Source organism: Dermochelys coriacea, chromosome 18 (assembly GCF_009764565.3).
Source record: "Dermochelys coriacea isolate rDerCor1 chromosome 18, rDerCor1.pri.v4, whole genome shotgun sequence".
In the NCBI taxonomy this organism is placed as follows: domain Eukaryota; kingdom Metazoa; phylum Chordata; order Testudines; family Dermochelyidae; genus Dermochelys; species Dermochelys coriacea.
Genome location: NC_050085.1, coordinates 3,797,010 through 3,868,484, shown reverse-complemented (window position 1 = coordinate 3,868,484; position 71,475 = coordinate 3,797,010). Strand labels below are relative to the sequence as shown.

The window sequence follows — 71,475 nt, the reverse complement described above, 5'->3', positions numbered from 1 at the left end:
AGAATTGGAATTAATTTGCAAACTGGATACAATTAACTTAGGCTTGAATAGAGACTGGGAGTGGATGTGTCATTACACAAAGTAGAACTATTTCCCCATGTTTATTTTTCCCCCTACTATTCCTCACACGTTCTTGTCAACTGCTGGAAATGGCCCGTCTTGATTTTCACTACAAAAGGTTCTTTTGTTTTTTTTTCTCTGCTGCTGGTAATAGCTCACCTTAACTGATCACTCTCATTATAGTGTGTGTGATAACACCATTGTTTCATGTTCTCTATGTATATATATATATCTATCTTCCTACTGTATTTTCCACTGCATGCATCTGATGAAGTGGGCTGTAGCCCATGAAAGCTTATGCTCAAATAAATTTGTTAGTCTCTAAGGTGCCACAAGTACTCCTGTTCTCATTTTGAAGTTTCCCATTGAAATATTGAAGAATATAGTAAAAAAAAATTTTCCCATGTGTAACGGGGCAGTTACCCCACTCTTGAGAGAAAAGGCTAGGCTGATTGGGGAAGCAGCCACAGCTGGGGCCATGCCTCAATCAGGCCACACCTGGCCCTGTTATAAGGGCTCAGGGAGGAGCTGGGTTAGTCTCTCTCTAGCTGTGGAGAGAGAAGGACCTGGTTCCCTGGGAGAAAAGGGTACCTGGGGCAGGGCTGGGCTGGAAAAAGGCCAGAGGAGCTGGGGAGCTCCAGCCTGGCAATGGCCTATGCAGGCACTGGGACTGGGAGGTGCAGCCCAGAGATAGGCAAAGGCAGCTGGTCCAACCTCCTTGCCAATGCTAAGTAGCCATGACAGATGGCAGTTTGTCCCCATGAGTGGGGGTTAGATGATGACTAGCAGTTGCCAGTGAGGCAAAGTGGGTGAGAGGGTTGAGGGTTCCTCTTGGAGGGGAGACCCAGAGTGGGGGTAATGTGGAGGGCAGAACCCCAGGGTAAGGGGCACAGGGGTCTGGGAGGGACATGGGGGCCTGAGGCAAGCGAGTCATCGGCCAGCAGAGGGCACTCCAGAGGCTGAAGAGCTAATTCCCAAGACAACCAGCAGGAGGTGCTGCACTGATGAGGCTTCGCTTTGCTACACCATGAAAAAAATATTTTTGATGAAACCTCAGTTTTTAGTAGGACCATTTTTCAGGCACAACATTCTGACCAGCTCTGCTGCCTGAGCTGCTCTCAAGTTGCACTTTCCTATCTGCATGACAGAAGAGACAAGTTTGGAGGAGGGACTTGGAAGAGGACAGGATGGGGCTTCATGGGTTTTGCCTGAAAACTTTCCCTGTGGATTAGGTGCAGCCTGGGAGACAGTGTGAAGGAGATTGTGAGAGAAGTGGATGGTGGCACAAAGGCAGGAGTCACCTTTGTGATGAGATAACAGCTGGGGTGAGCAGGGTGGGTGAAGCTGGGACAGTAAAACCAAGAAGTCTGTGACTGATGCAGTGGCGGAGGGGGTGACAATGGTGTTTTTATAATTTTGTTGTATTTATGGACAGGCTGGACACTGCACAGACACCTGGAGAAATGGTCCCTGCCCCGAACAGCTTACATCCTGCCCAGACAAGAAACACACAAAGTTTGAGGGAGAGGAGACAGAACAGAAGCCATCAGGGGAATGGGTGGAACATGGCTTGTTAGTTCCATTTTTATCCCCAACTGCCCCCCAATGAGCCATTCTGAGCTATCAGAGTAGCAGCCGTGTTAGTCCGTATTCGCAAAAAGAAAAGGAGTACTTGTGGCACCTTAGAGACTAACAAATTTATTTGAGCATAAGCTTTCGATGAAGTGAGCTGTAGCTCACGAAAGCTTATGCTCAAATAAATTTGTTAGTCTCTAAGGTGCCACAAGTACTCCTTTTCTTATTCTGAGCTATTTTTACTCTAAGCGACACCCAGCTGCCTTTTCCGCATTCCTGTCCTCAGTGCACCCCCTCCTCATTGCTAACTGCGGTTAACAGCACCCTGCAAATATATCTCACCCTCCCGGGATTTTCTATTCAGGGCACACTGGGTGTTTATTCTGTCCGTAAAGCTCTGAGAGAACTAGTTTGGGCATTATCAGTGAGGGTTAGAGGGGAATGAATTGACCCTAATTTCTCTGTTATGCCCATGAATTGCTGAGTACCATCTGTCCATCAGGTCAGGTGTTGATTGTGGTGTTTAATATTCTGTTTGCACCACACTGTCCTGCCTGAACCACTTATAATCACGTTTGTCCCAACCCCTTGTCTGCTTGGATGTGTTTTTAGTCTTGGCTGCATTGTTTGTTCCATAAACCAACTCCAGTTTAGCTCTGATATCATCTGCTCAAGGTTTTCAGGCCATTGTGTGTCTCTGAGACCAGCCACAGCAGGACCTCCCAGCCCTGCTTCACCTTATGTTCCTCTGCCATGCCTTCCTGCCACAGCTGCCTCAACTTATCTGTTGCTGTCTGTGTGTGGGGGGGGGGGAGCTCTTACACCTCTTGCTGCTCTTTCCTGCTTCATCATAGCAATTGCCTGATGTTAGAGAAGCGACATGAGTGGGCACTGGCCTGCTAGGCATGTCCACTCTATCTTGCAGCTGCAAGGAAATGCTTTGTGACTGATTTGCTAATGTCAGTGAAAGAATTGGGTGCAAACCAGAGGCAAACATCACGAGTCATTCTGCGAGAGCCCAGAGAGCTCCAACTGAGCTGGTGTTAGGGCCAGAACTTGAGAGGTATCCACAGGAGAGCTCTGTCACAGGAACTCCAGGGAATGTGACACGAGCGTTAAAGGGACAGGCACTGTGAATGGGATCGCACATCCTGGGGGCACTCCCAAGGCCTCCTGAGCTCTGCTCAGCAGCTGGAAGAGAGGACTTGGTCAGCCCAGCACGTTGCTCATCCCCATGTCCCATACAGAACCCAAAGCACAAACACAGGATGAGGTTTATTTATTGCAAATAAATGGGGCCAGATCCCCTGACAACTCAGCGCCAGAGTTTCAAGGGCTCAGCAACCACAGTTTGCAAAAAGTGCTCATTCCCCAGCAGGTCCTCTGGTGACATTTGTGGCCAAATTCTCAAGGTAGCTCAGCACGCAATGTGCATACAATGTGCTGAGCTCTCTGTAAATCTGTGGGCCTGGGAAATCCCAGCAATTACATTTCTAGGATTGCAAAACAAGCCCAAGAGCTCAGCCCACCAGCCCAGCCCAAGCCCATAGACATGGTGTATGTCAGAAAAACCTGCCGGGATTCAGTTTGCAAAGGAACCCATCACTTCAATTCAGAAGCCCTGCATTTACTAGAGCGACCGCTAGTCTAGAAGGCGCCTCATGATAGAGTTGGGTTTAACCAGCCTGCTGGGGCTGTTTGGGACAGTACAGCCTCATAGCCTGATGGACAAAGAGACAGGGATCCCCTCTGACGGATGGCATATGACTGCAATGCGTTTGCAGTTGACTGAGCAGCAGCAAGTACAATTAGCTGGTCTTAGTCTAATAACCTGTGAATAATAGACAATGCATCAGAAAAGGCTAGTCCACCTCTCACACTGGGGTTCTGAGTGACATACCAGTGGTCAGTTATTATTCCCCTGCCTGCACAGAGTCCTGCTGGCCCTGGGATCCTGATTCCTACAGTCACTGTGCTTATCATTCAGCAAGCGAGCCCAGTGGGCGTGGGCCCAGCCCCTCCAAGTGCATGCCCAGTGAGAACACCATGTGAGCCCAAACTTCCTGGGAGGGCAGCTAGTGGGGAGTGTCGGGTGGGAGACGGAGATACTAGCAAGCTGGAAGGGGAGCCAGGGAGCTGGGGGGTTAAACGTTGTTTAGTCCCAAATATTGTCCACAGCCTCATGTGGGAGATGATAAAAGGTTCTTCTAAAACAGGAAGCTGGTGTTATCGCCCTGTGTTGATAATGTGGAAGGAGGCAGCAGCCACGGCTCTGCCAGCCTGGGAAAGGAGGGAAAAACAAGGCCATATCACCAGCTGGAAACCCAGCCTAAGGGACTGAGAACGCAGCAGCTCAGGGATGGAGGGGGCAGCAGGCTGTTTGGCCTCCCAGAAGCATTGCTCACAGCATCCTGGGTGTTGGCAATAAGCCATTCACTCACCCACCATGGACAGTGGGGAGGTCTCGTCCATCTTCCATGGATGGGAGAGGGGCATTTGTTGGTGGGGGAGGGAGACCAGCAGAGCAATGTTAAGGATGGGGAGAGCTGTAATCTTCCCCATCAGCCCCACTCATGGAGGCAGCATGCTTTGGAACCTATCTCCCTCCTTCCCCCACACATACCTTTAATGCCCCATCGCCCAGCCATGCATCCAGGGGAACCTCCAGAAGCAGCCGCCTGCTCCAAAGGAAAGAGACAGTGGAGCAGCTTGGCCCATAGATTAGGGCGCCGAATAACGCTTTGAAGCAAACAACACCTGCTAGGCCGGGGATGCAAACCCCACATAGCCAGGCCAAATGTGCCAACGTGACTCCATCCCTGCACACTCACAAGCTGTGTGGCTGACCCAGCCAGGCACGGGAGCAGGCACCGGCATCCGCCCATGGGGAGCAGCTCTAGCTCTGGCAGACCCTCGTCGGCAGCGCTCAGAGGCCACTGTGCAATTTTTTGGGCCCAGTTATCAAAGCCAGTTACGGCCTCACACTCTGGTCACTCAGAATGGTGGAACCTCGGGCCAGGCCACTTGGCGTCTCCCGCCTGCACATGATCTCGCTTCAACCGCCTTCCTTCAGTGTCCCTGTCTGCTCCTCCTTTTCCCTCGCTGGTGCCATCCTCCTCCCCCAGCCACCACTCTCTAACCCCTACCCTGGGCTCGAAAAGGCCTCTGGGCCCCCAAAGTGCTGCCCCGCCTTTAATGATTGCACTGTGGAACACAGGCTCTTTGCTTCCCTACCACAGGGCCCCAGAGTGCACGGCTCCCTGCTGGGGAAGGGAGCTCTGCCTGGGGACTCCCTGGAGGGCTGGTGGCACTTCTGCTCAGAGAGGTTTGGCCAGGGAATAATTCATTACCCTTTAACACTCATTGGGGTGCTGATCTGGGGGGAAGGGGGGAGGCCAAGCTGCCCAGCTGCTGGTTCTCCTCCCCGCTGAGGCTGCCTGCCTGGCGCAGAGCCTAGTCGAGCAGAATCCAGAGGCTCCCCTCACTAGCTCTGCTGCCCGCTCCTCTGAGCTGAAGGCCACTCTGCCCATGCCCAGAGGCACCGGCTCCCTCGCCAGCCAGAGCCACCCCTCACCCCAGGAGGGCACGGAAGGCTCCCTGAGCTCAGGGACACAGCTGGCGAGTTGTGGGACTTTTTCTGCTGAGAGTCCAAGCTGGAGGAGCTGACTCAGCAGAAATGTCAGGGCACCTGGCTGGCTCCCTCCCTCCCGGCTGCTATCAGCTACCGGGAACAGTGTGAAGCCATGAAACTGTCCCTTCCCACTCTGTTCCCAGGGGAAGCACAGGTGCAGCTTTATCCTGGAGATAACACTCCCCACTGCCTGCTACACTGCTCCCCTCCATGCAGACACCCACCGCAGCACTCAGCACATTGGCAGGGCTCTCCACCACTAGGCACACCCGCTCTTCACACCCCTGTCCTTCACCGCCAGGCTGCGCAGCACTTGCACACTCCCTGTTCCAGGGCTGATCACTACACGCCCCCACCAGCACCCCTTGCTGCCCCCCCGCTCACACTGCAGCGAGTGCAGGCCAGGCACAGGCAGAGCAGGAACATGCACCCTCACCTTATACCAGGAGGACCAGCTCTTGGACCCACTGCAGTTGCTTTGGGCTGTTCCCTCCTTGCAATGCAGCTGCATGTGGCATAGCCTGTGGACTACCCCCTCCCAGATGATGGGGGGGTTGGGGCGGGAGTTGTATCATCACCATTGCCATCTCCCCTCATTCCCTGCCCCACATGCAGCACAGACAGACCCCAGGATACAGTTCCACATTTGGGGGGCATGGGGCAGCTCCTGAGAAGAGAAGGGGGGCCCTTATCTCCCAGAGGGCACGGCAGGGTGGAAGCTGACACCTCTCGGCTCCAAGATGTGCTACCGCAGGTGCACTACCAGAGGCTGCTTCCCTGCCTAGTCACACACCAGAATGAAGATGATCCATGGAGCTCAGAGACTTTGGGTCCAATCCTGCCAGGTGGTCAGTGCCCTCAGCTTCCACTGGCTGCAGTGAGAGTCCAGACTCTCAGTACCTCTCAGGATCGGAGTCTGAATGTGTTGCACCAACTGGGAATGGGATTCACTATGCAGGATCACTTGCTTACACTGGATCCCTGCCTCATTCACTGCTCAGGAAGGCATTGCTCCAGCAGTGGGGCAGGTTTGTGTAGTGAGAGAGGCTGCTGATTGGAGGGTCCCTGCCTCATTTGCTGCAGAAATTGGAAGGTGTATAGTGAACGAGACAGGAGATTGCAGGAAGAGAAAGGAACGTTTCATAATTAAGGCAGTTGAATGCTGCTCTGGAGAATTGGATTCTACCACTGCCTCTGCCACTGAGCTCCTGTGTCATGCTGGGGAAGTCACCCCATCGTTTTCACAAGTGGTCACTAATTGGGTGTTCCTCATTTCCTGGGTGTCCAACTTGAGAGCCTGCAGTCTGACCTACAGAAGTGCAGAGCACTCATAGGTCCAAATGAAGTAAATGGGCTTTGACCATATTAAATGCTATCTAGTGCTAAGTAAGGTGCTAAGGGCCTCAAATTGGGCACCCCAAATTAGTGTAAACTTTAATCCTTAAACTCTCTGTGCCCTGTAAAATGGGGATAATGTCCTTTCATTTCACCAGGGTATTCTGAAAATAAATTCATTCATGTCTGTGATGCACTCAGACACTCCAGTGCTGAGCGCCATAGAAAAGTCCCTGAGGAAATGATTAATCCTATCTTAAGAACAGGGTTTGGATGGGTGCAGTAAATAAGGCCTGGGGCCACAAACTGAACAACAAGGAAAATCAAAATATCGCAAAGCTGCTCATTAAGTGAGCCCCATCCGTCCTGTGCACAGAATGAGACAGAGTCCTGTGGAAACAATAGCATGTGATCATGGAATTAAAGTCTGTATCATAGTTAGGGCCATACCAAATTCACGATCCATTTTGGTCAATTTCACAATCATAGGATTTTAAAAATAATTAATTTCATGATTTCAGTTACTTAAATCTGAAATGCCACAGTGTTGTAATCATAGGGGTTCTGACCCAAAAAGGAGTTGTGGGGCAGTTGCCAGGTTATCGTAAGGGGGCTGCAGTACTGCTGCCCTTCTGTGCTGCTGCAGGTTGTGTTGATGCCTTCAGAGCTGGTCAGGAGCCCAGCTCTGAAGGCAGAGCCTCCGCCAGCAGCAGGGCAGAAGGATGGCCTGGTGTGGTATTGTCAACCTTACTTCTGCGCTGCTGCCTGCAGAGCTGGGCCCTCAGTCAGCAGCTGCCACTCTCTGGCCGCCCAGCTCTGAAGGCAGCAACACAGAAGTAAGGGAGGCATGGTGTGGTGTTGCCACCCCTACTCCTGCACTGCTGTTGGCAGGGCACTACCTTCAAAGCTGGGAGCCCGGCTACAGCCGCCACTTTCTGGACACCCAGCTCTGAAGGCAGTGGAGAAGTAAGGGTGACAATACTGCGATCCCCTTAAAATAACCTTGTGATTCCCCTGCAACTCCCTTTTGGTCAGGACCCCCAGTTTGAGAAACGGTGGTATCCCCCATGAAATGTGAATAGTATAGGGTAAAAGCACACAAAAGACAAAATTTCACGGGAGGAGATAAGATTTCATGGTCCATGACACGTTTTTCATGGCCATGAATTTGATAGGGCCCTAACATAATGCAGATGCACCAGGGAGCCAAATGAAGGTTGCACAGGCAACCTTAATTCTGACATTTCCTAACTTTTGAGGACTTGAATTTGCAACCTTAGTAATAGTCTCTGAAGATAATTTTTGTATGTGTTTTTTGTATTTCTATCACACTCTCCACCGAGAGGCCCCATGGTGCAAGGTACTGTACATATGCATACTAAGAGACAGATCCTGCTCCAGAGGCTCCCTTAGAAAAAATGCATAGATTTCAAAGCTAGAAGGCACCATTCTGACAAGCCAGTCTGACCTGCATAGCCCAGGCCAGAGACCCTCCTCCAATGACCCCTGCATCCAGCCCAGATCCGCTGGTCGAGCTGGAAAGACTCCAAGGGCAGGAGAATCCCCTGGTGAATTGTTCCGATGGACAATCACCTTCGCTGTTGAAAAGCTGTGCCTCATGTCCAGCCTGAATGCAAGCCCACCCAGGACCTCAGGTCACCCCGGTCCTAGCAATCCCCGTATTGTAGCGATTTCTGTCCCCCACCTCATCTCGGATGTGCCTGTAAGCGCCTCTCTCCTCCCCAAGCAGCCCAGCCAGGCCAGGGCAGAGGTCAAACTCCTGCCCACCTCAGCATGCCGGCTAGCCCCAGGTCGTCCAACTGAAATCTCCACCTCACCCGGTGCACTCTCCTCCCCAGCATTGGCAGATCCCTTCTCCTGTCTTCCCAGCATGTGCAGTGCTAACCTGAGGGACACTCCCAGCCCCTCACACTGACACCCCAGACAGTCTAGGTGCCAGCAGCTCAGGTCCTGGATGGTTGAAGAGGGCTCATTCCCGCAGCCCTTCCCATGTGGAGCTGGCCCAGTCATGACTGTGCTGCCTTCTCAGTCACACACAGAGACTCGTTAGCTTTCTGGACACAGCCATCGCAGAGGTTACGATAGCTCCCATGATTTCTTCTCTCTTCACTTCTCCCCCTCAGCACCAATACCAAGATACTTCCCAGGCCTGGCTCTTCCCTAACTCCCTCTGAGCCCTTGTGAGATCTGAGAGCCCCGCGCCCCATGTTCCCACAGCCCACTCCAACCCAGCTGTCTGTCTATCTCTACAGCGGTACCTCCGCCCCTCCAGTCCTGCCCACCCAGCCTCTCAGCACATCCTGGATGATTAATCCAGCCCTGTGCAGTCTCCCTCCCACTCCCATCCCAGACCCCCACCCTGTGGGGCCAGAGAGAGCAGCCTGGCTCTCCGGGCTCTTGGAAAGTGCCTGTTCCGGGAGATAAGAGAGCCACGTGCCCCATGGTGACAGGGAGGGGCCCCGCCTGACTGTGCTTTATCCCAAACCAAACAAGCTGGCCTGCTCCAGGAGCTATAAATAGTGGATGAGGCAGCACTGGGCTCTGGGAGGGTCTGGGAAGGGGAGTGGGCCTGGTATCAGGCTTCCTGGTGAGCCACAGCCCCACTGAATCTTCTGTGACTCCCATGGCAATGCTCACCACCTTCCTAAAGAGGAAGCAGCTGATGAGTGTCACTGTGGAGTGTGGGAGGGGAGCAGAGAGAGCCGGACTGGGCTTAAGAAGATGGGTGGGAAGTTGCTGGCCAGAGCTGGAATGCTGTTGCCTCTAGTTCTCCTATTAAAAAGGTCTCAGAGTAGCAGAGTAGCAGCCGTGTTAGTCTGTATTCGCAAAAAGAAAAGGAGTACTTGTGGCACCTTAGAGACTAACAAATTTATTTGAGCATAAGCTTTCATGAGCTACAGCATCCGATGAAGTGAGCTGTAGCTCACGAAAGCTTATGCTCAAATAAATTTGTTAGTCTCTAAGGTGCCACAAGTCCTCCTTTTCTTTTTATTAAAAAGGTTGTAGAACACTTTTTAAACTAAGGGCTGGGGGAAAGCTAACAGGTGAGGAGGAGCATGTGGTTCAGACGGAGACATCCCTTAGGGGAGGATCTATTAATAGAGAATCTCTATGTCCTAGTGAGGACGAGTGGATGGAAAATGATAAAATACAGGCAGGGTCTGATCAGGAAAAAGTCAAATAAAAAAGAGTTCCATTCACTTACATTGTGTAATGGCAGACAGCTAAAAGGAGACAAGTTTTTAAAGAGCTTATATACCAATGCTAGAAGTATAAATAATAAAATGGGTGAATTAGGGTGCCTAGTATTAAATGAGGATATTGATATAATAGGCATCACAGAAACTTGGTGGAATGAGAATAATCAATGAGATACAGTAATACAAGGATACAAAATATATCAGAAAGACAGAACAGGTTGTGCTGGTGGGGGATTGACACTATATGTGAAAGAAAGTGTAGAATCAAATGAAGTAAAAATCGTACATGAATCAAACTGTACCATAGAATCTCTATGGATAGAAATTCCATGCTCTAATAATAAGAATATAGTGGTAGGGATATATTACTGATGACCTGACCGGCATGGTGATAGTGACTGTGAAATGCTCAGGAAGATTAGAGAGGCTATTAAAATAAAAAACTCAATAATAATAATGGGAGATTTCAATTATCCCCATATTGATCGGTACATGTCACCTTAGGACGGGATTCAGAGATAAAGTTTTTTGACACCTTCAATGACTGCTTCTTGGAGCAGCTGGTCCTGGAACCCACCAGAGGAGAGGCAATTCTTGATTTAGTCCTAAGTGGAACACAGGATTTGGTCCAAGAGGTGAATATAGCTGGACCGCTTGGTAATAGTGATCATAATATAATTAAATTTAATATCCCTGTGGCAGGTAAAACACTACAGTGGCCCAACACTGTAGCATTTAATTTCAGAAAGGGGAACTGCACAAAAATGAGAAGGTTAGATAAACAGAAATTAAAGGGTACAGCGCCAAACGTGAAATCTCTGCAAGCTGCATGGAAAATTTTTAAAGATACCATAATAGAAGCTCATCTTAAATGTATACTCCAAATTAAAAAACATAGTAAGAGAACCAAAAAAGAGCCACCTTGGCTAAACAAAAAAGTAAAAGAAGCAGTGAGAGGCAAAAAGGCATCCTGTAAAAAGTGGAAGTTAAATCCTAGTGAGGAAAATAGAAAGGAGCATAAACACTGGCAAATTAAGTGTAAAAATACAATTAGGAAGGCCAAAAAAGAATCTGAGGAACAGTTAGCCAAAGACTCCAAAAGTAATAGCAAATTTTTTTTAAAGTACATCAGAAGCAGGAAGCCTGATAAACAACCAGTGGGGCCACTGGACGACTGAGGTGCTAAAGGAGCGCTCAAGGACGATAAGGCCATTGCAGAGAAACTAAATGAATTCTTTGCATTGGTCTTCACAGCTGAGGATGTGAGGGAGATTCCCAAACCTGAGCCATTCTTTTTAGATGACAGATCTGAGGAACTATCCCAGATTGAGGTGTCATTAGAGGAGGTTTTGGAACAAATTGATAAATTAAACAGCAATAAGTCATCAGGACCAGATGGTATTCACTCAAGAGTGCTGAAGGAACTCCAATTTGAATTTTCAGAACTACTAACTGTGGTATGTAACGTATTGCTTAGATCAGCTTCTGTACCAGATGACTGGAGGATAGCTAATGTGATGCCAATTTTTAAAAAGGGCTCCAGAGTAAGCCTGACTTCAGTACTGGGCAAACTGGTTGAAACTATAACAAAGAACAATATTGTCAGACATATAGATGAACATAATTTGTTGAGGAAGAGTCAACATGGTTTTTGTATAGGCAATAGTGCCTCACCAGTCTACTAGAATTCTTTGAGAGGGTCAACAAAAATGTGGACCAAGGGGATCCAGTGGATATAGCGTACTTAGATTTTCAGAAAGGCATTGACAAGGTCCCTCACCAAAGGACCTTACAAAGTAAGCTGTCATGGGATAAGAAAGAAGGTGCTCTCGTGGATTGGTAACTGGTTAAAAGATAGGAAACAAAGGGTAGGTATACATGGTCAGTTTTCAGAATGGAGAGAGGTAAATTGTGGTATCCTCCAGGGGTCTGTTCTGGGACCAGTCCTATTCAACATATTCATAAATGATCTGGAAAACGGGGTAAACAGTGAGGTGGCAAAATTTGCAGATGATACAAAATTACTAAAGATAGTTAAGACCCAGGCAGACTGCAAAGAGCTACAAAAGGATCCCTCAAAACTGGGTGACTGGGCAACAAAATGGCAGATGAAATTTAATGTTGATAAATTTAAAGTAATGCACATTGGAAAGCAAATCCTAACTACCTACATACAAAATGATGGGATCTAAATTAGCTGTTACCTCTCAAGAAAGAGATCTTGGAGTCATTGTGGATAGTTCCCTGAAAACATCCACTCAATGTGCAGCAGCAGTCAAAAAAGTGAACAGAATGCTGGGAATAATTAAGAAAGGGATAGATAATAGGACAGAAAATATCATGTTGCCTCTATATAAATCCATGGTATGCCCACATCTTGAATACTGTGTGCAGATGTGGTCACCCATCACAAAAAAGATATATTGGAATTGGAGAAGATTCAGAAAAGGGCAACAAAAATGATTAGGCGTATGGAACAGCTTCCGTATGAGGAGAGATTAATAAGACTGGGACTTTTTAGTTTGGAAAAGAGACGGCTGAGGAGAAATATGATTGAGGTCTATAAAATCATGATTGGTGAAGAGAAAGTAGATAAGGAAGTGTTGGTTACTACTTCTCATAACACAAGAATTAGGGGTCACCAAATGAAATTAATAGGCCGCACGTTTAAAAAAAATAAAAGGAAGTATTTCTTCACACAATGCACAGTCAACCTGTGGAACTCCTTGCCAGAGGATGTTGTGAAGGCCAAGACCATAACAGGGTTCAAAAAAGAACTAGATAAATTCATGGAGGATGGGTCCATCAATGGCTATTAGCCAGGATGGGCAGGGATGGTGTCCCTAGCCTCTGTTTGCCAGAAGCTGGGAATGAGCGACAGGAGATGGATCACTTGATGATTACCTGTTCTGTTCATTCCTTCTGGGGCACCTGGCATTGGCAACTGTCGGTAGACAGGTTATTGGGCTAGATGGACCCTTGGTCTGACCCAGTAGGGCCAATCTTATGTTCTTATGTTCCTAGTGTCGGGGCATCACTTTATTGTACAGTCTCCCCATCAGGCCTCCAGTGGTCAGACCCATTGCAATCCCAGAGACTGGGAATGGGGTGGAGGGGCAGGCCAGGGACACTGTTCAGCTCACCCCATGTGCACATGGCTTGGTGCTGAGAGCAGCCAGTGCTATGGTCTGTCTTGGAGCCCTGCAATGCTCCCTTCCCACCCAGGGCCACAGTGAAACAGATCCAGCATACAAAGCTGGGAAACCCAAGAATGGAGGGAGAGGCGCTAAAACGCAGTGTTGTTGCCATATCACATTGCACATCTAGATCTACAGCCCTCCGTGTCCTTGCAGATCTTTCACTCTGCTTTCCCAACAGACTAGCTGAGCCTCCCTAGGTGCACCAGCTGCATTTCTTCAGGCTGGACTTCAATTCGCTGCATTTCTAATCCCTTTCAGTCCCTCTGTTCTCTCTGATCTCACTGGTGTTTGCAAACCCTCCCATTCAGCATCCTCAACAGTTGGAGTTAATGAGTGGTTTACTCCCTCTTTCAGCTCATTAGGAAGTTTACGAATAAGAGCAGACCTAAACCAGCCCCTACAGTACCCCCTTACCACTCTCCCAGCTCCAGAGATTGGTGAGTATCATTAGTCTCCGGTAAGGTAATATTCAATCCATACAATAGTGCTGAGAGCCAGGGAATTGGAATTAGTTTTTGAGTAAGATTTTGTGAGACGCTGTACCCATTGTTCTCACTATTAACTCCCAGGAGGTTCCTTGTACCGTATTCCCCTGGGATGATCATTCTGTCACATTGCTCTGGCATGATTGGTGCTTTATAAGCTTGTGCTGCTGTTTCTCCCTTCTCTCTATCACCTGCTTTAACTGTAAATATTTGCACCATTATCTTGCTGGAATCAGGGATTACATGCATGGGACAGTGATTGCCAGGATCCCTCTTCTTCCCTTTTTGAAGGTCAGCACTGCGTTCAGACAGGCCTCCCCTCTGCCAGGACTGTCCCAAAGAATTGTCAGTTGTCCATCACCTCGGACACTCACAGGGCCTATGCCATTCAATTTGCAGCTCTCCACCTTTCCCCAGGATCCCCTTAATGTTAAAACCCACAGGTGCCTTTACAAGGTCTTCATTACTCGCTGCGTTCTCACCTCTGGTTGTTATCTTTCTGGTTAAATAGAATTGTCTGTGTCAGTCATTTCACTCCCTTCCCTTCTCCTTTGACCTCCTTCTCCTGGGGGTTTCTGATAGTTAAAGGCCTCCCTAACCCTTGGCAGCATTAGCTCAAACAGTGTGTTGGCTGCCCTTCCCTTGCCCCTTGTCCTGAGTATTGCTCTTGGGTTGCCTGGTCTTTCTATATACAGGACAGGCTGTTTTGCCCTCAGGGGAGCCACCCATAAGCCAACATTGGCTGTATTTTGCACCTTCGGCTCTTCTTTTCCAAAGGAGCAGAAGCCTGTTGTGACTTGGGCAGAGTGGCCTTCTGGAGAGGACTGTTACTGGGGCCTGATACATGTTACTCCTGCCGGCTTTGGACCTCGGTTTCCCAATCTAGACAAGGAGGAGAATGTTGCTCATCTCCCTGGTAAGGGAAGCACTTTGAGGTCTTTAGATGGAAAACACTAGGCTGTATTGACCAAGTGACTCCCCTGGGGTCATGGGTGAGGTCACGCCATGAGGGTGGCCAAGTGGGATCCACACCGGCCTCCTTGGAGGGGATCCCCTGTGGTCAGTGGGGTCACAAGGCTGCGTGTAATGGAGGCTGATATTAAAAATAACACCTGTGCACAAACGAGGCCTGCCCTGTCCACAGGGAATAATACAGGCTGCCCAGACTTGCATCTCCAGGAGTCTAGCACGTGTGCAAAGGATGGGAGGAGCTAGTAGCTGACTCCTCAGCTCCCTGGACTCCAGTTGTGGCTCCATGGCCCACTGCAAGGAGCAGGCACTGTAAATCAGTTTCTCCCCCTGCTGGGGAAAGCTGGCTGCAGCAAAATGGTGACTCAGGAAAATGCCCCTTTGCACAGCTGTTGCATCACAACCTCCATGGGGTCCTGAATGGGGCAGCTCACAGCTCGCAGAGCCATTATGTCAAGCTGCCTGCAGAATCCGGCAGGCAACGCTGCAGTTTGTTTTCTGCAGGTTTTCCCCATAATCACGTGGCCAGGAATGTTATTAAGTTTCTTTGATGGCAGCTGAGATACTGAAGCACAATTCTGCAGTCAGGAGTGACTGGTGGTGTTGATGGGAGAGGCACTGCTGCCATCCACCACCTCATTGCCAAGAGTTCCTCAGGAGAGCCTATGGCCAGCCCCTTGGCATGTCCCTAGCAGGTCCCCAGCTCAGTGGAGCTCAGCTGCAGCACAACTGGGATTGCTGGTTCTCAGCTCAGATTGCTTCTGGGAGTGGGCTGCGTTCTGAGACACGGCGACTAGCGGAGAAAGGGGGAGTCCTAACATTTTAACAAGAGTGTCAGGCTTCATAAGGGAGCTTTACACTGAGCCCCAGTCAGTGAGAGGCTGAGCTTCCCTGCCAGCTCCGTGCACCCGCTCCCTCATCAGCCCTGCTCTCGGCAGTTAGCAAAGGTGATAAATTATCAACCAAGAGCAAAGCTGCAAAGCCAGGCCAAACCACAGCTCTGCAGCGAAACCTCCCAGCGTTAACCCAATTAACTCCACTCCAACCCACCCCGCGGCGCTGCACAAGAAGACCTCCAGATGGATTTGCCTTGGACACATGCTCCAGTTCCAGAAGTACCTGGGCAATATTCACCCAGCCCCCAATCACAAGAGCCTTTTATCAGTGAGCAGGATAAAAACCAGCCCAAGAAAAACCTCATGAGGAACAAAAATTCATTCCAGCAGGATTTACAGAAGCAACTTCCCTCCCAGCTACTGAGCCCATGAAGCACAGACCTTCCCCGACCCAGGGGGCACAGACCATACAGAGCCCAGAGCTGGAGGGGCAGAAACTTGCCATGGCCTCAGGGAGAAGGGCCCAAACCCCACACAGTACCCCAAGAGAGGGGCACAGAGCACACAGGATACCCTGGCAGAGATTTAATAGACCTGACTTGCAGTTCAGCCATCTCATCCCCTGGGAATCCTTGGTACACTTCCCACCATTAATGGACGGTGCACCCGTCCATTGCGGCAGGAAAGCTGTCACTCTCCAGCAGCCCACTCCCGAGCCCCAGGGAGAGCACTCTGGGCCCGGTGAGCTGATCCCCCTCCACCGCTTTCCAGCAGTCACACGCATCCAGCCCAGGAGGGGAACTGATCCCATGTGAGTGAGGTCACCCGTCAGTAACAAGGAGGGTGAGATGGACACGGTCCACGGTTGGCCTCTGGGTGGAGGTTTGTTCGGATGGAAATGGGCTGAATAATTGTCAATCCTGAGCTCACAGTAAAATATCAGTGATGCTGGGCTGGAATCCAGGGGGAATCACTCCCTGCCAAGCTCCAGCCTTCCCAACCCTCACCGCAGCTCAGTGAAAGCTGAGCTCCTGCCTTCTCTGCCCCTCCTGGTATGGCTCCCCCACCTCCCCTGACCCTCAGGTTTGAGTCGTGGCCTCAGGCCATGTCCCTCCCTCTCTTCGTCCCTGCACATTGATGCTCCTGCACGTTCCTGCTGGGTCTGTTCTACAGCATCTCCCCGCCAGCCCCCTCCCCTCTCTCTACCACCAAAGCCCACAGCACCCCTGGCCTCCTCTTGAAATGCCCTGACCCTTGCCCCCTTTCTGCCCCTCCCTTCAAAGTGCAATTGCCCCTTAGCCACTGGCTCCAGCCCTGTCCAGATTTCCTCACCCTCTGCACCAGATGGAAGCTCCTTGCCCTTTACACCCCACAAATTGCATGGCTTCCTGCTCCCTTCCTCACCTGCCCCACTCCTGCCTTCTTAGTGCAGCCCCCTCTGCATGGGTAGTAACACTCCCTGGCCTGGCCTGCCCTACCACCCCCACCACCTTCAAATCCCTCCTCCAAAGTCACTTCAGTCACTCCCCTCCCCACACATGCACACACACACACACAAACACACACACAGGGAAGCATCAGCAAAGCAAGGACTTAGCAAGCCTTGGAGCCAGAGCCAAACAAATGAACACAAAAGCCATGGAACTAGCAGGACTCTGGCTAAACTGTGGCCTTGCACCCTTAGTGCCCTACTGCCCTCCATCATTGACCTGCCCCAGCACCATGTCGGATGTAAGATAAACTCTTCGGCCTGGGGCCCTGTTTTCTTGCACAAATCTGGAGCTGCACTGATGCCTTTCATGCCCAAAGAGCACCAAGGCCCTTGGTCACACCCCATAGTAGCTCTCCTGCTGGAACTGGTACGGAGCAATGGAGCAGTATGTCAGGGGATGCTGGAGCAGAGACTGATGGAATCAAACCAACCCTGGACACACGTGCTGCAATGGTATTGAGTCCAACTGCACAGTCAGAGGAGAAAGTGGGCAAAAATCTGAGGAGCTTCCATGCTACCTCCAGCTGTAAACTCTGCAGAAAGCAAAGCCAAGCCATAGGGGCAGGCTCAGTCTCCCCGAGGAGTTGCAGATTCTTGATGCAGAAATCCCAGTCCTTGGAGTTTCCTGTGGAGCTGGGAATCAGCAGAGACGCTGGGAGGAAACATCAGGATTTGGCATTTGGGGGATGCGCCTGCTCGGCAAGGGGCCATGGAGAGACCTTTCCATGGTCTGCTGTGTTTATTTAGCAGTAGTATCACTGCTGCACTTGGTCCTTGCCTGGATTTTGCTGAGGCGAGGGAAGGCTGTTGGTGTAACCATGTGATGAGGCCATACTAGGGACAGAGTTGGGCCGGGCGGTACAACACGGCCATCCCTGCCCCCCAGGGCAAGCGGGGTCACTGCCTCAGGACTCCGGTGAACATGATCTAGGCTCAGATGGAGACATGCCTGAGCCATTCCCAGCAGCTGGCTGTTGGTGGCCATGTGTGCAAAAGGAATCGATGGATCCAGTGCGAAATGGGCAGGAATCAGCGTTGACTCTACCTGGGCCCCTTGTGGGCAGACTCAGCAGAGGCCAAGGACTGACTGGCCCATGGAGCCTCTAAGTCCCAGAGCTGGTCCTGCCTTGGCAGCGCTGAGACCATGGGTGAGCACAGCTCACTCTGTGCTGCACCCACTCCCTGGGAGAACGAGGAGGTGGGCAAGGTACTGTAAGAGTTGCATGATTGGGACAGGAGAGCTGGGGGGTCTAGCAAGGCCATTTAACTGCTCCAGGGACTGGAGACCCCAGCACAGCCTAGTCATTACCTGCAGGTGTGTCTGTGACCTTGGGGCCCTGCAGGGAGGGACGGCTGCAGTCAGAAAGGGAGTGAAGCTGGAAGAATGAAAGGCATGTTTTAAAATGAAGAGCGGGGGAGGTGGCAAAGAGATGCCTGCGCTGAGATTATTTTGGTCCTAACCTGAGCCCACGGTGATTTCCTGAATGCAGCCGCCTTCCCTTCCCCAGCACCAAGCCCCGCACTGAGCCCAGCGCAAAGGAGGGGAAAAACAACCAGCCTTTTGAGAACCTTAAACCACTTTCTCCAACACCTATGAACTCTGTCAGGAACATCCCTCATCAGAGAGCTTCAAGTGCCAAGAAATTTCCCTTGCGGGCAAAGCTCTCTCCTTGCTGTCGAAAGCAAAACTGGTCAGGTTCACGTTGCTTCTTAAGGTGAATGTGCGGTGTGTTTTACCAGCTAATTGTGAAATTACAGGCTGCTCCAAAGTCAAGGAAAAGCATTTTATTGTGAGCCGAGGAATTAATCATACCTGGGGCTGTACAGATGTCAGCAAGAAACAATGCAGGATGGATTTCTCAGGAAGATTGCTTGACATGAATAGGAAGGGGTTTTCTGGTCTTTGTAGGTATGAATGAAAGATACTCAATTGCTTTCATGAACCTTGCTTTTAACCCTGTTTTATATATATATATATGTAGAGACTTAACATAAAGATTAAAATATAGGCCTCATTAAGTTCCAGAAATGTACAAGAAGGACCCCAGGAAATTCCCAAAGCCAAGGTATCTGTAGCAAGAGTAATTCAGGTTGTTGGTGCATCCTGTATATTTTGCTTACACATTAAACAAGGTAAAGGGAATACATTAAAACAATGATCAAAAACAAGAACAGATGATCCTCAGACACTTTGCTTGTCCCTTCTCATAGCTGTTGAGCATTTGATTTCTCAGCCTTAGTTCTATGGCCCTGCTAGAGGACGTGTTGAGTTATTATATTTGATTATTTGCCACACGGCCTTTTGTCAGACACTTTGTTTGTTTTTATTTGGAAGAATCTCCAAGGTGAAAGAGGCCACTCCCCTTTTCTTCTCCTCTCTTTATAATATCATCTCTTGTTGACCTAATTATCCCGTCCTGAAGAACATATTCTCCTGAAATTGCTTTTAATTTGGAGATAGTGAGGGGAAAAGTCAGGAAATGCAAAAGTTAAGACTCCTAGAGAAGCATGGCCTTGCTCAGGTTGCTCTTGCAATGCATGGTATTTTGCACATGCAGTACAGTAATTTGCACACACAGTGCACGGTATTGTCTCTTTCATGTTTTCCTCTCCATTGTCTTTTTTGTTCCTTTCAGAGACACTCTGCCCTGGTGTAAGGCTCTCCCAGTGCGAAGTAGGACTGGGGCATTAGTGTTCATGCTGTTACATGTATACCATAGGATACCAAGGAGTGCGATGTAGACAAATGAATGGTACTATTGCAACCTTCACTCTTGCACCACCTAACACATATTTTCGCGCTGTGTCCTTAATGTTGCATTCATGTCATTGTGCCTTGCGTGGCTTGTTAGTTAGCCGCAGGGGGAAACCTCTTGCTGCTATAACATGGCTGGCTGAGATCTGGTACATGGGATGCCACTGGCAGGAAATGGTGTTTTTCAAATACAGCTTGTATAGCTTCTTCTCCAATAGGATTATAATATGCAAATACCCTAGAGTAAACTGTCTGTTTATTGGCTGAATTATTCATAGATTCATACATTTTAAGGTAAAAAAAGCCATCATCTAGTTTGATCTACAATGAAGGCTCCATAACCCACAACCAATCCCCTAACAGAGCCCATAACAGAACCCAGCAGCCCTGACTCTAACCACTAAGCCCTACTCTGCTACCCAGGGTTATCTCTGATGTCACAGTCCTGCCATGCCAAAGTTTGCTGCTCAGACCTGGTCCTGTCCCAGCTCCAAAGGGAAGTTTTAAAACTATGTAGACTTTCTTGTCAATATAGAGTCATTCAAAGTTCACAGCTCTGCATTCGGGGAGGAGACAGGCATGGCACAGAAGATGACTGGTAGGTGAAAACCCAGAGCAGCAGGTGGAGAGGCTGCAGGACAGGAGAGCAGAAGGACAGGAGGGCTGAGAGCAGGAAGGCATCATTCAGGAGAAGAAATCCCTCATGCATTTCAACCATCCAGGGCCTTCCCAAAGACATTCTACTGCCAGGGCAGAGCACCCCAGCCCACCCACCGTCCCCCGAGTGTGCCCCCACAGTTGTCTGTGCAGCCAGACATTGATGTCCGCTTCCTGCAGGATTGATGTGACAGGGTCTGGCTCTCAGACCTCACCTGAGCTTTCACACATGCAGGCTGCTTCTTAATCTCTGACCCACCCAGATGCTTTGACAGCAGCAACAGCCCGGGGCAGCTGTGCAGAGCCGGTGCAGAGAAGATGTGCCCTGCCTACCTCACAACAAGTGAAACAGCACTTTCCAGGTCCCACCGTGTACCTGCCCCTGTCACTCTCATATGGCAGTGGACGGGGTGGCAGCATGCCCACACAATCCCCCCCAGCTCAGAGATCCCCTCTCATGCAGCAGGGTGAGGACAGGGTTACTTATCCCATCCACGAAGGAAGACAGCCTGACAGCGATCCAGGGTGCAGGATGCCAGCTGCCCCTCCCAAAAGCAAGTGCCAACAAGGATCTGTGTGTAGGCAGCCCCCTGCGCTGCCCAAAGGAGAGGGCAGGAAGCATGCCAGGCACCTGTACCTCTCCATGGGAACCTCTCCCCGTGGCAGCAGTCTCGGGCTGGCAACTGGCCAGGCAGAAAAGAGCACGGCATGTGCAGGCTTCCCAGGAGACAGCAGGCATTGCGGGGTGCTGGGGACCCGGGGGCTCAGTGGCTGGGCCATTTCTATGACTGGCCGTAGAGAGCATGGCAGGGTAAAAGCAAAGGAGACATTCTAACCCGCAGGAGCTTATTTTGAGACCCAGGGCTTCCAGGCAGGAGTGACAGCCCCCCTTCTTAGGGGACATGTTCCTTGGACCCCATGGGGGGAAGCACGGACCCCACTAGCCAAATTGCTGGAGCACACCTGAGTACCAGTCTTACCTTAACCCAGGACTCTGGGAGCTGTGACCGCCAGACCCACCCCTGGTCTCCACCCGCCAGCGCCTAGGCCCAAGGAGGCTGGTATCATTTCAAAGCAGGCAGTGCTAGTAACCAGAGTCGTCGCCGGGGAGGATGGGCTGCAGTGCTGGCAGCCTTTGTACCTGCCCTGGTTCTTAGCTCGAATGGCAGTGCGAACAATAGGCTGACTGCTCTCTTTGGTGCCGGCTGTCAGAGGCAGGTGTTGGGAAACCACCCCGGCAGTCGGGATAATCAGCTTCCTGTGCAGGAGTTGGGAAGGGAACCTCCTGGTTCTCTGTTGTCTAATCCCAGGGAGGGCAGCCCGATCCCCTGCAGGGAGCCAGCCAAAGCTGCCCAGCTCCGGCATGGCAGACAATGCCCCTCACACTCCTTGAGAGAAAGGGCTGAATGGAGCCAGCCCACCCCACAAGCCTCTCACACAATCAGGGCGTGTGAATGAGGCAGGTGGAGCAAAGGCTGAGAGAATGAGCTGCCAACACCCTCTTTACCTGGCCTGGCCTTGCTTGCCTGCTTCCCAAGGCAACCCCCAGTTCTGCACTTGGGACCCACCCACAGGGAAGGTGCAGCCAGGCCTGACTTCCCCAGGAGGGCAGGGCAGAAAGGGGAAGGAAGGGGAAGCTCCCAAGCCTCCAGGAATGTCCAGGATCCCTACTGTCTGTGCTGAGATCTCTCCGTAGCTCTGTTCTCACTGGGGTTCCCCCACAGAGGCCTAACCAGTAAGCAAGGGGGTTGGACATTGGCACATCTGCTGAATAATGTGCGGCACTGGGCAGCCATGTGCCCACTCCCACCCCATGGGGAAGGGAAGATTCAGATCTTCTCCACTCCATCCCAGACTCCCTGTGTGACGGGGACAAGTCACACAGGACTCCTCTACACAGCCCACAGCAGCCAGCCTCTACACCCGGGATAGCAGATTCAGGCTTGTGGGGCCCACACTACAGCATTCAGTTGTGGAAACACTGTGGCTCAGGCTGGAGCTCAGGTTCTGCAGCCTGGGGGCGAGCTTCAGAGAGCCCAAAAAGGTGCCAGTAGCATCAGCTGCTGGTGCCAATATCATCTGATGCTCAGATATGACTGGAAAGCAATCATCTCACTTCTGCTTGTGATTGTTTAGCTCCAGCTGCAGGGCACTGAATAGTCAGACACAGTCAGGACCACCAACCCTGCTAAGCAGAGCCAAATGCCCCAGGGGCTCTGAGAAGCCAGTGTGTTGGAATTGCAAACTATTACTATAAGAAGTGGGGATGTTTAATTCCCTGGTCCTGCTTACAGGCTAGGAGGCTCTGGAGCAAAGTGTGTGAACAGGGTCAGTCTGGAAAGACCCAGCTTATGACCAGGTGAAGTGAGTGGTGCTTTGGGGCCTTAGGGAGCAGCCTGGTTTCTCTCTCTCTGTTTTGGGTTCTTGTGTGTTATCGTTCTGAATTCTAAGATGTAGTCATGTTATGTGGCAACCTTCCAGGCAACGTTTTTATCTAATTTTCCTGTGTGTATGCTGTGAACATAACAAACATGATGCAAGGAAAGGGTTAAACAAGCTTAAAAGCCCCTCTCTAAGGGGTTTGTGCTGCTGTCACTAGATCAATTTAAAATCCGTCTAGCTAATCCAGAGCAACTTTCCTCCTATAGAGCAGGCTTGGAAATGAAAGCAAGAGGCAGGTTCTCAACCAACCTCTCTCCTCAGCTCCTGAGGATGATAAAACCCATTACAGGGCAGGGCAGGAGGGGCCTTTGATGCAATGAAAGAGAAGGCCTTTGAAAGGAGGCCTGGATTGTGCCCCCAGACTTGAGAGCAGTTCAGATCCAGTGCGGGAATTGAACTCATGCACATCTTTCTGGTGTTTCGTAACCAAGGGAGGGGGAGCAGAGACACCGGCTCAGGGAGTGGCCCTTGCACTGGAAACTGACAGGGAGGCCAGGGAGTAGTTCTGAGAAAGGCATGAAGGACTGAGTGGGGTCTGGCCTCCCATCTCCTCAATGCCAATACGCTCAGACAGAGAAGGCGGCTTTGGCCTTAGTCCATGGGTGTAAAAAGTTTCATGTCTTTATTTATGGGAGGCCAGCGTTAGCTGAAACTGACCATAAACCACACACTGCCTTTGCCAAAAGGGACCTGGCAAACACCCTGCCCCCCACCCGGACCCGCTGAGAATACAGAGAGAATTTTTTCAGTTACAAATGTATGATTTGCAAATTGCATAAAACCTGGGAGAGATGTGGTAGTTGCAGACACGCTCTCTAGAGCATTTGACAAAAGTGCAGTGGAGTAAAGTCCACAGCTAGATTTTGCATGTCAATTTGATTTAAAAAAGCTGCCTAGTCACAGACCAAATGTGGACTGCGATTGCTGGAGGTACTGCTTGGGAAGAGACCCTGCAGAACGTAATTCATGCTGTTATCACAGTGCCGCTGGGACAGCATGTGCCCAGTCCCTATTATCAAGTTAAGGGGGAGAGCTCAGTACTAGTCAGGATTTTCTTAAGAGGAACCAGGAGGGTGATCCATATGGTGCTACAGAATAATCCTTTAACAAGCACAGAAGACACTAATTTAGAGACTGAAAAATCTAAGGGAAGGGCAGGAGATGTTTTATACTGGCCTCAGCTGAACAGCAACACTGAGGCAGTTGTTAAGGCATGTGGCCAAAAATACAGGCCAAGTCAAGTAATCCTTCGCACCCTCCGATCATGCAACATATCAGTCCGGTAATTTCTCCCCATGAAGGTTCTTATATTTTGTAATCAAATCATCTCTCAATCTTCTTTTTGTTTGGCTAAACAGATTGAGCTGTTTAAATCACTCACTGTAAGGCATTTTCTCCAGCCCTTGAATAATGTTGGTGGCTCTTTTCGGCACCCTGTCCAATTTTTCCACATCCTTTTAAGAAATGCGGATCCCAGGAGTGGATGCAGCATTCCAGTATCAGTCTGACTAATGCCTTGGGTGCCATGCACTAGCTGAAATGAATCCTGAACGACTCAGTTCAGTCTGGGCAGGATCCGAGCCAGGTGCGCATCAAAAATATCAGACGCATGAGATAATTTTGTAAATTGCAGATTTTGTAAATTTAGATGCTAACAGCACCCACCACTCCCATGAGGTCCAGCAAATTTCAAGACAATCCACGTCTGCCTGTGGATTATAGAGAACTTGACTAGTCCCACTTTAAGCAGAAAGTAATGCTCAACCTTAACTGTAACAGAGCTGCTGCTCCACTATTCTGGGCATGTGTGTGCACCCCCATGTGTGTGTCGATGTATATGTGTATGTGTATCTCTGTTTAGATGGGTGTGTGACTGTGAGTGCATGTTTCTTACACTCTGTAAGGTGTTCCTCTCTCTGCGTCTGTGTGCGGAGTGACTCTGGCTCATAATTCACTGGTCCCTCAGTTTTGAACATACTCCTTTTAGACGACCGCACCACCACACTGCTTAGAGACATCCAAGGACAGCTTAGTTTGGTGCTTGCTGTCACAGAACCTCCGAGTGGGAGCCTCTTCAATTAACTCTTTCAGTTTCTCATACTCTTTGCTATGATTTGCGTCTCATGGCCATTGGACATCTTTGCACAGGAGTGTTCTGAGGTTGTTGGTTTTAGCAGATTAGGCACAAATTTTACTCCATAGTTCACCATTCCAAGGAATCATTGTATCCTTTTCTTGTCCGTTGGGACAGGCATGTTGGTGATGGCCTCAACCTTACTATGATTGAACTGTACCGCCTACTGGGTGACCTTTTCTCCCACGTACATTATTTCTGTTACAGGGAATGTACATTTTTGTTTGTTTAGCTTTAGCCCAGCAGCTCTTGCTGTTTCCACAGCAGTTCAGAGACTCTGCTCATGCTCTTCTGTTTTTCTCTGGATCAAAACGACTTCTGCGTAAACCTTAGTACTCTCTATTCCATCAAAAATGGCTGTATTTTCCGGTGAATCACCTCTGGTGCCAAACACAACCCAAACGGCAGTCTGCGGGAACCGTGTCTCCCAAAGGCATGTTGAATGTGCGCAAACATGTGCCCTGTTTTACTAAGGGCACCTGCCAGAACCCTGCTGTCTCATCCAATGTAGAAAAATCAGCCAAATGGCCCCCCAAGTCTCCCCTTTGCAGGAATGGTAAATGTTCCCTTTTTACATATTTATTTCATTCTTTTGAGTCTATGCACAAGTGAGGGGTCTGTCTTTTTTCTGACAATGATCAAAAAGTGTATCCATCTGTTGGTTCTTCTGCTGGCCCTATGATTCCCAGAGCAATGACCCTATACAGGTCCTCTTTTAACCTCAGCCTTAGGGACAGGAGGACTTTCCTGGGGGCATAAATTGTGAGGTGGTTGGACTCATTCAGCTCTATCTTCTACTCTGCTGAGAGCTTTCCTTATCTCCTGGAAGATGTCCTCAAACTCTTCCTCAGTAGCTTCGGTCCCCTGCCTCTCTAATGTGTGCACCCTCTTGAGGACACCAAGGGCTTGACACACTTCTAACCCAATCATGGGTACTCTTCTCTCTGGTATATTACAAATTGTATCTTTCCCAAGCTATTAATTAGCCATTCATGTTGTTTACAGATTCTATTAATGGGGATAAACTCATCACTGTAAGCCCTGAGTTTCACCTGTTTACCTTTTACTGCCTGTCGCTTCTCCTTTAGGGTTGTTGACAGTGTTTTTGGCAACACATTGGCTTGTGCACCAGTGACCAATTTAAGATTAATAAATGTCCCATTTGCTTTCAGGGTGACAGCCCACTCATCTTCTGCTGCAATGCTGTCTGTTGCTCTGACAGAGACTTATATCTTCTTACTATACATTCCATTCTATGCATCTGATGAAGTGGGTTTTAGCCCACAAAAGCTTATGCTGTAATAAATTTGTTAGTCTCTAAGGTGCCACAAGTCCTCCTGTTCTTTTTGCGGATACAGACTAACACGGCTGCTACTCTCAAATTTGTCCAGACTGTGCGCACTGTGCCTGGGCTTTCAGACTCTTGCAAAGTGACGTAATCCATTGCATTTTCCACATGTTGGGCAGTGTGTTGGCCTGTGCTGGTTGTCACAGTGTGTGCAGCTCCATTTGCTGTTTTTGCTGAATTCCAGCACTGAGCTCTGCATGCCTTTCTGCCTCAAGTCTTTTCTGATGATATTCTGGATTATCTAGCTCTGTCCACCCTCCTTAAGCTTTACTCTGGACTGGATGACTTCCTTTGCTTGGCAAATTCTGTTTGTTTTGTCAAGGGCTAATTCTGGTCTTCCAGTTGTCTCTGTCTGAGTTTTTTGTTCCAAATCCCAATCCTAATCTGGTTTCTTATTAGAGACACAGGTCATGTTTACCCCGTGGATGATCCAGTGGTGATGCTCCCAACAGTATTTCCATCACTGTAGGTAATTTAACCTTAGACTTAGCATCTCCTGTGGCTGGTGGCAATGAGGCTGCCTGTTTTCCTCACAATCTTGCTATGCAGAGCAAGACTCCCTCATAAATTGTCTCCATGATGGCAGCATCCTCTTTCATCCTCCTCCTTTGTCCCATGACTTCTGTTCCAGTTCAGTCTAAGACATACCTTGGCCTTCTATCACAGGAGAGCTTGGTGATATGGCCAAACCACCATAGATGTCTTTGTCTAATTATTGAGTCTACAGTCTGCTGACCCATGCAGGACAGTACTTCCAGGTTGGTTACACAATTGTTACCCACTCAAAATTCTCTGTCACTTGCACATTCTAGGGCACCCACCCCTACCTAGTTCCTAGGGCTCAAGGTGTAACACGGTTAATTTAGGCACCCCCATCCTTTCCCAGTTCCTAGAGCTCCAGACGAAGGGCACCTAACTTTACCCCTCCGTGGGCTCTAGGCTCTACTCCTTTGGGCTCCAGGTAAACACCTGTTCCCTGTGGAGTCAGAGCATAATCTTTTGTGGGTTTACGGGGTCTTTTACCAGTGAAAGAGCCTTACACAGTAATATCCTACTTAATCTCTATTTAGTAACAATCACCAAAACAGAAGGCACATGCTACAGTGCTCACCACTCCTGGTAAGACAGATGAACTTTTCTTGATGGCCAGTGAGGATCAGGTTCATCTGGCGGACACCAGTTTCTGCACGGTGTCGTTGGCAGAGTGTTGAGGTCTGGCAGCTCTGATCTTGGGGCTGTGTTCTGGAGTTGGGTCCCAAAGAAATTCCTTTTGGACCCCAGTTTAGATAGTGAAACTTGAGTCCTTTTTAAGTATACCTTAACCAATCATTATATTCAAATTTTACTAACCAATCCTAACATATTGTTACAAAATTCTCTAACCAATCATACCACTCCACCTTAATTAATTTACACCTAGCAAAATTAATTATGTAACAGTCAGAAACAATCAAAGAACCAACAGAGATCATACAGCCAAACAATAGAGAAGTGGGGACCATAAAGATACAACAATAAGAAATGAGGATTTCACAGCCACAACTATTGATAAGTGATTTCTTGCCAGATAGACGCTATCAAACTACATTTTCTTTAACCATCTTAAGATCTGTTTCTTTATCTGGTGATGGTTGGTGCTTTAGGACAGGATCTCCTTTTTATCAGCCGATATTACATTGTTTTAATGTAATTTAGATGGCATGTGAGGCTGTGACTTCCTTCTTCTTAGCTAATGGCTGCTGCTCTCCTAAGATGGTGGCAGACAAATGTCTTGGACCTTACAATATGGCTACAGGAAAAGGCCTCATCCTGACACAATCTTGCCAATGACTTCCCAAGAGTCTTCTTAAACAACAGGGGTGGAATGCATTCCACTTCTGTCAACATTGGGTGTTTTTCTAAAAGAGCTGTTCTAGGAGTTATTTTGGGGCAGGTCTCTGGCCTGTAATACAGGAGATTAGACTTTCCATTGGTCCCTTCTGGCCTTGGCATCTCTGAATCTATATGCAATTCCATCATCTGCCACATTTCTGAGACTGACCATGAAGAATGTTTTGTTGAACTCTGTGGCCTATGCAGTCTTTGCCTCAAGGAAACACTATTTCCACACCATGAAGACATAAACTGACATGGAGATCACATGATGGGTTCACACAAAATCAGCTTGATCATGTTGTCATTAGTTGGATGCTAGGGTGTATGCAAATGCTGACGTTGGAAGTGTTATTAGTTATTCTTGTTAGCTCTTAGGATAATCAAAATAAAACTAAAGAAGGTAGCACTATGCAAGGCAGAGGGTTTGTATGATTCTAGAAAGGTAGTAGATCCAGCAGTGAAGGTGCATTTCCCAACAGCTTTGAAATAGATCTGAAGAGTTAAAAACCCTGATGGATGATGTAGAAGGACAATGGCAGTTTTTCAAAGAAGCACATGTGAGGAAAAAGAGAACCCAGGGAACTATAGACTCACTTCAGTCCCCAGCAAAATCACAGAGCAGGTCTTCAAGGAATCCATTTTGAAGCACTTGGAGGAGAGGAAGGTGATCAAGAACAGTCAACATGGATTCATCAAGGGCAACTCATGCCTGACCAACCTGATTGCCTTCTATGATGAGATAACTGGCTCTGTGGATATGGGGAAAGAGGTGGACATGATATATCTTGACTTTAGCTAAGCTTTTGATACTGTCTCCCACAGAATTCTTGCCAGCAAGTGAAAAAAGTATGGATTGGATGAATGGACTATAAGATGCATAAAAAGCTGACTAGATCATCAGGCTCAATGGGTAGTGATCAATGGCTCGATTCTAGTTGGCAGCTGGTATCAAGCGGAGTGCTCCAGGGGTCTGTCCTGGGGCCAGTTTTTTTCAACATCTTCATTAATCATCTGGATGATGGGATGGGTTGCACCCTTAGCAAGTTCATGGATGACAGTAAGGTGGGGGGAGAGGTAGATATGCTGGAGGGTAGGGATAGGGTCCAGAGTGACCTAGCCAAATTGGAGGATTGGGCCAAAAGAAATCTGATGAGGTTCAACAAGGACAAGTGCAGAGTTCTTCACTTAGGAAGGAAGAATCCCATTCACCGCTACAGACTGGGGACCGACTGGCTAAGCAGCAGTTCTGCAGAAAAGGATCTGGGGATTACAGTGTATGAAAAGCTGGATATGAGTCAGCAGTGTGCCCTTGTTGCTAAGAAGGCCAATGGCATATTGGGCTGCATTAGTAGGAGTATTGCCAGCAGATTATTCCCCTCTATTCAGCACTGGTGAGGCCACACCTGGAGTATTGCATCCAGTTTTGGTCCCCCCACTACAGAAAGGATGTGGAGAAATTGGAGCGAGTCCAGGAGAGGGCAACGAAAATGATTAGGGGACTGGGGCACATGACTTACAAGGAGAGACTGCGGGAACTGGAGTTATTTAGTCTGCAGAAGAGAAGAGTGAGAAGGGATTTGATAGCAGCCTTCAACTACCTGAAGGGGGGTTCCAAAGAGGATGGAGCTCGGCTGTTCTCAGTGGTGGCAGATGACAGAACAAGGAGCAATGGTCTCAAGTTGCAGTGGGAGAGATCTAGGTTGGATATTAGGAAACATTATTTCACAAGGAGGGTGGTGAAGCACTGGAATGGGTTACCTAGAGAGGTGGTGGAATCTCCATCCTTAGGGGTTTTTAAGGCCTGGCTTGACAAAGCCCTGGCTGGGATGATTTAGTTGGTGCTGGTCCTGCTTTTGGCAAGGGATTGGACTAGATGACTTGCTGAGGTCTCTTCCAGCCCTAATCTTCTATGATTCTATGTAGCCATGATTACAGAGTGGGTGAGAAGACCAAAGAAAGAAGAATGGGTCCAATCAAATACATGGAGTCTTGTTGACGAGAGGAAAGAATTAAAGAAGAGAGACAGCAGTAAAACAGCTGTTCTGCAACAGGAATATGTTGACAAGGAAATTGAAAGGTCAGCCAAAGAGAGAATGGCTGGAAAACAAAGCAAGAGAAGCTGAGGAGGCATACAAGAGAGGGAAGTCTAAAAAGAGTTTTCTAGTATCTAAACTACTGACATCACGGTTCTTGAATGGTGGCATTTTGAAGGCTTGAGACAGTACAGTTTTAACCACAGAGAAAGGATAGATAGCCTTTTAGATGGAACATTACCAGGCTGTCGTCAGCCAGCTAGAACCACTAATATACATTGAGAGATATGAAGAAATAGTAGACTTACCCATATTACTAGAAGTAATCACCTTTGAGGAAGAAACTAAGGCCATAAACCAAATGAAGTGTTGCAAAGGACCAGGCTATAAGATTGGTGCCATAATGTTAAAAGCTGGAGAGGAAGTGATGGTGAATTACCAGTGCAGGTTGTGCAGAATGGTTTGGTGAAAAGAGATCTGTCCTGAACTTTGGAGAAGAGGTGTCATCTGTAAAATCTATAAAATGGGAGAACACCTTATCTGTGATAACTGGACAGGGGTGACACTCCTGTCTGTAGCTGGAAACGTATTTTGCAGTATCACTTTTTCATATTTATATTTTTAATAATTTTTCCAAATACAAAATATATACCAAAATACCAGGTTCATCATAATATATTATCATTTTGAATAGGATGAAAACTGCAGTCAATAAAGTTCACAAGAAAGAACAGGCTGGATTTTGATCAGCTGATTGTATTCAGAGCCGTTTTTCACCTTGAGAAGACTTATTGAGAAAGGCTTAGAGTACCAGCAGAAGATGTTTGTTAACTTCCATGATTTTATCAAAGTGTTTGATAGTGTCCACAGATAAACCCACTGGAAGCTCCTGAGACAATACGGAATTCCAGCAAGGTTTGTTAATTTGATAAAAGCTTTGTACGACAAGTCTGCATGCTGTCCCAAGGCAGACAGCAGAGATGATTTAAGATTGCTACTGGCATAAGGCAAGATAGCATATTATCCCCACTTCTCTTCCGCATTGTCCTAGACTTCGTAATGAGATGAGTGATGGCTGCTGCCAAAAACAGTGGTATTGTCTGGGCAAGAGATAAGGGGTGAGACTTAGATTTTGCAGATGATAGAGTCCTCCTGGATACCAACTTGGATGGAATGAGAAGACTCACTGCTAAGTGGGACACTGTATCAATATGCAGAAAACCAAGACCATGGAGAGAGGGGGGAATGTTGTCAATACTCGTGGAGGTGTGATTGATGGAGAAGATTACGAAAGAGTTGATGACTTCATTTATCTTGGAAGTGCAATATCTTCTAATGGCCAGCTCATTAAAGAAATGAAGGCAAGACTCAGTAAAGTTGGTGGATCATTTTCTATTTTGTCAAAAATCTGGAAAAGCGAGAAGATACATTTACACACTAAAATGAAATTGTGCAGAGTTAGTGTCCTTCCAACACTATTGTACATAGTTAATCCACCTCTACCAATGGCAGAAGTTAGGTTGATGGAAGAATTCTTCCATCCACCAAGCCGCATCTAAACTGGGAGTTAGCTTGACTTAACCATGGTGCTCAAACGAGTGAGTTTTTCACACTCCTGAGCAACATAGTTAGGTAGCTTTAAATTTTAACTGTAGCCCAAGCCTCAGCTACCCCCCAACATTGCAAGATTGGCTCTTCAGCCTCAGATCAGTAACAAACTCATACATGGTTTCACCTTCTTCTTGTACTTGCTGTTTAAAAATATCTCTGTCAAATGTTTCATTTGTACATGGAGTGCCGTACTCCTCAAATTTCTGTACTATAGTTTCATATTTACCCTTCTCTGACTGAGTGAACTAAGAACTGTTAAACACATCAGGTGCTTCGGAATCAGCTTTTGTCAGGAATCAAGCTGTCGTCTGACTGTCTTCCTTTTTTCTGACATCCATTGCTTGCTTGCTGATACAGAGTCAAGATTTAACTGTTTAAACCTTCCGCGTTTCCAGAGAGTTTCAGCTCTGGTAGGGCTTTTTACCGCTCCATTCTTCTACTGACGGTATTTCTGAGTTCATTTTACTCCTGGTCCCGTGTTCTGCTCAGTGATCACACAGTGGTTATGTGCTTGCCAGAGCTTTGTTTTAGTCAGTGTCTGGTTCCGACTAGCTGTACATAAGAACAAGAGTTTCACAGCACCTCTCCCAGACTCTCTGTCTGGGAAACTCAGGCCCTGGAGGCACATCCCCAGTGCCACAAACTGAGTGGGGGAGTTTCAGACACAATCTCAGAAGCTGTCCGTTCTGTGGGGACATCAAGGAGAACAAGTTCACAAGGTTGGTATCCATCAGTTGGAGTCCTTGTGCCTGGGAACTTTCTGGCTGCAGCATAGACCAGGTTGTTGGCAGGCGGGCGCTCCTATTTACAATCACAGTTCATTTGGTAGGAGCAGAATGACAGGTGCGCAAAGAGGGAGATCATGCTGAGCCCAGCCTCAGGATGTCAGATCTTGTGAGATCAGCCGTCCCTCCTTTGTCATTTGTAGGAGAGATCTTTATAGGAAATTACCAGCTCCATGGCCCAGTGACGTCAACAGGAATCTTGCTGCTAATGTCAGTGGAGGCTGGATCAGGTGGCAAATGAATAAAAGCCAGGGAAGATGCAGCTAATGCACCTCAAGATCAGCTAAAGCCCAGCTCCTCAGCGGAGGGGGAACCAGGGAAGCTCAGAGAGGAGAGGGGCTATGGCATGAGAGTGGGTGAAAGATTACAAGGGGAAAAAGGCTGTATGTGCAGAGCAAGGAGACAAGACTCCCTCTCTGTAGCTCTGGTGAGCTCTGGCCCATCAGGACAGGAATGACACTGATTCAGGTGCTCTGATGACATGGCAATCAGGCCAGAGAGAGACACCAGCCAACCAGGGAAATACGGAGCGAAGAGCAAAAAGAATAGCCCAGGCCTGGAGGGATCGGTATGAAGAGTCAAGGGCCAAACTCATCCCATCGTGATGTCAGTGCAAATCTAGAGGAACCCCAGGGAAGTCAGTGGAGTTTTACTTTGCATTTACACTGGTGTAACTGAGATCAGCATTTGACCCTAAGTATGGACCTTGGGTAAACAATGAAGAGGGGAAGCATGAGAAGCATTTGAATGGTGTAATAATAGCAAGGTAGGAGTGGACTTTGTTAGGGAATTCAAGGGGCCATTATTAATGGTAATGGGACAAAGCTGAGCAGAGACAGAATGAAGGTGAATATCAGGGATCATTTCCTGCCCCTCCCAAGGGAAGTGACACAATCCCATTGCCTGAACCATTTCCAAGCAGGCATACCTGCCACTGCATACCCCTGGGAGCAATTCTGCACCAACAGGGAGATGAGTAGATAATGCATCCTGATAGTGAGGGATCTGCTTCTGCTTCTGTTGGCACCATGGAAGCTGGATTGGGCCCTAGAGCTGGACAAACAATGCACATTTTTCTGTGACTATTGGCTTCTAGTTTTAAACGTGGTTTCAGAGTAGCAGCCATGTTAGTCTGTATTCGCAAAAAGAAAAGGAGGACTTGTGGCACCTTAGAAACTAAAAGTGTTTGCTTTGGCCCAGCTTTGCCCTATTTGAGCTCAATTTCCAGGAACTCAGGAGCAATCCAGTTTTACTGGCATAAACATTCATGGAAAGCAAATTTTGAAGTCCCCTGCTTGAGTACTAGCAGGAGCCGAATTCTAATTTGCATATGCAAGCATGCATGTCAGCAGTGTCTGAGACCCCATCCAATCAGGAATCAGAAAAGATGCCATGTGGCTATGGCCAATGACAGCTAAGGAACACAGCCTGACTCTGGAATAATTACTTTCAGTCTATAGAACAAGAAATGCAGAGAGAATGCCCATCTGCACAGAGAATCGTGGGCCAGCACAGAAGCTACTTTCTCTAAAATGGATGATTTGTTGCAAATTCTTCACCCAGCCCAGACAATAACTCTTCCTTGTCCTCAGTTTTTCTTTCTGCGATTACCTGCCTATAGAAATGACCGTGTCAAGAGGACTCATTGAACAAGACAGGAAGGAAGGTATATCCTCCAGGCCTCTCTGCTTCCTCACTGAGATCTAGAAATGATGTAAAGGAACCTTGTATCCACTGGAGTTCACCCCTGCCCATCAGATGTTTGTGACCACAGGGCAAAATTCCTTGATTGGTCTGTAATTAGAAATGTCCCACTTGCGAAGAGGTTTCCCTGCTGGACAAGCTCAGGGAGGGTTTGGTGCAAATGGGTGAAGTATGTGCCTCACCATTCCTGCCCAGGGTGGGCGTTTACATACGGTACATGAGGTTTGTTTCTGTTTCCTTATGGAACCAATGGACAGAGTCTGAATCGCACACATTACAGTCAGATACAACCTTCCAAATCCACAGTCAGTGATGCTGTGAAACCCCTGGGCAGCGGGTGGGGGATGGGGGAGTGGGCTTGGGCATGGAAGAAGAACCTCCTTTTCTGGGCTCTCTTGCCCTTCTCGGCGAGCAGCTGATCCTGGCTAATATCAGAGACAGGATACTGAACAGGATGGGCTCTGGGTCTCAAGGGATCTGGCAGTTCCTGTGGTCACAAAACACCTTGGGATGTTCTGAAATCTGGGAGGGGGTTGAAGGCGAATGGAGAACAAGCCTCCCAAGTCTGGAGAACTCACAGGGGCTGCCCTCACGCTGCTTCAGTACGTCTAGCCTTGGGAGACCCTGCAGGGCCAGAACCATGGAGAAGTGTGGCAACATCTTGAGCATTGTCAAATTTCAGACAAGGATGAGGGACCTGTTTGGGCCTCCGACGGCCACTTGAGCCACTTCTTGCCCCCAGCTAGTGGCTTGGTCTGGTTCTTGCCCTTGAGGGGCTACTTGGGCCGCTCCTTGCCCTCAAGTGGCCTTTGGGGCTAGTTCTTGTCCCTCTCTCCTGGAGAGCACTCTCTGTTCTGCAATGAGGGGGATGACAATGGGAACTCTTTGCTGGCATGGGAGGCTCGACCCATTGGGAAGGAGCACCCAGCACACATGCCAGTGTGTCTGAGTTTGGGTAATTGCCTTTCCCTGGGAAAGAAGAGACTCCCTGTCTGCCTGCCTGGCTTCCAGGCACTGGAAATGTAGGGCCAGGCCAGTCTCAGGCTGCTGAGTGACTTATGGCAGAATTCTGGGGTGATAAATTATGGCTAATTGTGGGCAGGTGACAAAGGCAGACTAAGGGGAAGGGAGTGGGACTTTCACTCCGCTGGCAGCTGCTGCCTCCCCTCCTTTCACTGCTTGTTTCACTTGCCATTTGAATCCTGCAAACACAGCACTTTCCAAAACCTGCTGAATCTTGATCGAAAGGCTCCTCTCCCCCCTCAACCCCCACCTTGCCAAGCTCTCACTCCCTCTCCCCACCCTCTCGCCCTTGCAGCTCTTTGTCTAGCTTTATTAACAAGATCTCCCTGGCAGACAGGAATTGGCTGCCTCTCAGGACATCTGTGCCTAGACCCATTCATCAGTGCTGCGCTGTGAGCAGCAGGTGACTCCATGGTGCTAATTCTCCATTCCACCAAAGCCCTCTTATGCCAAGCCCTGCCCCCGATATCCCCTGCCTTGGGGGTTACTCCAGCATGGAGCTCAGCAGCAGCCCACCACTGGCCACACTCCTAGCCCTTGTCACGGGGCAATTGTTGGGTGGGGAGTGGGAGGGAAGAGGGCGTGGAGTTGTGGCCATTCTCTCATTTCCAGAGCCCAGAGAGGGCCATAGGAAGCTGCCCATAAGTTACAGCAGCCCTGAGGCTGCTCTGACGCTGTGGTTGGGGCCACAGCCCTGGAACTTGGAGACTGCAAAGGCCACTTTCCCCCAGCCCCATTCCTGCATGCACTGTAGAGCTAGACTGACTGGTAATCTGAGTCCTGGTGTGATAGGTCCCAAGGCAGGTGTGGTACTGCCTGGGGAGGGGGACTAGGCCTGGAGGGGCAGGGATGGTACTGCCTTAGGGTTACCACCTCGCTGGTGTTTGACCAGCCTGACTGGGTTTTTTTAATGGATTTGCCAGTTGCCAAAAAAATAATTTAATCTGCTGGTAGCGTTTTAGGTGGGTCTAAAGATTTGCAGTATTATCGCAATATACTAGGATATCTAGTGTTAAAAGTTTCTGGATCCCGCTAAAGATGCTGCAGTGTTCCCACTTCTGAAGTTTAAGCAATAACAGATCTAAACTGTTGAAAATACAGTAGCTGTCTGCCCACCAACCTACAAGCGTACTGCAAAAGTGTGTGAGAGAGGGTTTGAGTCACACAAGTGTGATGAGACATGCGATGCTATCTTATCTCTAGGTGTTCCCTCTCGAGATGCTATAAATGGCTGTTGAAGGGGGGTTGTGGAGTTGCCTTATGTTTGGGGGTGGGGGTGGAGGTTGGGGGTGGGGCAGGCTCACCTTGTGGAGGGGTTGGATGCCATTTTTTTGCATTTCAAAGGTGGTAACCCCATCCAGGGGGTGCTGGGGTGGTATAGCCTGGGGGTGTGTGGGGGGGAGTGTGATGGGATGTTTACCCCACACTCACCCTGCAGGGTTTAATCCAGCCCAGCTGGGCCTATTAACCGATCAGGGTGCTAATTAAGGAGGCTCAGCTGGGCAGGACTAGGTGGGGCCAATAAAGCCCAGGAGCTGAAAGGTGAAGGCCCTGCTGTGAAAAGGCAGATGCTCCAGGTGAAAGGGAGGAGTGAGTGGAGACTGTGGTCACTCCCTGTGAAGAAGAAGGCAGCTCTGGGAACTGGCAAGCCCGGTAGCAGAAAGCAGCCCAGGGACAGAGCTGTGAGGACCCAGAGAGAGAAGGTGCAGACTGCTGAGCTGAGCTGAGCACCTGGAGAAGTGGGTGGACGCAAGTTCCCCAGCAACTGCTGGCGAGTGGCACTGAGGCAGTGAGTGAAAAGACTGCCCAGGGCTAGTGAGGGGGGGAGCCTGGATAGTGACATGGGCCGAGCCATGGGGACGCTGCATGCAGACAGCCACTGATGGGGGGGTGGCCTTGAGCTAATCCCCCAGAGTGACCAGGAGGAGGTGCTAGTCCAGTAGTGAGAGATGCACCCTGTGACTGGGATCTGTCCTGGTGGAGAAGCAGGTAGTATGACAATAACAGTTCAGGACTGGGCTCCATTTTGGGCCACTCTGACACAGCCTGCCTTGGGGGCTGGGGGAACTGAATTAAGGCCTTCCCAGCCTGCTTGGCCTCACCCACTTCCCTTGACCTGGCTCTGGCTCCTGCGGGAGTGGGGTTTGCAGGCAGCTCCCTCCAGTGCCCCCACACTTGAGCCAGGGGAGACATGGGCCCAATCCCAGCATGTGGACAGGGTGGGGTGGAGGCAGGACTGCTGATGAGCAGAATCAGTGGCAGTTGCAGGCTGCAGACCAGGAGTATCCCATTGTGTCACTATGTGGGGGGCTCTGCACAGCATGGGTGTGCGGGCCAGACCCATGAGGTTTGCTTGGAGAACAGCGAGCATGTGGGGGTGAGGGAAGGGCCACAAGGGGAGTCCAAGAATGAGCAGCACCAGTTAGCCAAGGGCTGGTATAAACTTGTGTAGTTAGCCTGGTTCGAAGGGCCGTGTGGACATTTCAGTTTGAACCCAGTTTATTGCGGCTTAACTCAAGGCACCCTGGGACAGACTTCAGCAAAACTGAAATCAGTGCATCTCCATAGGGGGTTTGCACTGGTCTAATGAAACCAGTTTAACTGGAGTGTCACGATCTGAGTGTAGACAAGGCCTGACCATCCCATGACAATGAGAGCGAACCAGCTGCTGTCTCCAAGGGCAGGGCTGGGCACCACACCACTTCGCCGTGACTCCTAGGCTGGATATGGGGAGAGCCAGTCATGAGCTGCCAAAATCTTAACTGGTTCCCTATAAAGTTCTGATGTAAGGGATGTGCCCCAGTATGTATTTTTTGTACCAACAAGGTTACCAGACATTTGTATTTTCCTGGGAGGAATTTTTAAAATTTAAAAATTCCTCCCGGATGGCGATTTAACAACCAAAAAGCCTGACCTGTCTGGGAAAATATGGGTGTATATTAACCCTGCCTAAAGTGTTTTTTTTTTTTTTTTTTTTTTTTTCTTTTTTTAAAAAGATGGGTCTGAACTAGAATTGAGCTCCATTTCACATGTGTGGATCCAGGTGACCTGATGTCCCGATTTTATAGGGACAGTCCTGATTTTGGGGTCTTTCTTATATAGGCTCCTATTACCCCTCACCCCCTGTCCTGATTTTTCACACTTGCTGTCTGGTCACCCTAGGGTGTGCACATGTGTGGGTCCCAGCTGCTCCCTACCCCCCTCCTTGAAGCAGGTGTGCAAGGTTACTGCCCTGGGAACTGCAGGGCACCAGTGAACTGGGGCCAGCTGCAGACAGGGGCGTGGGGCAGGGCTAGCTGGAGGCAGGGGGTGCAGGGCTGGCTGCAAACAGGGCAGGGGTTGCGGAGCTGGCTGGAGACAGGAGGGTGCGTGGCTGGTTGGAGACAGCAGCTGGCTGTGGGCAGGGCAGGCAGTGTAGGGGTGGCTGGAGACAGCGGCTGGTGCAGGCAGGGTTGGGGGTGTGTACAGCAGGGGCTGGTGCGGGCAGGGCAGGTGGTGCGGGGGTGGCTGGAGACGGGCTGGCTGCGGGCAGGGGGTGTAGTGCGGCAGGGGCTGGCTGGAGACAGGGCAGAAGGTGGCTGGAGAGAGGGGCTAGCCGCAGGCAGACGGTGCGGGGGTGGCTGAAGACAGGACAGAGGGTGCATCCGGCAGGGGTCAGCTGGATACCGGGCAGGGGGTGCAGCACGGGCTGGCTGTGGGCAGGGCAGGGAGTGCGGGGGCGGCTGGTGCGGGCAGGGCAGGGGGTGCATATGGCAGGGGCTGGTGCGGGCAGGGCAGGGGGTGCATATGGCAGGGGCTGGTGCGGGCAGGGCAGGGGGTGCGTGCGGCAGGGCTCGCTGCAGGCAGAGGGTGCGGGGGTGGCTGGCAACAGGGGCTGGCTGTGGGTGGGGGTGTAGGGTGTAGGCTGGAGGGTGGGCAGAGGGGGTGTGACAGGCTAGCTGCAGGCAGGGAGTGTGGGGGTGGCTGGAGACGGGCTGGCTGCGGGCAGAGCCGGGAGTGTGGGGGTGGCTGGAGACGGGCTGGCTGCGGGCACAGGGTGCATGCGGCAGGGGCTGGCTGCAGGCAGAGGGTGCAGGGCTGGCTGCAGGCAGGGCAGGAGGGGGGCTGGCTGCAGGCAGGGCAGGGGGTGCTGCGGGGGCTGGCTGGAGACAGGGGCTGGCTGCGGGCAGGGCGGGGCAGGGGTGGCTGGAGGCAGGGCAGGGGGTGCGGCAGGGGCTGGCTGCGGGCAGGGGTGGCTGGAGACGGGGGGGCTGGCTGGAGGCAGGGCAGGGGGTGCAGGGGTGGCTGGAGACGGGGGCTGGCTGCGGGCAGGGCAGGGCAGGGGTGGCTGGAGGCAGGGCAGGGGGTGCGGCAGGGGCTGGCTGCGGGCAGGGGTGGCTGGAGACGGGGGGGCTGGCTGGAGGCAGGGCAGGGGATGCAGGGGTGGCTGGAGACGGGGGCTGGCTGCGGGTGGGGTGCTGGGTGCTCACGGGGAGAGCGGCTCGGAGCAGCCCGAGCAGCAGGACGCAGCCCCGGCCCAGCAGAGCAGCCGGGGACCCGCCAGGCAGCAGTGGGAGCCCCAGGGCCAGGGGTTGGGGGAGCAGGAGCAGCACCAGGTCTCGTGCCCAGGGCCTGGTGGCAGCCCACGTGGCTCCCGCAGCGCGGCGCCCCCGGCGGCCGGAGGAGGAATTACAACACTTCCCGGCCGGAGCCCATCAAAGCCTCAGCGCCCCCTGCAAGGAAGCGGGTTAACAACCGGTTCTAAAACTGCTTCAAAATATAACAACCAGTTTGTGTGAACTGGTTCCAGCTCAGCACTGGCCCTGGGTTCCCATTGAGGCACCGGATGGGATGTTGTCATAAATATAAAGGGAAGGGTAAACACCTTTAAATCCCCCCTGGCAGAGGAAAAACCCTTTCACCTGTAAAGGGTTAAGAAGCTAAGATAACCTCGCTGGCACCTGACCAAAATGACCAGTGAGGAGACAAGACACTTTCAAAGCTGGCAGGGGAGAACAAAGGGTCTCTGTGTGTTGCCTTTGCAGGGACCAGAGCAGGAAAGCGGGTCAGAACTCCTGTAAAGCGCTAATAAGCAATCTAGCTAGATATGCGTTAGCTTGTTTTGTTGAAATGGCTGATAAAATAAGCCGTGCTGGGTGGAATGTATATTCCTGTTTTTGTCTTTTTGTAACTTAAGGTTTTTGCCTAGAGGGATTCTCTGTTTTGAATCTGATTACCCTGTAAGGTATTTAATTTAATTAATTCTTTTTTTAAGAACCTGATTACTTTTTTCATTGTTCTTAAGATCCAAGGGTTTGGATCTGTGTTCACCTATGCAAATTGGTGAGGATTTTTATCAAGTCTTCCCCAGGAAAGGGGGTGTAGTGCTGGGGGGGGGGGGATTTTGCAGGAGGAGACATTTCCAAGTGGGCACTTTCCCTGTTATTATTGTTAGACACTTTGGTGGTATCGTTTAACCTAAGCTGGTAAGAATAAGCTTAGGGGGTCTTTCATGCAGGTCCCCACATCTGTACCCTAGAGTTCAGAGTGGGGAAGGAACCTTGACAGATATATTGGGGCTTCTCCATGTCCAACAGGCCTGATTCAATTGCCCCTCTGTGTGCAGCTGCCTGAAGTAATTGACCTAGGTGGGGTCTGGGATTTGGTTAATGGAGCTTGTTTGGGATGTTTTCCTTGTCTGCAGATGGGCCCTCCTGAGCCTGGGGCAGGGGGTGAGAGACGTGCCCCACAGGCAGCACATCGCCCTCCCCAGGGTCAGTGTAAGGGGAGGTCTCTGATTTGAGCAGGTGCTGGCTGGCTTGTGGCTCTGGCCCAGAGATGAACTGGGCCTGCTCTATGCAGCTGCTCTATTGGAAGGGGAGTTACTAGCAGAGTCCTAGTGATGGCGTCAAAGCCACGGAGAGTCAGTGAGCTGAGCTGCTCAGCCAGTGCATCGACTTCGCTGGGCTTGGTCCCTGGGTTGCTCTGTCTTTTCTGTCTTTGGGTTGAGCGCCAGCACTTTCCGGGTGGTACAGAAAGAGCTGAGCTCTGTGTATAAAGCCAGCGGGTCTGGTGGTACGTGCAGGGGGGGTTAGTTTAATGCACAGGACAGGCTGGCCATGCAGCTGTAGGTAGGACTAGCTGCGAACCCTTACTACTGCATTTGATGGGTAGATCTGCTATGGTCCCCTCCCACCCGCCCCACACCCCAGTGTGCCAGCAGTCTGACAGCAGCCCCAGCAGAGACCTCACTCCAGCTCTCACTAGCTGGGGCTGCCTCCAGAGCAGGAGTGCACTCGGGGCTGTTTTCCCTTTTATGCTGCTGGAGCAGAAGCCTTGAGTGTTATCTACACAGAGACTTGCACTGAAATCGCCAAACCAGTTTGAACACCTCCCCCCTTTGTTTTCCCCCCAGTAAAGATCAGTAAAATAGGAGAATTTTGTTCCAATGCAAGAGCATCCACATACAGACTTGCTCCAAGACGGCTAATAGTGTGAGTTCAATATGGATGCGTTATTTCAGTGCGAGTTCCTGCGTAGACCAGCCTTCACACAGCTGCATCTACTGCCTAGGGGCCTTGGAGGTGGGATTGGGGAAGGATCAGTTGTTTCATATTTCTCACCTTCTCATGCCAAGCCCTAAGGTCTCTCCTCCTACAGCCCTGCAGGGCAACTGAGGCTGCTGGTTTGTCCTTGTTCTCTCCCATGGGTCTTCTAGGCTGATGCCAGGGTCAGGCCTTCTCAGTTCAGGGAATGTTTTCACTGAGGTTCATCACCAGCAACTCCTATTGACTGGCTGTAGGACTCAGATCCAGGTCTTGCTGTTCAGGCCAGCCTGGATCTGACTTTTTCCTTGCTTATTCAACCACTCCTGTGTGGCTGGTCTTTCCTTCTGCCAAATGACCTTGGTTGGATCAAAGTAGCAGAGTGGTGGCCCATTCTTGGCTGAGTGCTTTTGAATGCATTTGAAAGCATTTGAATGCTTCTTCTAAGGTGGTGCAGCATCCCCTTCGTGTGTAAAAGGCACCAGGACAAAAGAGAAGAGAAGAAACTCCTTTGTCCCAGGCTTTGCTGTGGATCTCTCTGTTCATATCCGCACTTAGATCAGCTCTCACAGCTCTGCTTTCTGCTCTGTGTCCCATGGGTCTCTGTCCCCTCTGTGCTTCAAGATGCAGTTCTCAACCCCCTTGCTTTGTCACCTCTACCTGGCACCTGGCTCTTGTGCCCTGCAGCCTCTGACCTGTAGAGCTTGGTCCATGTCTGCTCCCAGCCATTCTCCTGCATCCTGCTAGCCAGGCAGAGGTTCCCAGGTGTGACAGGTTGATGCTGCTGTTAGCACAGCACAGGGCAGGCTGGCTGGGGAGGTTCATGGATTCTAAGGCTGGAAGAGACAACTGATCATCTCATCTGAACTCCTATATAACTCAGGCCAGAGAATTCCCTGGATCAATTCCTGTTGGAACTACAGCACATCTTGTAGAAGAACATCCAATCTTGATTCTCCGGCACTGGCTGTTTTTAAATCCACCACAAGCATCGGGAGGTCCCATCCCCCAGGTGTTGGCCTCTGTTTTCTCTTGTCTTGTGGATCTTGCACTGGAAGCTCTTCCAGGTGGGATCTGTCTAAAATGCCATGTGCATTCACAGGGCAATGTGCGTCGTTTAGTAATCACCAACGTCTCTGGGTCTCCCTTGGGAAAGAGCTGCCTCCCTGCCCAGTGCTCATACTGGGGATCATGGCCAAAGGAGCAGCACAGCACCAGCATCACCTGCAAACTGGAGCCAATATCCGCTGGTCTTGCTTCCCTCAGTCTGCAGCCTCCCAAGTCACCAGTGTACAACATGAGAGAGACCTAGGGCCTCTGGGAACAGGGAGATCTCAGAAGGGAATTGGTAGGGGAGGGAATCTCCTAGAGCCATCTCCATCCTCACTCCAAGGAAGGCATCTTTCCTGTGAGGTGACTTGAGTGGTTCCCCTCAATCAGCTCCCAGCAGCCAGAATCTGCCGGCTGGCAAGAGATCCTGTGTTGATTCTGATCTCAGCTAGGTCAAGTCCTGCCCAATGACCCTCTGCAGTGACCTCCTTTGGCAGAGCAAGCTAAAATCCCACTTCCTCCCTGGATCTGCATGAAACTTCCTGCAATGCCACTGCTCCTGCAGCAGCTGTTCTGGGAAGGATGCACAAGGCAGGGGAGCTGGCTAAGCAAGAGCTGGCAGGCATGCTCCATGGGGCACGGCCCTCCCCAGGACCAGCTTCCCCCAGGGTCTTGTACTGCACTGCAGACTGAATTGCCCAGGCTTCAGCGCTGGAGGTGGGGACTCAGTCCTGCATTCAGCCAGCCAGCCTGCAAGGCACAGCTTTGAGCAAGGCATGGCACCCACTAATGTTATTGGGGCAGCTGTGCCGGGGGGGGTGTCACAGGGGAGGCACTGATTAACTTTAGAACCCGAGAATGAGGGACAGTAAAGGCACATGGCTTACACATTCCCACACACAGCCCCCCCGAGACCAACACCACCCACAGACAAGCCCTGCGCATAGATACCGCTCCCTCCCCACAGGTATCCCCTCCCACCCTGAGGCAGTTGTCTCCATGCATGCACACATCCCAACTCCTCTCCCTCTGTAGAACCCCTCACACTGATGCCCCAGAATCCTTTGATTCATTCCCCACTGTTTCCAGGGCTGGTCTCTGTCCCAGAACAGACCCTTGCTAGGCCATTTTCATCCTCTTGGGGATATTTTGGGCTCCCAGGCTCCTGCAGAGTCCCCAGTGCAGGTGTGAAACTAAAGCTTCCCACATGGCAAAGCACCTGCCAGCTCTGCTGGCGCAGGGCAGTTCCCTGTGGCCTAGGTGCTGCCACCCTCCCACCCCCAGCTGGCACAGTAGGGTCACTTGGCAGAGGCAAAGCTCCTCATCTTCATACCACAGCCCTGCAGTGACACCAGCGAGCAAAGCTGAGCCCTTGCACTGGCATGTGCCACTGCATGGCTTCCTGTGCCACACACCTCACTGGACATGCTCACCCTTGGCTCAGAAATACCCAATGGACGCTATCCCCTCCTGAGTGAGGTGCCATGCCCAATCCCCCTGCAAGGTGCCATGGAGTACCCCTGCCATGTGAGCACCATACCCCCAATCCTGCTCTCTGCCAGAATCATGCTGCAGGCCCATCCCCATAATGCCAACCCTACAGGGCACCGTGCCTGTTGCTGTACACTAGGAACATGGTGACAATATATTATATCTCACCCTCTGTACCCTGCAGACCCATAGCCCATCCTGCTGCTCTACAGCACCTTCAGGTGGTCCAAAGACAGCCCCACCACATCACTAGGAGCCCAAGACCCAGCCTACCCCAGTCAGCTACAAACCCAATTGTCTCTCTCTCACTCCACTTCCTCCCCATGGCCCTGAGGTCCCACAGACACAAGCCAGATCATCCAGCTTCATACCTCAGCAGCCAATGCCAGAGTCCGTCTCCCAGGAGGCAGAGCAGCCAACATGCCCATCCACCGGCCCATGTGGTCAGTGATGAGACATTCCTGACTCTGTCATATTTTGATACCCTTGCTGTACCCCCCCTTCTCCCCGTTAGCTGGACAATGGTCAGAGGAGGGGGGCAGAGTACAGGATGTCTGGGAAACCTGAACTTCAAAAGGCTTATTTTGGAGTTCCTACCATGACATGGGCTCTGAAGGGGCTGGTAAGTGCCATGTTTATAACCTTAACTCTGCCTAGATACATCCCCTGCCTTGACATAGAGTAAGTGAGAGAGGGAGATAAATTACTGGCCAGTGGCCCGAGCCCATTGCAGGACACCAAGATGGAATGTTTCTCTACTTCTAGAGAGGCAGATGTGGGATGCAAATGCCAGCAAGGCAGAGGCTGCAGCCATGTTCCTCTTCTGCTGAGGCATCAGTAACAGGACCACCAGCACCGATCACATCTCCATAGAGGAAAGCTGCAGCAGAGTCAACTGGCTCAGAAGCCTCAGTACTATGAGAAAGGCCTGACTGAAGCCATCCCAACCCTCATCTCATTTCAAGAGGGATGGAATTGGGACTCTCTGCCAAGCTGGAGCAGATGTTGGGGCCCTGCAGGTATGTTATCCCCACTGAAGGATAAATCAGTGCTGTGGAGTCTAGGTATTTGCTTAGAGTGTCTCATTTATTGTTTACACTAGAGTTGCCAGCCCTGCCACGGAGGTGTCATGAACAGCACACCGGCAAACCCCTGTCAGGAATCTGAGCCCAGACACTGATGCCCAGTTCCCGGGAGCTACTCTGCCCCAAGAAATGACTCTAGCTGAAGTGATCCAGGTAGATCACTGTGACCTAAGAACCTCTTAATGCCAGCAGGCAAAGGGGCACAGTGGAGGTGCATAGAGGTTACAGTTAGCTCCTGAGTTTGGCATGGACGTTCTGGTTCACCAAAGAAGGTCATGTGAGGTCTCTAATAAAAGCTTGTCATGCTAATCTACACACTCATTGTGAGATGGATGGATGGATGATATTTAAGGAGGTGTGTATATGTACTGAATATGTTTACAGTCTGTTACCACCCAAGGAGGAAAACAGGTTTTCTTCCAGACAGGAGTAAAGAAAGATATAGATTCATAAATATTAAGGTCAGAAGGGACCATTATGATCATCTAGTCTTACCTCCTGCACAATGCAGGCCACAGAATCTAACCCATTCATTCCTGCAATAAACCTCTCACCTATGTCTGAACTATTGAAGTCCTCAAATCATGGTTTAAAGATGTCAAGGTGCAGAGAATCCTCCAGCAAGTGACCTATGCCCCATGCTACAGAGGAAGGCAAAAAACCCCCAGGGCCTCTTCCAATCTGCCCTGGAGGAAAATTCCTTCCTGACCCCAAATATGGCAATTAGCTGAACCCTGAGCATGTGGGCAAGATTCACCAGCCAGATACCCAGGAAAGGTTTCAGAGTTGCAGCTTATGCTCAAATGTGTTGGTCTCTAAGGTGCCACAAGTACTCCTTTTCTTTATACCCAGGAAAGAATTCTCTGTAGTAACTCAGATCCTACACCATCTAACATCCCATCACAGGCCATTGGGCCTATTTACCATAAATAGTTAAAGATCAATTAATTGCCAATATCATGTTATCCCATCATACAATCTCCTCCATAAACTTATCAAGTTTAATCTTGAAGCCCGATAAGTCTTTTGCCCCCACTGCTTCCCTTGAAGGCTATTCTAGAACTTCACTCCTCTGATGGTTAGAAACCTTCATCTAATTTCAAGTCTAAACTTCCCGATGGCCAGTGTTTATCCATTTGTTCTTGTGTCCACGTTGATACTGAACTTAAATAATTCCTCTCCCTCTCTGTCAAAATGTAAATTCAGCATTGTAAACCAATACAATGGAAGCCATTAGGAGTCAACAGGAGAATGTGAAATCAACAGGAAAAACAAGCAAGAGAGGTTGTGCTGTCACTGAGGCTAGATGATGAACTTTGGGGGATGTAAGCAGAAGGCTTGGTAGCATTTGAACCCATGTCAGCAGGTAACAAACACCTTCACGTGCTATGGGAAGTCCTACCTAAGAGACCCAGCAGCCGACTTGGAGGCTCCCAGTTGGCTCCATGAATCCATATAAGCCCACAGGGACCTGAAATTGTCCAGACAACAATGTGGTTTCCTAATGTGCTGCTATGACTGACTGCTCTAGGCATTGACTTTAGTTCTGATGTGGATTCTGAACCTGGCTCTGGACCTCTGACACAAGTATTGTCCTCTGGTACTGACCTCAGCCTGGAAATCTGACCTTGAGCTGCTCACGCCCCACCCCAGGACCCTGAGAGAAGGCAAGGAGACATCCCTTTATCTAGCACCTAAGAAGTAACCAGACAGTGATCCAGTGGCAATGGTGAGAGGTGCCAAGCGGTGGAGGCTGGAGTGGCAAAGCCTGCTAACAGAGGAGCATTCGATGGAGCTGGAGGCCAGTGTCAGAGTGGGGAGGCAGAGCTGGAGCTACAGAAGCTGGCTGACCAGGAGGGATAGCTCAGAGATCTGAGCACTAGCCTGCTAAACCCAGGGTTGTGAGTTCAATCCTTGAGGGGGCCATTTAGGGATCTGGGGCAAAAATTGGGGCTTGGTCCTGCTTTGAGCAGGGGGTTGGACTAGATGACCTTCTAAGGTCCCTTCCAACCCTGATATTTTATGATTCTATGACACACACTGGCAGAAGAAGGTTAAGTCACACCCATGGTCCTGAAGAGGAAGGATGTAAGGTTATGCTGGACGAGGTGCTGGCAGCAAACAGATGTGGGTAGATGGGCCCCATCACACTGCTGGTAGCCTGAGTCAATGTGGACAACAAAGATTGTTTGGGGATTCCAGTTATGGGAGGCTATTTTTCTTGGTGTGGTGTTTTCTGTACTGATGTAACAGAGTTAAACGTCCAAGGGCTCAGGTACAAACCCCACACTGTCAGATTCAGTGGCTGAGGGGACAAGCTCACTGTCTCCCCAGGCTGGGGAAACTGAGTCAGTGCTGAATGTGTCTGTGGCATAGCTAAAAGGGGCAGAGGCCCAGAATCTGCTGGGAGTGGTGAGCCCCGGGTAGAGCTAGGAAATGCTGAGGGCCAGAACCCAGCTAGGCACAGCCCTACGGTGCAGTGTCAGAGCTCCCCTGGAATGAGGGAGGCCCTGGCTGGTAAAAGTGCTGACAAATCCCTGCTACCTGGTGAAAGGTGGGAAACCCCCAGCTGGGTATAAAGCAAGCGCTCTGGGAACTGTAGATGCTAGAGAGGGAGAAAGTGGTATAAGATGGCAATTTGAGATGTAATTAAACCCAAGGGCAATGGGGGGAGGAAACACACCTCATCTCTTCCCAAATGGGGGTCGATACACTCTCCCACTGCTTGCCACAGCTCCCCCAGAAGAACCAATCACGCGCTGACAGCCCTGCAGCATGTTGTCACAGGCTGGCCAGCACGCACCCTCTAGGAAAAGAACTTCACTAGTGCTGTGGGGTGACTCTTGCTGTAACAGGTGGCCAAAGCATGCCGCTTTCCCCAGAGTGCAGGGAACATGGAGCTCTCTTTCAGGCTGAGGGGAGGGATCAAGGTGGAAACGTGACCCTTAATCTCCTCCTCCTGCTACACATGATGCCAAACCTCAGTCCACGAATTGGGGAGGAGTGTGCTCTGTCTTGCATTCAGATTGTCACTGGGCACTGAGTGCTGGCGCTTGCATGCTGAGGTCCAAGCGTGGCCTGTGTCCTAAGGCAGGGGAAGGGCAGACCAGCCTGTCTGTGCCACCCATCTTCTGGGATGCTCCTGATTTCCCTTTGCTGTCCTGCACTCCTGCAGAGCAGTGTGGTGTATTATTGGGGGGGGGGGCTGACTTGGGGGGGAGCTGCAGTAGCTCCAGTGAGCTGTGCCCAGTTGGAGAGGATCCCTGCCCCCAATCCCTGAGCCAGCTGCTACCCCCTGATGCTGTGTTCCCAGCTCCTAACCACCTGACAATCTGGTGCTCCAGCCCTCCAGTTCCTCCTACACCTCTCGGTGTTCTAACCCCCACATTCTGGCTGCAGAGGGCCACTAAGGGGAGATGCTGCGCTCATCCATATTGCTGCTGAGTCCCCTTTCAGAAAGGGAACCCTGTCCTACCCCGCCTGCTGGTCCAGCCCAGCCAACTCCCACCCCCAGCAGTGCGGGATTGACTAAATGGAAAGCCCAAATATAGGCAGGGGAAACACTTGAAACTCTGGAGGGGCTTCCCTAGGGTCTTCAGCTCCACCTCATCTCTCCTCTCCTCCCCCAGACCTGGGGCAGTGAGCTGGGACATGATCCCTAGGCATGAGGGAATAAGTTCCTCCATCTTTTCTCAGCTTCAGGGTTCCCCTTCCTCCCATGGCTACTGCCATTGCTCTCAAGGAGTTTCCAGGGCTCCCGCTCCTCCTGCTGTCCCCACTGCTCCTGCCCGCTATGGGGAGTGATGCCCCAGGCCTGAGTGGGGATGGGAACTTCCAGGTGTTTGGTGAGGGAGGGGAAGGGAGCAGCAACTATTGAGAAAGGGACTTTGGGACACAGGGACCTAGACAAATTAGAGGACTGGGCCAAAAGAAATCTGATGAGGTTCAACAAGGACAAGTGCAGAGTCCTGCACTTAGGATGGAAGAATCCCATGCACAGCTACAGACTAGGGACCAAATGGCTAGGCAGCAGTTCTGCAGAAAAGGACCTAGGGGTTACAGTGGACGAGAAGCTGGATATGAGTCAACAGTGTGCCCTTGTTGCCAAGAAGGCTAACGGCATTTTGGGATGTATAAGTAGGGGTATTGCCAGCAGATCAAGGGACATGATCGTTCCCCTCTATTCGACATTGGTGAGGCCTCATCTGAAGTACTGTGTCCAGGTTTGGGCCCCACACTACAAGAAGGATGCGGACAAATTGGAGAGAGTCCAGCGGAGGGCAACAAAAATGATTAGGGGGCTGGAGCACATGACATATGGGGAGAGGCTGGGGGAACTTGGATTGTTTAGTCTGCAGAAGAGAAGAATGAGGGGGGATTTGATAGCTGCTTTCAACTATCTGAAGGGGGGTTCCAAAGAGGATGGATCTTGACTGTTCTCAGTGGTACCAGATTATAGAACAAGGAGTAATGGTCTCAAGTTGCAGTGAAGGAGGTTTAGGTTGGATAGTAGAAAATACTTTTTCACTAGGAGGGTAGTGAAGCACTGGAATGGGTTACCTAGGGAGGTGGTGGAATCTCCTTCCTTAGAGGTTTTTAAGGTCAGGCTTGACAAAGCCCTGGCTGGGATGATTTAGGTGGGGATTAGGTCCTGCTTTGAGCAGGGGGTTGGACTAGATGACCTCCTGAGGTCCCTTCCAACCCTGATATTCTATGATTCTGTGATTCAGGCCATCCCTCACTTCCCAGCCAAGAGCTCTGTGGGAGCAGCAGGGACAGAGGTGGAAGGTAGGGTTACCACCTTTGAAATGCAAAAAAACCCAGCACCTCCCTCCCCATAAAGCAAGTCCACCACAACACCCACCGCTTCAACAGCCACTTATAGTAATGAGAGAGAAAACCATATAGATAAGATTGATAACAAACAGGCATTTGTTTTGTCAGCACATTTTGCCAGTCTTTGTAGTATGTTTTGTTTAGCCAGTTGTCACTGAATGTGCAATTTCTGATGCAAGCCTTTTTTCGGGGGTGTAGTAGGATCACTCGCATGATTGCCCTCATCTTCCATTATTTAATGTGCCTCGCACGTCTCCTCGCTCTTGCTTGACTCAAACCCTCTTATGCATGGTGCACTTGCGTGTTGGTGACCAGGCAGCTGCTGTATTTTCAACAGTTTTGCTCTGTTATTGCTTAAACTGTGAAAGTGGGAACCCTGTAGCATCTTTAGCTGGACACAGAAACCTTTACCATTAGCTATCCCAGCACACTGTGGTGACAATGCAAATCTTTAGACCCACATAAAAAAAATCCCAGCAGATTAAACTATTGTTCTGGCAACTGGCAAAGCCATAAAAAAACCCAGCCAGGCTGGTCAAATACCTGCCAGGTGGTAATGCTTGTGGCAGATGGGCATTGGCTGACTCAGGATACAGGAATGGGGGGTGGCAAGGGCATAACGGCCACTCTGGGAGGAGGGGAGTTGTGCTCCTGTTGCCCAGAGGGACCAGGTGTGGGGTCCAGTGAGGGGATGTCACCCATGCTGTGCTGCTGATGCCCTGGGGCTAACTAGAGCACTTCATTCCCTGGAGCTGTCGGGCCAACTCCTTTCACCTGCCACAAAGCCCTAAAGTGTATTTATGGCTCTATGCAAATTATTTACAAATATGCAAAATAACTCTAACTAATTTGCTAGATGCCACGCAGGGAGCTGCAGCCAGCTAGGTCGCTGTGGAGAGGCCATACAGCACAGATGAGTTAGTTCAGCAGGACTCCCTCCAGAGAGCGCAGGTGGCCACAGGAAGAATATCCTCCGTCTGTAGGCTCTCTGCTGCATTGGCTCAGTTCCACTGGCCAGGCTCCCGGGCTCTTCCCACTCGCTCTGGGGTCATGGTGGCTACTGCAGAGAACAGCACTTGCCGAGAGCATTCCTTGCACGTAGGGTGCACGAGGGTAGCAGACGTGCCCAGTCCCTCTGCACCTTGCACCCCTTCTCCCCTTGCCGGGGCCAGCCATCGGCAAGCACCAGGTCTTGTCTCTCCCTCTGGGTGGATCTCTCTCTCTTTGAACTGTTACCATAGTAGCAAACATGACAACAACTCCTTGGAGTCAGTAGGGCTGCCCTGGTTCTGGTGCATTACGCAGCGTGAAACGCACACAGCTGTTAGGCCATTGTCCCACAGCTGTTCCCAGCTCCCTCCGAAATGGAGCAGAGGGTGTCAGAAGCTGGGTGTTGCTGCTCTCTCTGTTCCCCGGTGCTGGGACCCAGCAGTGCTCTCGTCTGTTCTGCCCGGGTTCTTATCCCATCCTCATCTCCAGAGCCAAGGCATGTTGTGATGAGCGTCTCTCCTGGGTGGTTCGTTCTCTCTCCTCTTCCCAAGGGAAGAATTGTCTGTGCAGTGGAGTGGTTTGTTTTGGTAGGGTTTTGTTTACATGTCCACACTGCTGTGTGCATATGAGCGAAGGCAGAGCCGTGCCTGGCAGCTGGAGCGAGAGGTGGGGACATTTGAGATGGCTCCACAGGGCTCTGTCTCCTGCACAGAGTTTTGCCCTGGGGATAGAAAGTTTCCTTGTGCCTGAACAGCAGTCATTGGTGATGATGTGAGCAATGCTCTAACTGGGTGGGCAGGGTGCCTCCCCTCTGCCGGGCCCAATTCCCCCTGCCCTTTACCCTGTGTCCACCCCTTGCCCCAGTGCGACAGTTGGGCAAAGGACCTGTGCTGTGAACAGAGACAGACATGAGGTGCCAGAGGGGGGATCCAACTCACTCACCTGCCTGCAGATGCGGCACTGAGGCTGTGGAGCCTGGCTGCTGTCGTGCCAGCGCTGGGTGCCCGGTTGGCTGGCAGGGACAGTATGCAGCAGCTCAAGTGGCTCTGCGAGGGCCTGGAGTTGACTGGCACTCCCCGCCAAGGGGGAGTCAGTGCATCTCCCAGACTGTCTCTGCCAGCAGAGCTGCTGTTGAGGCCCGTCCAAAATACAAAAACATCTGCTTCAGCTGGGAGTGAATCCCCACTCCCCTTCCCATCCCCGCAACGGCCTCAATGGACACAGAGAGGTGCTGTCTGCAACCCAGGGTTCATGCAGTGCATCTGATTGTGCACAAGCGCTGCATAAGGGCATTTCTGATCCCTAGCTTTGTGTCCCTGCTGCTAGGAGCTGATCCAATCCCTTAGGCCTGTTCTGAGCTGGGGAAACCCTGAGTGTCCTTATGGGTTCCTTTCAAATCCTGCTTTTTTCCAGTCCTCCCTGGAGTGCTCCCTGGCTGCCCCCAGGGGTGGCCCTATTGAAAGGGGTCATGCTTTGCTAGGTGTCACCAGAGTCTCCCTCCCATTGTTCCTTCCCTCCCTGCTGCCCATTTATCCCTCCAAGTCCCAGCTCTGCAGTGGGGCAAGAGGAGAGAGATTGCCATGGGGGACAGGAGGAGAGACTGAGCAGCAGACGTGAGGAGTAGGGGGGGATGGGAAGACATGGTAGGGAGGCGAGCCTCAGGGAAGAGAGGGAAGTTGCCAGAGGACAGGAGGAGGAAATGGTGATACTAGTGAAACGTGAAGGGGGAACCTGGCTTAAGGCAGAAGGAGGAAGGGAGGGGGGCAGGGCAGGTGGTTTGTTGCATTTTACAACTCACTGCTTCGGTAACCCAGTAACCAGAGACATGTTTGACTGGAATGAAGAGAGGAGCAGCAAATGGTTAGGGAGGCTGCTGGGTGGGGAGAGCTCACTGCATGGGGGAGGTGGCTGCTGGGTGGAAGCGCCCCACTCCTGCATCCCATCAACCTCAGCAGCAGCCACACTCTGCGTCGCTCTTTTCACATTCATTGCAGAGCAGGATCTGTGGAAGGTTATGGCGGGTGTCGTGCCTCTTGGGCTCTGTTCCCAGGTGACATGGGCCTAAGCCATGGAGTTCACTGCTGGGCGCTAACCTAATCCAGCCTTGCTCTGAGTTCTGGGGGGCCGAGATGTGGGGGGCGACATAGGCTCGCTATATTGCATAGCCCCAAGCAGACCTAGTTCTAGAGCCGAACCTGCCTGAAGTTCAGGTGGGGTGGGGGCATATCACTGACCTGCTCTGCTCTCAGGCCTGGCCCTTGGGCATCTGCCTTCAGCAGCCCCTCTGCTACCAAACTGTCTCCACAGGAAACTGAACCAAGCTATCTGGGAGTTTGGTTGGTTTCCCCCAATAGCAGGCACTAAACTAGCTTGTTGGGTTTGGGCCTAGTGTTTGTCTGTCTAGGCACTTGCCTGCTGTACCCTCAGCTCCCCTGATGGAGCGACAGAAGCACCATTACCCTGTTTACAGGTTGGGAACTAAGGCATTGGGTCCCTGATTTTACAAGGTATTTAGGTGCCTAACGTCCATTGATTTCAGGGGGAAATAGGCACATAAATACCCGTCGAGATCTGGCCCAGAGAGACTGAGGGCCAGAGGCCAAAGATATTTAGATGCCTAAGGAAGCCGATAGGGTGGGATTTTCAAAAGGACCATTTAATCCTCTGGTCCTGTGTGAGTTTCCCCAGGGAAGAGCAGGGAACCGAATCTAGCTTTCCTGAGCCATAGTACTTTGACCCCAAGTCCCCCTTCCCTCTGCCAAATGGGGGGCTATTTGTGTCTCAAGAGGGCTGTGTGTCTCATGGGCCCTCTTGCTGGTGCTGGGAGGACCTGGGAGTGATTTTATTTGGGAGTGGAGGTTGTATTTCTCTTGTGTCAGTTTCAGGCCTTTCCATGCTCCATGAGGAAGCCAGTGTCTAGCTTCACAGATCTTTAGGGCCAGAAGGAATCACTGTCTAGTCTGACCTCCTGCATAGCACAGGCAATATGGCTTCCCTGTATTAATTCCTCATGCTGGGCATGCTCAGTGCAGAGTGGATTTGCTTTGAAAGAAAGGCCTTGACATGTTATGGGTTTTGCAGGGTTCTGCGTGTGGGGAACTCGAACAAGAGCATTTCTTGGTACTTCTTCAGGATCTCCTTTGTGCCCCATGAGTGGAGGCAGCCTGAGAAAACCAGGGAGCTTTTCTTCTATATAAACATAGTTCTCGTCACCTCCTTATGTCTCTTTTTCTGGCTATGACCACTGTGGGGATATACGATGTCTGGAGGCACCACACAGCAACCCAATGCCAGGCTATGTACCATGCTCCGATGATCTAGAGAAAAAGAGATCCCATAAAACCCATACCTTCCTATTCCCCCTGTGAATCAGCGAGCACCACTCTGGAGATCAAAATGGTCAGTGATGATGGTAGTGTCGTTGCTATGATTGCAGTGTTCACTTGGTATTGAAGGCTACAGCTAAGGTTGCAAAACTGGTTCCATTAGAACTGCCTAGCTTCTCATATTCAGAGCGGTTTGCAAACCTGATTTGGGGACAAAATGGTATTTCAGCCTGAAAGAAGCTGGGTTTTGATTTTGCAAATTTGAGTAAAATCCCTTCAGCCCTTTGTAAGGGTGTAAAACACAGGTGCCATTTCTGAAACATTTCTTCCCATGCTCACTTTGTCCTGGCTCCCACCTGAACAGCTTCAGTGAGAAACCTGCTCATCTGCATGGAAATCATTCCTTAATGAGAACTGCTGACTTAGATTTGAGGGGAGGGAGGGAGGAATTTAACAATAAGTGTAGAAGTGATTGGAAAATGGTAGTACATGCTTTCTACCCTGCTTAGCAGGTAGTGCAGCTAGCGAGGAGGGGGTTTTAACATTCTTCAAACACACAGGAAAATCCTCTGAAAATCCACCCTGTTTTAATATCTGGAGCAAGAGGAAACTGCAGTTACAGCCCAGAGACACAGAGTAATAGATTCCAAGGCCAGAAGGGACCACTGTGACCTCCTGTATACCACAGGCCAAAGATCTCCCCAAAATTATTCCTAGAGCAGATCTTTTTAGAAAAACAGCCAATCTTGACTTAAAAATTGTCAGTGAGGGAGAATCCACCATGACCCTGGGTAAATTGTTCTAATGGCTAATTACCCTCACTGTCAAATGTATGCCTTATTTCTAATCTGAATTTGTCTAGCTTCAGCTTCCAGGAGTTGGGTGGCATTCTTTCTCTGCTAGACTGAAGAACCTGTTATTAAATATTTGTTTCCCATGTAGATACTGACAGACTGTGATCAAGTCACTCATTCACCTTCTCTTTAAGCTGAATAGATGGAGCTCCTTGAGCCTATCACTATAGAGCATGTTTTCTAACCCTTTAAACAAGATGCACATTTTTAACCGGGAGGGTGATCAGCCACTGGAACAACTTGCCTAGGGGCCTGGGGGAGTTTCCCTCACTTGGAGCCTTTAAAACCATGAAGGGCTCAGCCAACAGTTCTGGGCTGGAATCAGGAATTACTGGGGGAGGGGCTCTGGCCTGGGCTCTGCAGGAAATCAGACTAGATGATCCTTCTAGCCTTGGAATCTACAACTCTTCTCAGTGGTTAAGGTGATGCCTAGTCCCTCCGATGTCATCACTGCTCCTGGATGCACTGGTGGGCAGAAATTCCTCCTTTTATCATCATCAGGCAACAATGGATACTTGTCCCTGCTGTGGACCCAGTAAATGCAGTTCATGATTTGTCCCCTCCAGCAGGCGACTGCAGCTGGCCTTGCCTGAGCCTGACCCCAGAGTACACTGAGGCAGATGGTGCAGGGCACACAGACAGGAGCACATCACATGCGCAACATCCTAAAGGGCCTGCCACTCAAACTGCAGGTCACTGCATGTCCCTCAGCTTTGGCTGGGTCTTTCCAAAGAGCCCAGGAAAGGCAGGAGCCCAGATCCTGTTGAACATCAGTCAGACTTGGGTAGCTAAGTCATTTAAGCTGTACTGAAGGCCCCAGCATGTCTCCGCATGCCCAGTTTCGCTTTGGTCCAGCTCTTTCAGCTGCTTCCCCTTCCCTTTGCCACTTGCTGTACAATGGGGCTGTGTCTGCTGATGGAGCCAAGGCTGGAAGGTGTGTAGGTCAGGGATAGGATGTGCCCCATGGACTGACCATGATAACTTGACTCCCTTCCACAGGTAGCAGGCTGAGCCCAAATCGTGCCACATTGTGAGATGCACCAGTTCAGGAAGAAGTTTCCTGAAACAGCCACTTCTCAGACACAGCCCTCCTGGTAACTAGTCCTCCTGACAACTCACTGCATGGAAGGGACAAAAGAGCAGGGAGTGGGGGAACTAACCCTCAACCTCCAGAGTACAACAGTGTGCTAGAACTGTGCGTGTGTTAATCATTAATAATCAAGTCACAATAGTGCTTAATGATGCTACACTTAACATTCCGGCTAGTAATCAAAAATAGATTGCAAGCTGATTGGGGCAAGGACTGTCCTTCCCTCCTGCACACTGGGGCCCAGCCTGGTTGGCCTCTAGCCCTGCCACAATGCTAACGTGATGTGAGTGCATTGTGGGAGTGAGAACTCGGGTCCCAGTGCACATCTCAGCTGCTGGCTTCATCCATTTTGTGGCGTCTGGATGGTTACATGAGTCAGTTAACTTTAGCCTTGCGCCAGGGTAATTTGGGGATTTAACGCTGCCTGGTAGGGTGGCTTGTCTGCGACGCTCTGGGCCAGGCCTGGGTTGCCTCCCATGTTCCTTGCAATTTTGTTTGGTGAACTCAGCAGACCTCTTTCCTGAGCTCCATGAAACACCTTAGCACATAACTTGTTAATGCAGTGAAATGCTGAGCCCTGAAGCCTGGCTTGGAGCCAGGGTCTAAAGTGAATCCCTGCTTCACTGACCAGGAGGAGCATCCTGGCTGACAGCACCTGTGCCTTGGCCTGGGCCCAGAGGTGTTACTCCAGCTGATATCCTGGCCAGCCCCCACCCGAGCCCAGGTTGGGCAGCGGGCAATGCAGTCTGCATGGAGTTATTGTTCCATGGGAAACTGGCTCTCTTCCTGCTCTTCATCTGTCAGCAGGATTTTCAGAGAAAATGCTCCCAAATATGAAGTGAATGTGGCAGGCTGGGTTGGAGCCCGCGCTAAAAAACCTGGACCTCAGAGTGTGTCTGGTTTAATCCAAGAGTCTGTGAGAATGCGTGTAAAGTAGCATATCAAGTGAACTCTTCACTCTGTGGCAGCCGGGATTACCACATCCCTTTTGTTTGTTGTGCGCTGCCTAACTGAAAACGCTTTAACCCTTTCTTGCCAGCCTTCGGCACTAAGTACCCAGGAAATTCCTAGGAAAGCTGCAGCTGTTTCTCTCTCTGCTGGGTGGGAGGAGCTGAGCAGAGTTGGTTTCTCAAATGCCTTCACTCCTAGGCCTTGTCTGGCCTAGGAAAATGGGCCATGCTTTGAAATGTGTCGGGGAACACTTTAAACAGGACTTTGCACCCAGTGTAGACAAGGCAAGCTGGTTGTGGTTGATCCCAGCTGGTTTCTAGTCTGGACATTGCCCTGCTGTGTATAAACGCCAGGCCCCACAAAGTCAGTGAGGGGATGTCACTGATTCATGTTTACATGCGTGATCAACTTATTTTGAACATAAAGCAGCAACCCAACTGCCAAAATCCCAAAAGCTCTGCAGTTCTCCATCACTCTGGACAGTCCATCAACAGAAGAGCTGGGAGAAACACCCACCTTCTCCTGCACAGAATTTAGAATGGAAAATTTTCCGTTAGAAATTTTTCAAAATTTCTAAATGAAACAAAACAAAACACCACTTGGATGTGTCAGTGACTGTCCAGCTCCTTTGTTCTGTAGGCCACTTCTGAACACACACAAACTCACTGGCCCTGGCCGTGGCCACACCAGCTGTTGGGTTTCCAATGAGTCACTGGTGCCCTAGGCAGAGACCCTCCTCTCTGTTGTCCCTCTGCCCCCGCCTTCAGGCAGTATCCAAATCATGTTGCTTCATCCTCCACAACATTTTCACTAAAAAGAAAAGGAGTACTTGTGGCACCTTAGAGACTAACAAATTTATTTTTAAATTTTTAAAAATACAGCTCACGAAAGCTTATGCTCTAATAAATTTGTTAGTCTCTAAGGTGCCACAAGTACTCCTTTTCTTTTTGCGAATACAGACTAACATGGCTGCTACTCTGAAACCTAACATTTTCACTCTAACCCTCAACACAAATCTCCCACTGAGGCCTCCACACCTCCTGTCTTGGCTATTGTAGCCCCTTCCCCCTCTCGCTGCCCACCTCCAGTCCATATGCAGCAATGCTTCAGAAATCATCTTTCCTGTCTGTTGTTCGGACCATGTTATTGGCTCCTCCAATCCCCGCACTGGCTCCCTACTCTCCATTCCAGCTCGCCTTCCTGACTCCCACCCCATCTTTCCCCTTGTCCTTCCTTGTCTGCAGCCCTCCGCTCCACCAGTGATGCCAGCCACGTGTCCATTCCTCTCCCTGCCATCACAGCTCTGTTGTCCACACTTCACCCTGTGGATGAATTGCACCCCACTCTGTAAAGCCCCACCCCAGTCCTCAGCTAAATCCCTCCTCAAGACATACTTCTTCTGAGCTCTCTACAGGAACCGAGGTGACCAAAGCCCCATCCAATCCACTGGCATTATTCGTGGGTTTAATGTTAAGCATGTGGTTAAGTGTTGGATCAGGAACTAAACCATCTGCTTAGCTAGTTCATGTAGTTATGGTATGTGATTGGCTCATTTATGTGGAGGAAAGGGGTTGCAGGGTGGGGCATTAGGACACTGACATGGGTGCTGGCCTTTGCAACGGGGTGTGGGAATGGGTGATGGGGAACTTAGGTCTAGTTTACACTTAAAGGTTAGGTGGACATAGTGATGATGCTCAGGGGTGTGAATTTTTCACACCCCTGAGTGCTGTAGTTAAGCTGACCTCACCCCCAGTGTAGATGCAAGTAGGTCAACAGAAGAATTCTTCTATCAACCTAGCTACGCCGTGGGGAGTATGGTGGGTCACCAAAAGCAATGGAAACCCCTCTTCAGGCACTGCAGGAAGCATCTACGCTACAATGCTCCAGGGAGATTGCTGCAGCACCGTAGCAGGGCTACTGTACTGCCCGTAGTGTAGACATGGCCTGCGTGTGTATAACTTGTAAAACACCACCACACAGGTAGCTGATCAGCCAAATCCCACTTATCTCTGTGCTCATTTTGTTGGGGGGCTGTATCGCTTCCCCCATCTCTCCCCTCTCTTGGTCTTTTTGGCCTGTATGTTCTTGAGACCAGAGTCTGGGTCTCCTCTATGTTTCTGATGCAACTGGTGCAGTTAATTTGTTATGTGCTCCTGATAGCAAGCTGTGAACTGCACTCGCCAAGCAGAGGGTAGGGATGCCATAGCCCAGTGGAGATGAGAGGGAATGGGGAGAGGTGTTTCTACCTGGTGGTGTTGGCTCTGCGTAAAGGTTCCAGACACCCTTTAACCCTTCCTCTCTAGACTGGTTAATGACAAAGCTGATTAAGACTCAGTTGACAGTTTTTGTGTGGTGTATCACTAGAGCTGAAATTGCTGATAAGCAGGTCTAAGCATTAGACCTCCTATAGGACAGTGTTTCTGGTGAAAGAGATTGCCTAGCCTGAGGCTCCCCCACTAAACAGCTGAAATCACTGAGAGCTGTGTTAAGTGGTGGGACCTCAAGACATCCCATAGATTGCAGTAGAGAAGGCAATAGCGGAGTGAGCAGCTGACGAAGCGGTGGGGCGAGCGAATGGCCAATGGAGCAAGCAAGTGGCCGGCAGAGCAGCCAGGTGATAGTGGAGCGAGTGGATGGCCAAATGGCACCTGAGGCATTGCTCAGTTGCTCTGCCCAAGTGGGAAGTGAACTCATGCATCTCTGAACTTTGGGTCTTTGCTGACCAAGGACAGCAGCTGTGAGTGGGGTGCGGTGGAGGGAGAGAGGAGTGGCACAGTGAAGGAATTTTTGTTGGACTTTTGTTTGTTGGACCTTGCAATGAGAACCTGAGGCAAAGGCACTGCCCAACATACTTGGGGGTGGGTCATACTCATGTGCTTCTGAATCATGTTTGCGGTGTTTTCCCAAATTAATGCCAGGTTACTTTTCCTCTTTTATACACTCATACTCAGTGCTTGTGAGAGGGGAAGTATTGCCTGTAGATGCACCCCGATGGTGTGTGATTTTCCCAGGTTAGTAGCTGGGGGCTTGAGCTGGTTCTGTGTTGTATTGTTAAAAAGGAACCCCTTGATATTGAACCCGGCCCTTGTTGCTACCGACTCCACCTGGCAGAAGGGTTACACTAACAATGCAAACTCATAGTAAAACAGGCACAGACTCTCTCGACAAACGGTGCCAATTCACCCTCCTGGTGGGTTTATTCTGGTGCATAAGGACAAAGAGTGGAACATCAGCACTGCGTGCAATTGTCAGACGCCCTTGTAGAATGCAGGAGCACAAACCTCACTGACTTTCACTAGGGCTTGGGCTTCTAGAACCCTTGGGCCCTTTTGAAAACCCCACCCATAGATGGTTATCTCACTGCTGTTCAGTTTAACAGAAGTTTAACAGACTTGTGCATCTCTTGTGTGCCTGGTTTCCTAGAAGCTAGAGATGGGAAGGACCTATTAGGTCATCTAGTCCTTTACCCTTGGCCACTGCAGGCCTAGTTCTAGAGTCTAGCCTGTTACCTTTCACAGTCTGGTTTTAAATGACTCCAGTGATGGGGCATTCATCCCTTCCCTTGGGAGCCCTCTCCACCTCTACCAACTCCTCACCAGTAGAGCTTTCCCTGATTTTTTTCCAAATCTACACGTCCTCTTTCTTAATTCCATCCCATGACTCATTGCATCCCCATGGCTCCAAGTCAGCCACCCTGGGAGTGAAAAGGGATAGTGGAGAGGCAGCCACCATGACAGGGGGCAGGAGGTCAGAGAAGCTAGCAGGGAACGGGAATGGGGGCCAGCTTCCACGAAGGGCAGAGGAAGGGGTCAAAAGAGGAGTCCCCTGGAAAGGGCACAGTAAGTACATGGTGAGAAGCATCCCATCAACTTTTGTCTTTGCTTCGACCTCTGAATGACCCCTTGATATGAAAGAGTGTTTTTACATTTCTGTAGCCAGTAGCTATTGTTTTATTAACATTGTCCAATGCCGATTTGAAGCTGGGGGTGGGGGCACATACAAGGAATGGTAAACATGAAGAGGATACGATTTATTTAGAATCTTGGGTTCACTGTTTGCACCATGTTGTTTAGTCCATAGAAGAAGATATAGACATAAAGACTGGGAGGGTTTTGGCTCTGATCACACACACGATGTTACACATGCACCATGCTGTATCTTCCAGCGGGCAGGGAAGAGAGGAGAGCTGAAGATTTTGCATTAGTATAAAAATCTGCTGCTGGAATCACACCAATTCTATCCCGATCCCAAGCTCTGTTGGCTACAATTTTCTGGAGGAATTTCCTTGGCTTTCTTTTAGTGGGGAACACACACTGTTTGTCATGCTCATAACTCTACAACTGTTGAGGAGAATTCTCTGGTAACTCTTTGAGCATTAATAGCTCTGCTGACACTCCGGGTGGAGCTTCCAACACCCAGGGCACCACCAACGTGATCTGGTTCCCAGGAAGGGCTATGTCTCAGTCAGCTGCAATCGCTCAGCCTCTGTTGGATGTGGACCCAGCCATGCTTAAGCCTTATGGAAGGGTGGTTTATGCCATGCCAGGAAAAATCCTGGAGCTTGTAGCTGCTCTAATACACACTCTTCAGCCCTCCCCAAAGTTGGTGGAGCTCCCGGCAATTCCAGCCCCTGCTGGCCTTGTGCTCACAGGACTAGCATGGCCACAAATGCAGCAGGAGTTACATGTTCCACAAGTGAAGCCAGCAGAGCACAAGGCTGAATAAAATAGACTCCACGTGACTGGTTTCCCAGGGTCTCCCACAGTGTAACGGCTGAATCAGCCCCCTTCTAACTGCCCACCATATCTAAGGCTAGTGGGACCTGTATGTTACCTTGACATTCCCACCCCACTACTAGGGCTGGGACAAGAGCTCCCAAGGAAGGTTTGCAGCCCTTTGTAGACCATACACTCCAATGTTAATTTAACCCTGCATTAAAGCTGAGTGTACCTTGGCCCTTTCGTTATCCTTTCACATACAACATGTTACTGACAAACATGAAAATCACTTGAAGGGAGGCAGAGCCCCGCTGCCTGGAGCAGGCTGGGCTCTACAGTGTGCTGCTGCTGGTGACCTACTTCTAGATTTTAGCAGGCCAGAGACTCTCGCCTCATGATTTCTACATCCCGCCTGTCATTTCTGTTTGAGCAACAGCAGATCTATTAGAAAGACCCCCAGCATTGATTTAAAGACTCCCAGTTATGGAGAAGCTAAAAAATTGCAAGTACAATTTTTTGACAGTGAGAATAATTAACCATTGGAGCAGTTTACCAAGCCAGTGGTGGATTCTTCCTCACTGGGAATGTTTAAATTGGCATTGGATGTTCTATGTTCTAGATCAATCACAACTATTGGGCTTGAAGCAGGAGTTAATTCAGGGCAGTCCTCAGGCCTGGGGTATGCAGGTCAGACCAGATGATCACAATGGTTCCTTCTGGCCTTAAAATCTATGAAGTTGTTTAATCCCTAGGTAAGTTGTTCCAATGGTTAATTAACCCCCTTTTAGAAATGTACATCTTATTTCTAGTCTGGATTTGTCTAGCTTCAGCTTCCCGCTGCTGAATCTTTCGTGCCTTTTTCTGGTAGATTAAAGATCCATCTTCTCTCAGAAATCTCTGCCTCATGTTAGTATTTATGTAGTAGTAAGATTTTATGTTCGTATTTTGTATAATTTAGAATGAAGGATAAAGAATTTTGTGTAGCATGCATTAAATGTATTGATGTATGATTTGATTATATCCTGCCAGCCACCCTTTCTGAAAGCAGACAGGAATAGCCTAGTGTGCCATTGGTAAAGGTGCATCAGCCAGAATCTTGTGTCTGAAGCTGATTTCAAGGCAGTGACAGACCTTTAGGGCACTACTTTGTTATAGGTTTCGTATTTTGAAATAAGTAAAGAAATACATTGACTGTTTTCTTCTGCACTGCAAATTGATGTTCCTGTTCAAATGCTCTGTGTAAATCAGTTCTGATGTGTGTGTGAATAAGGAATGTGTGTGTCAAAAGATAAGTGTAAAGGCCATCTCCAGACCAAATGTTCTAGGGAGGAATTGAGGACAGACTGGAGGCACCAGGAGATTACAACACACCCCTACTGAGATGTCAGAGGAGGGCAGATTGACAACTCTAAAAATGAGCAGGCACCTATCAATGGGGAAAAGATAACTGTGATCAAAACCAGCATGGGGTAACTCCCTAAGAAACTAATAAAAAAAAAATAAGAAAAACAATGTAAGAAAACAAGCATTCATCAAATGATGATTGATTACAGCATGACAGTGCAGAACTCATTGGTCCCAAGGAAGGAAAATCACTAGATCAACAGGAGGTCTTGCCATGAAACTTTGGGTTCATCCTGCTAAGACTTCCCCGGAGCATCGTGTCACGACCAACAGAACCCGGCTCCTCTCTACTCATAATCAACCTAGCTGGCCCCAGATTGATCTGGACTCTAGATTAGTAACTATAACATCGACTGGCAGGACAGTGTGTGTGTGTGTGTGATTGAATGCATATGCTAATTGTTGTATTTCCAATAAATACAGCATCTTGCTTTTTCCCCTGAAAAAGATCCCATGTGCTTCTTATAAGCGTAACACTCCCAGACCGTGATTAAGTCACCTCTTGGATAAATTAAATACATTGAGCGTCTTGGGCCTCTCTTGTTGTAAGGCAGGTGTCCCAGACCTCACCACATTCTTGTAGCTCTTTTCTGAACCCTTTCCAGTTTTTCAACATTTGTTTTGAAGTACGGACACCAGATCTAGAGACAGTTTCCAGTAATGATCTCACCAATGCCATATACAAAGGTAATACCCCCTCCCTACTCCTATATGAGATTCCCCTGCTTACACATCTGAGGATCACATTTCCCTCTTAGCTACAGTGTCACCTGGGGAGCTCATGTTCAGTTGGTTATGTCCCCTAATGCCTAAATCCTTTTAAGTGTCACTACTTCCCAGGGTACAGTCCCCATCCTGCAAATGTGACCTAAGTTCTTTATTCCAAGATATATGACCTTGCATTTGTTTGTATTAAAACACATGTTCAAATGAGCCCAGCTTACCAAGTGATCCAGGTCAATCTGTAGAATTTTTATTATTTAATTATTTATTTTATTTATTTGAATTGCAGTAACATCTAGGCACAGATCTGTCCCCATTCTACCACTCCACCAAAGTTTGTGTTGTCTGCAAACTTTATTAGTAATCATTTTACATTTGCTTTAGTTGGGAATTGGTCCTGCTTTGAGTAGGGGGTTGGACTAGATGACCTCCTGAGGTCCCTTCCAACCCTGATATTCTATGATTCTTTCACATCATTGATAATTATATTGAATTTCTTTGGGCCACAAACAGATGCCTGCAGTACCCCACTAGAAACACTCCCATCGGGTGACAATTCCCCATTTACATTTACTTTTTGCGACCTATCAGTTAATCAGTTTCAATCAATTTAATATTGTCTTTGTTAACTATGTTGAATTTTTTATCATAGTATCATGCAAGACTAAGTCAAGTGCCTTACAGAAATCTATACTACGTCAATTTAGCTGCCTTTATCAACCAAACTTGTGATCTCTTCAAACCCTGTCGTAGATTTGTTTGAGAATACCTATTTTCCATAAAATCATGTTTATTAGCCTTATTTATGCTACCATCATTTAATTTTTTACTGATTGCATCCTATGTCAGCCTTTCCCTGATTTTGCCCATGATTAATGTCTGACTAATTGGCCTCTAGTTACCCAGGTCATCCCATTTCCTCTTTTAAATACTAGCATGACATTAGCTTTGTTCAGTCCTTCGAAACTTCCCCAATGTACTAAAGAGTGTTTAAAAAGCAACTTTAATCATCCAGAGAGCTCAGCCAATTCTTTTAATACTCTTGGGTGCAATTTATCAGGTCCTGCAGACTGAAAAACATTTAATAGTTGCTGCTTAACATCCTCCCTTCTGTTTCATGATCACTAAGATGTTCCTACCTCATCCTGCTTCTTTCCAAATACAGAACAGAAATATTTATTGAATTCTTCTGCCTTTTCTGTATCATTACATTATTATATCATCCTAATCAAGTATTGGATCTATATTGATAGGGGTTTTTTTAATTTTATTTTATTTTATTTTGTTCCTGATGTTTTTAAAAATTTCCTTCATATTCTCCTTAACCCTACTGGCCATAGATGTTTTTCATTGATGGCATGGAAGTAAAACTGTTTACCAGTACATTTCTGGCAAAACTGTCAAGAGCTCACCTAGCATGGGTGGTGGACATTGTTGAACTTCTACTTGAGTGGTTTCCTGCACACATGCGAGACAGAACCACAAGTGTATGGAGAAGACAATCCAACAGCTTCTCCCGAGGCTCCATGCTTGCGCCCACCCTCTTCAATGTCTACACAAATGACCTGCCACAGACTCAGTCACGCAAGTTTATGCAAATGGCATCTGCTATGATACACAATCATAGTCTTTCACTGAATTGGAAAACATCTTGAATGCCAACGTGGACAAGATGGCAGCCTACTGTAGCAGTTGGCACCTCCAACTAAGTCTGGTCAAGACAGTTTCAAGCATCTTCAACCTCCACAATGCAAGTGCTGAACGTAAGTAAGACATCTTCTTCAAAGGAAAACGACTGAAACATGAGGCAAACTGGTCTACCTTTGTGTCACACTGGACTGCTCTTTGATTTTCTGTAACCATCTTAAAAAGACTGCTGCCAAAGTCAGGACCAGGAATAATCGAATCAGCAAATTAACCGGTTCGACATGGGGTGCAGACACACAGACATTTGGCACCTGGTCTCTGGCACTGTGCTATTCCTCTGTGGATACTGTGCCCCTCTGTGGCATCATTCACCTCACACTAAATTGGTCGATGTCGAATTGAACTTGCATGTGCATCATCACAAGCACCCTGCGTCCCACTCCTATCCCATGGCTACTGATTCTGAGCAACACAGCACCTCCACACATTCATTTCAGAGAGTCTGCAGCCAGACAGGTGGAAAAGCTGCATGCCCATCCAGGTTTCCCATGGCACATGGACATTTTCAGTCACCCCAGAGCATGACTTGTGTCAAGGAGTCCACTGTAGTCTCAAGTGCCGGATTGTAATCTGTCAGCAGCGATGAGTGGTTGGCTGATGATGTTTGGAATGGTTTCCTTGTCAGTGATCCCACTATTCAACTGCCAGGATTTGACCTGCCATGTCATCTTTGGACTCTTCTGAAAAGGCTCTGAACTGGCCAAGGAATATGCGCAGCCAACCTCTACACATGGGATCTGGGCGATGACCCACTGTGTCAGTGTGGCCTCCGTCCATCAATGGCACGTGTTGTCAACAAGCATCAGCTGAACTAGATTTCATGGTGGCCTTTGGGCCCTTCGTTGCTATGGGGTGGCTCAGCAAACACTGTGAATGCTAGAAGAAGAAGAAGAAATGGACTGGAAGTGGGGAGTGCTGCTTCTCCACCCTGTGCTGATGGGAAAGGGGAATCTCTTACGGTGGAGAACCTTGCCGCTCAGGACTCCATCCCACACTCCCAGCTGAGGGAAGCAGCAGGGCCCAGGAAGTTGGAGAAGCCACAAGCAGAAAAATGAGTGGGCCTGGATTCTGTCCTAACCTCTTCTCTGGCAGCAGGGCTACATGTGCAGGTGGCAGCTGGGGTGGGGCCTCTGGCATGCAGGAAAGAAAAGGGCCACTCACAGGAATCACCACGAATGGGACAAAGTCACCAATGCTGTAGAGCCATTGCGGCTCACTCTGCTCTCCATTACCCCGAGGAAAGTGAGAGCAATGCTAACAAAGAGTGAGTGCAGTAGTAACCTGCGGGAGCTAGGAGCAGACTGGGGACACTCCCAATCAGCTTACATTCTGGAGGCTTTTTACAATGACAAGGATGCAAAGCCTACCCATCCCTAATGGAAGCCTGTCTGTGGGTTAGGGAGGGATCTCCAATTGCCAGTCCCTAGCCGGGACCTGATCGAGTTCCCATCAGGAAGTGTTCGAGTGTTAATAACTCAAACGCGCACAGCTTGGTTGGGGTAAGACCAGTACCCCAGGCTGGTTCTCACTGGGGACCAACATAGCCAGCCAAGCCGATGCTTTCTGCAATTGTGGGAGGTCAATTTAAGTGTGAACAATGGCCAAGAAGTGAGAATCACTCAGAACCCACAGCATTCCCCTTGGAGATGCCCCAAAGATGTCTTTGGCATGTGCAATAGCACCCAGGTATGTGTGGGGTCAGAGGTGAATGCCAATGGGCACATGTAGGGGGAGTACACGCAGGCATGGGCTGTGCTGTCTGTTCAGGTGTGGGGCTTTGTGATTGTATGGTGCTGTCAGTATGTGGGGCATGAGTGCATGAAGGGCTGTGAGTGTATGCGGGTGGGTGGAGGGTGGCAGCACATGCAGGTGGGTCTGGGGTGTGTGAGGGGTGAGTGCACGCACAGAGCATGTGGATATGTGTGGGATGTTAGTGTACGCAGACAGGCATGGGGGGCTCAGCTCACCGTGTGTGAGGGGGCATGAGTGCACATGAGCATGTGTGGTGTGTGAGTCCAGGCAGGTGTGAGGGGGGGTGTCCGTACATGCAGGGGTGTGAGTGTACGCAGGTGTGGGGGGTGGCAGCACAAGTGGGTGGGTGTGGGGTGTGAGTATATGTGGGGGAGGTGTCAGTGCACTTGTGTGTGAGTGCATGCAGGCATGTGGGTGTCAGTGCGCTGGGTTACATGGGGATGAGTACAGGTGGGTGTGGAGGGGTGTCGATGCATGCGTGTGTGGGGTGTCCATGCACACGAGCAGGCGTGAGAGTGAGTCTCGCACTGATCACACTAGGAGACATTATGGATTAGTGCTGCTAATGCTGCTCATAAGAACAGGAGCATGTTGGTTGGGAGGTGGTGCTGAAAGCTGAGCCCCTTGTTGTGTTTCACTGTTCTCGCCTGCACTAATCCCTCTGAGTCCCCAGGAAAAAACGGCAGGGATCAGATCAAACGGGCTGTTCATGCTGCCCCAGCGTCCCTGGGATTAATTAATTTGGGATTTGTGCAGAGTCACAAGGTCACACATTCCCCCTGGGGCAGGGTCGGATACTGTACAGTCCTGACAGCAGCGCTGTGGGCTTGAGAGCCAGCCCCTGGGGCCTTCAGTGGAAATGCCCCTTTGTGCCATGGCTGCTGTGCACTGGAACAGGGCAGCCCCATGGCCCCCAGGATCCCGGGTTAGTCCCCCCTCCCCCCAGTACCAGCATTGATACCCCTGGGGTTACACAGAGCCCAGCTTCCCTCACCCCAGGGCTGTGGGGTGCCCTGAGCTCTGGGGGTGGGATGGGCTTGGCAGACAGCACACATGGGATTCTGCTTATTGCCTCTGTCTGGGGAGAAGTTTGTTGACCCAACCCAGTGGAGATGACCCTGCAGTGAGTGACCTCCTGTCTGGAAGCAGCTGGAGAAGATGGACCCCTCCAGAGATGTCTCTGGACCTTATTAGTTCCTGTTTATCTAACTGGCCTCCTTCCTCTGCTCCTGGGGCAACCGTTTGGACTGGGGGGGAGGGGGGGGTCAAAGTCAAATCTATCAAGAAAGGAAGGAAACTTCAAAAGTTAGTGTCAATGAGAAGAAAGTAGGAAGGGGTCATCTGCAATTATTGCCATGGGGCAAGGGTGCTGGGGGGCAATGAATGAGAGCTGGTCAGCACATGGTGATAGTTATGGCACGAGGGGATGGGGTGTTGGGAGCATGGTTAGCTAGGGGCTTAGCTTGAGGGGGATTGCTGAGGTGTCATATCCAAGGTGGCTTGGGGGGGGGAGAGGAAGAAGAGGCTGCCTAAAGAGAGGAGCTGGACAGACAGACCAGTGCCCAGATAGGACAAGACTGGAACTGGAACAGACAGACCAGCACCCAGAGGGGCAGCACACAAAATTAGTAGTAACTTTGGGAAATTTTGGCCTTATCCTCTCAGTGCTGCCTTTTCCCCACTGTTGCCTTCCTCATAGGCTGGCAGTGGAACTTGGCAAACATTTCACAACAATTCCTTTGATTATATTTGCCATGTCTCATCACAAAGTGTCCCAACTAATGGAAAATTCTGGCCTTTTCTGAATTGTTCTCCAATCAGGTCAGTGCATCTTGCTGTAAACACATCACCTGAACATACAAAAAACACCACTTAAAATGCCCCCTTCTCAATTATGGCGGTCACATAGTGTCACATTTGGTCCCGGATGGATGACTTTGGTTCCTACCCAACTGCATTGATCTCAAATTGAATTTTTCTGGAAGACATCTCCAAGCTGAAATCCAAACTCCTCCTGTTCTTGGTAAGTTACATATTTTGAGATCTGCTTTCAGAGAGAGAATGTACCGTGTGGATTTGTGAGCATCTGTCAAGTAACACTCATTCTCTAGAACATGTGTTGGAGCAAACGCGTTCCAAAACATGACTGTTTGTGGTGATTTATTTGCAGTATCAGCCTGGCTCTAGTTCAAAGGCTCAGTTCGTTCACCTTTGAAAAGTGTCAGGCTCCTGAGATGGAAGGCGCCACAGAAGTGCCAAGCCTTCTGGCCAGAACAAGATGCTCTGCTGCTTGTCAAATGCCAAGAGAGAATGAAATTCTAGAAGCATTGTGGGGCATGGATTGTCATTTCATTGTGTATCTGTACAGTGCCCAGCACAGTGAGGACCCAGCGTTTGATTGAGTCCTTTACAAATAATAATTAAACAAACAAGTTGGGCAGTTCCCACTTGCTATCTCCAACAAACAAAAACAAACACAAGGAAGTATTTCTTCACACAACGCACAGTCAACCTGTGGAACTCCTTGCCAGAGGATGTTTTGAAGGCCAAGACTATAACAGGATTCAAAAAAGAACTAGATGAGTTCATGGAGGATAAGTCCATCAATGGTTATTAGCCAGGTTGGGCAGAAATGGTGTTCCTAACCGATGTTTGCCAGAAGCTGGGAATGGGCGACAGGGGATGAATCACTTGATGATTACCTGTTCTGTTCATTCTCTCTGGGGCACCTGGCATTGGCCACTCTCGGAAGACAGGATACTGGGCTAGATGGACCTTTGGGTTTGATCCAGTATGGCCATTCTTATGTTCATAAAGGGACTGATCATATGAGGGAAGGGAAAGGAGATAAAATCAAAGATGATTCTAGGGACCAGGCAAGAGACCTGATGGTGCTCTTCTCACAGACCAACCATCACCACCATGGAAATCCACATAGGAGGTAGCCTCCTTGCACCGAATAATCAAGTACCATCTGGATCGGTCTCACAGCCCAAGGTGGATGCCAAATGGCAGCAGATGGTGTTGTTAATACAACTCAGCCAGTCAGCTGCCTGTTTTGCAATGGTGTCCCATTGTTGTCTCACATGCAGTTGCCACCCAGTCTGGCCCCCCCAGGTCTGTCTCTGTGATATGACAGCCTAGCCAGCACCCCAGTGTGTGTGTGAACACTGGGTTGTTCTTTTCTTTGCATGTGTCTTTGTGGGATCCCGTGTGCTTGTTCTCTGCTAACTTCCTTCACAGTGCTGTGTCTGAGGCCCCCACATGTGAAGACAGTTGCAGCCAGCCCTCCGGCTACAGGACCCGTCTGGCTTGTCCTTAGCCCCCTGGGGGGGAGAGAGCTGCCCAGCCTCTCTCACTAGCCTGAAGAGTTTGTCTGCAGTGGGAAGCTCATGTGCCACCAGCCGAGTCACCCTGGCCTACAAACCTCCCACTCAGGTCAACCCTCTGCTCACAGCACCCAAATCGCTGCCCAGCATCTGACTGTGCTTTGCAGACTTCCCAAACTGCACCAGCTGTTACTCCTAGCTCAAGTACCTCCCAACTGCCCCCTCTGTCTGCCACTGGCTCCAATCCCCATCTGCACTGTGCCTTTGGGACATGGCCATCACCATAGTGTCTGAGCATTGGCCTCTGCCTGGTGTCCCCGGGAGAAAGGAAAACTCCCCTGTTCTTTTCAAGAGGCCCTGTTTGCTACGCCCAGTGCAGTGTTGCCCTATGTGGAGCTGTAATGTTAACACTGCAGGGCAATGTCTGGAGCTTTCCAAGTGAAACAGCAATTAGCCTGTGCAGTGATTGCCACC

General features: G+C 49.9%; 2 long non-coding RNA genes across 2 annotated transcripts; one reads left to right on the top strand and one right to left on the bottom strand.

The window, feature by feature from the left end:
* The first annotated feature begins 36,740 nt into the window (after positions 1-36,740).
* Positions 36,741-45,611, top strand: LOC119845126. Its single transcript, XR_005289518.1, has 3 exons — positions 36,741-36,960; positions 45,002-45,255; positions 45,339-45,611. It is a non-coding gene; the product is annotated as an uncharacterized LOC119845126 (long non-coding RNA).
* LOC122457085 lies at positions 38,262-38,825 on the bottom strand. Its single transcript, XR_006276408.1, has 2 exons — positions 38,779-38,825; positions 38,262-38,488 (listed from the first exon to the last, which is right to left on the bottom strand). It is a non-coding gene; the product is annotated as an uncharacterized LOC122457085 (long non-coding RNA).
* Positions 45,612-71,475: the final 25,864 nt, after the last annotated feature.